This window comes from Taudactylus pleione, unplaced genomic scaffold, assembly GCF_031769625.1.
Source record: "Taudactylus pleione unplaced genomic scaffold, aTauple2 ptg000073l, whole genome shotgun sequence".
Taxonomy (NCBI): Eukaryota; Metazoa; Chordata; class Amphibia; order Anura; family Myobatrachidae; genus Taudactylus; species Taudactylus pleione.
The window spans coordinates 6,711,247-6,783,335 of NW_028284475.1; the positions used below are offsets into that span (position 1 = coordinate 6,711,247).

At 44.4% G+C, this 72,089-nt stretch overlaps 1 protein-coding gene across 1 annotated transcript; it reads right to left on the reverse strand.

Moving 5' to 3' along the window:
• Window positions 1-3,148: 3,148 nt before the first annotated feature.
• Window positions 3,149-47,469, reverse strand: LOC148532594 (high affinity immunoglobulin gamma Fc receptor I-like). Its single transcript, XM_088467521.1, has 12 exons — window positions 47,439-47,469; window positions 42,214-42,234; window positions 38,568-38,828; window positions 35,068-35,322; window positions 31,948-32,226; window positions 30,506-30,781; window positions 21,155-21,430; window positions 10,060-10,131; window positions 8,148-8,219; window positions 6,197-6,268; window positions 4,270-4,295; window positions 3,149-3,280 (listed from the first exon to the last, which is right to left on the reverse strand). The coding sequence occupies exons 1-12, from the start codon at window positions 47,467-47,469 to the stop codon at window positions 3,149-3,151; spliced, it is 1,773 nt and encodes a 590-aa protein (XP_088323647.1).
• Window positions 47,470-72,089: the final 24,620 nt, after the last annotated feature.

Genomic DNA, 72,089 nt, shown 5'->3' on the forward strand with positions numbered 1-72,089 from the left:
GCAGACACTCACTGTATCACCCGCCATCCCTCTTCCCAAAATAACAAGGCATCCAGGTCACACGGGGGCCCATACACAGCTATATGACCAGCACTGCGACATGTGTGAACTTGGGGTTCTGTGTGGCATAATGTGAACTGGGGGTAGTAAAGAGCTTGTAACACGTTTGGGGTGCTGGCAATAGTTACACATTATACTTCCGATTGTTGCGTCTTGTGACCCCTTGTGGACCAAGCAAGTAATGCCATCTTTAATCATTTGGGGCCTGAATCACATGTGGATGCTGCGTAATTTACTTTAAAATCACCTTAACATAGCTCAGCACATCGAATGCTCAGATAATCATCAGCTATCATCCCTCCAGGGCCGTGCAAGCAGTGCTGCCGCAAAGAGAGCTGTGGATGACACAGACACTGGCTCTCGGTTCCTGCACCTGGCAAGCAGGGTGCTGTTCCAGCCAGTGTCACTTCTGCACCACCGTTGGAACGCCCCAGACATGCAGCCGGCAGTCTGTATAGAACCCCAGAGCCTCCCGAGGATGCTCCGGTGGTGCTGCTGTCCTTACCATCACTGGTGGCCCCACCCTTTAGTTGGGCACGCGGCCGGCACAGTGCCCTTAAGCCGTTACGATTCGGCGTACATCTGTTCGAAATAAAGCTGAGCATTTTTGAATGACAATCTGGTCTTGTGTCTTTATATTTAGAGAAGTTTAGTGATGTTTGGTTCATTGATGTTGTTGATCTGACCTCTGACAATAATGAATTTAAAAAGGCCTCATACACACAGAAGGGTGGATAATAATATGAATCCAGGTGTCTTCTCACATTTATGTACAGTGCATCCCGAAAGTATTCAGCCCTTCACTTTTTCTACATTTTGTTATGTTACAGCCTTATTCCAAAATGGAATAAATTCATTTTTGTCTTTAGAATTCTACACACAATACCCCATAATGACAACGTGTAAAGAGTTGATCTTTTTTCTAATTTAATTAAAACAAAACAAATAAAAAAACACCAAGAAATCACATGTACATAAGTATTCACTGCCTTTGCCATGAAGCTCAAAATTGAGCTCGGGTGCATCCTGTTTCCACTGATCATCCTTGAGATGTTCCTACAGCTCAATTAGAGTCCACCAGTGGTAAATTCAGTTGATAGGTGTATGCCTTTCAAAATCATGTCCAGTCTATATAAGGTCTCACACTTGACAGTGCATGTCAGAGCACAAACCAAGCATGAAGTCCAAGGAATTGTCTGTAGACCTCAGAGACAAGATTGTCTCGAGGCACAAATCTGGGGAAGGGTACAGAAAAATATCTGCTGCTTTGAAGGTCCCAATGAGCACAGTGGCCTCCATCATCCGTAAATGGAAGAAGTTCGGAACCACCAGGACTCTTTTTAGAGTTGGCCGGCCATCTAAACTGAGCGATCGGGGGAGAAGGGCCCTAGTCTGGGGAGGTGACCAAGAACCCGATGGTCACTCTGTCAGAGCTACAACATTCCTCTGTGGAGAGAGGAGAACCTTCCAGAAGAACCACCATCTCTGTAGCAATCCATCAATCAGGTCTGTATGGTAGAGTGGCCAGATGGAAGCCACTCCTTAGTAAAAAGCACATGGCAGCCCGCCTGGAGTTTGCCAAAATGCACCTGAAGGACTCTCAGACCATGAGAGACAAAAATTGAAATCTTTGGCGTGAATGCCAGGCGTTCTATTTGGAGGAAACCAGGCACCGCTCATCACCAGGCCAATATCATCCCTACAGTGAAGCATGGTGGTGGCAGCATCATGCTGTGGGGATGTTTTTCAGCGGCAGGAACTGGGAGACTAATCAGGATAGAGGGAAAGATTAATGCAGCAATGTACAGAAACATCCTGGATGAAAACCTTCTCCAGAGCGCTCAATCTCAGACTGGGGCGACGGTTCATCTTTCAGCAGGACAACGACCCTAAGCACATAGCCAAGATATGAAAGGAGTGGCTTCAGGACAACTCTGTGAATGTCCTTGAGTGGCCCAGCCAGAGCCCAGACTTGAATCCAATTGAACATCTTGGGAGAGATCTGAAAATGGCTGTGCACCGACGCTTCCCCTCCAACCTGATGGAGCTTGAGAGGTGCTGCAGAGAGAAATGGGCAAACCTGCCCAAAGATAGGTGTGCCAAGCTTGTGGCATCGTATTCAAAAAGACTTGATGCACCTTTGGCAGCAATTACAGCCTCAACAAAGTTTTGTGCAAAGGCTGTGAATACTTATGTACATGTGATTTCTTAAGGTGCATACACACACAACGATTTTGTTACCAACGATTTTATGAACGATTTTCTGTCAGATTTTTTTTAAAGTGTATTGAACGATTTTTTGGAACTCAACGATTTTTGCATATTCCCTTAATGAAAATCGTTCAGTTGACAAGTCTGACTGAACTACAGACTACAAACGTGAACGCGCATGAACGATAATCGTTCATCGGTTGAAAAAAAAAAAATCGTTCGATTATCGTTAAACGATAATCGTTCAAAAAATCGTTGTGTGTATGCAGCTTTAGTGTGTTTTTTTTTTTTTTTTTATTCTATTTGCAAAAATCTTACACGTTGTCATTATGGGGTATTATCTGTAGAATTTTGAGGACAAATGAATTCATTCCATTTTGGAATAAGGCTGTAACATAAAATGTGGAAAAAAGGTGAAGCGCTGTGAATACTTTCCGGATGCACCAAGTTATACTGTACATAAAGGCAGACGGACAATAGTAAAACTTAATTTTATTAAACAAGTGCTTGGACTAAATAAAATTCTTCATGTTTATCCACCTCTTTTCACCTTGACGTACTTCTAGATTGTGAAAGCAGCTCCCGAATGGAGAGTACTGTCGGCGTGCATTTTCGAAAGCGCTAGGTGGATAATCTAGACCAGTGGTGTCAAACTCGGGCCCTCCAGCTGCTCTGGGACTACATATCCCAGCATGCCCTGCCACAATTTTAGCATGCCCTAGTAGCAAAACTCTGGCAGTGCATGCTGGGATGTGTAGTTTCACTGCAGCTGTAGGGCCCGAGTTTGACACCACTGATCTAGACTAACCAACGCGTTTTGTGGCACAGAACTGGATAACTTTGTACATAAGGGACCAGTATGTTCTTGGCATGTGTGTCAAAATCTTAAATGCGCTTTGTCAGTGAAGTTCATGTAGATGTCGGCAGGGTCGGGCATGTCTTCATCGTCTCTTGGCTCCACTGGCGTCCCAGAATTTCTAATTCTAGTATAATTAACAGAATATCCAGCCTGTACGAAACAGAACAAACATTATGTGACTCATGACAGTGAGCAGGTGAGTAACTTCTGTTACAGGGTTCTTTTCAAGTTATCTGTATTGGAGAATTCAAAAGGTCCTTCCATTTCACTAGATTCCTACGGGTATAGTTACTAAAGTGAGTTTTTAGAAGTGGAGATGTTGCCCATAACCAGGGTCGGCTCCAGGGGTCAGAGCACCCTGTGCCGGCTCTTAAGAGGGCGCGGCGATGGGGGCGTGGCCTAATTGCCATAGGCCACACCGCTATGTGACATTATTTGGAGGCGTGCACGCATGGCACGCCTCCAAATAACGTCAGGCTGGGGGGAGCCTCACTAGCTGGGCTTCCCCCAGTTCTCTCCAGTCACTGAATGGACACCGTGCGCATGCGCGCAGCATCCATTCAGACTCCGGGGTTCGGCACCGCCGCGGCGGTGGGGGTTCCAGACCTCCCGATTTGACCACCCTCGGGCCACTTCAGCCCACGGGTGGAATAGCAGGACAGTGCTGTCTCGCTGAAATAGGGATGTTGGGGAGAGGTGCGCCCTCTATGGGTGGCACCCCTGTGCGACCGCACTGGTCGAACACCCCTAGAGCCGGTCCTGCCCATAGCAATCAATCATATTCAACTTAAAATGAAACTAGCACCTTCTAGAAGATAATAGCTAGAATCTGACTGGTTGCTACGGGCAACATCTCAACTTCTAAAAACCCTCACTTTAGTAACTATACCCCGCTAGTGTGTAATTATTTCTGGATATTATGGTTTATTGTTGCTTCATAATTTGTCGCACTCTGCCATTTCCCATTTTTTTTATATTTAATTCATTGTTTAGCAGTGCCCCTCGCAGTGATTAGGGAAGAAAAACCAGATCAGCAAATCTACATGTGACACTTTGCTTTGTTTTTGAGAGCACATAAGAGGTCCAGGTTTTTGGGTGCCAATTTTTTTGTAATTGTCACTTGTCTCCTAAATACTCACGTTTCCTTCTGTATGAGCTGGAGAGGCTGGAGGAAAAACACAGACATGTATTTCATGAACCAGACAGGAACAGGAACAAGATCAACTTCAGTTATATAATATCAATATAATATCACTTCTGGAAGATTCCCACTGCTTAGTAATGGCAGTTCTGTATTGCATGGAATGACTGGACAATATACATACAGTGCATTTACTGTCACTACTACAGGGCTCACCACTATCTTGGAAGATAAAGTATATCAAGCTCTCAGGGAGTAGTCAACATGTCGACTTGACAAATGTCGTTGGCATTAACATGTTGGCATGTACAGAATGTCGACATGTGAAATGCTGACATTCTCCATCAGTAAAGGGTTAGGCTGCGGGAGTGAAGGGTTAGGCTGTGGGAACATAGGGTTAAGCTGGCCACACACTGGACCAACTTACATCCAACCAGCCAACTTGTTGACTGGTTGGAATGAAAATCTGGTAAGGTATGGGAGTAACTGATGATCAGCAATTTGCTCCTAAATGCCAGAAAACAGATGAAAATGGTCGTTCAGACAAGTTTGAACAAATTGTTTTGATCAGCCATTTAACAAACAGTTTTTGTCCATTTTCCGGCATTTGGGAGCAAATTGCTGATTGTCATTTGCTTTCATCCCTTACCAGGTTTTCATTCCAACCAATCAACTAGTTGGCTGGTTGGATGAAAGTTGGTCTAGTGTGTGGCCCGCTTTAGACTACGGGATGAAAGGGTAATGGGCTAGGTACCAAGGGGAGGGTTAGGCTACGGGAGTGAACGGTTAGGTACCAAGGGGAAGCTTTGGGGTTAAAGTGGTCCGGAACAGGGCGGAACTGCGTTCTGTCGCTTCTATTTGGAGACCAAACCAGTTCCGCCTCCCCCGACCCACCTAACCACGGTACCACAGGGAGGCTCCATTTGCCGGGCACCCGCTGAGATTTTGTTACCAGAGGGTGCCAGGCTCCCTCCCCGCAGCACCAGCTGCAGCTCATTCCCAAGCTCTGACTTCTGGCTCCCGCTGTGTGCAGTGCACTATGGGAGGGGTGCCACGAAGTCTCTCCCATAGTTCAGACTGAGGAGCAGCCAGGTGGACCAGACCGCAGCGGACGCAGGAGCAGGGTAAAAATTAGGGGTTTTTTTTACTACTGGGGGCATTACTCAGGCGGCACTACTGCTAGGGGAACTACTCAGGGGGCATTAATATTGGGGGCATTACTCCTGGGGCACCACTACTGTGGGCTCTGCATAATGGGCAATACCACTACTGGGGGCTCTACATAATGGGCACTACCACTACTGTGGGCACTACCACTACTGGGGGCACTGCATAATGGGCACTACCACTACTGGGGGCACTGCATAATGGGCACTACCACTACTGGGGGCAATACCACTACTGGGGGCTCTACATAATGGGCACTACCACTACTGTGGGCAATAACACTACTGGGGGGACTGCATAATGGGCACTACCACTACTGGGGGCTCTGCATAAGGGGCACTACCACTACTGGGGGCATTGTATAAGGGGCACTACTACTTCATCCCTAACTACCCCCAGTGGTATCTAATCCCAAAGCCTCCCAGTGGTGCCCCCAAAGCCTACCCCCCCCCCCCCCCCCCCGTGGTGCCTAATGCTAACCCTCCCCCCCCCCCCCCATGGCTAACAGCTATGGGCGCCCCACTTACCTTCCATCGGGATGCCGTCTGTCGGGATTCTGGTGTCTGTGTGTAGGCTGACTTCGGGATTTAGCCACCTCTGTTTAGCCCCGGTTGGGATTCAGACGCTGGGATTTCAACAGGCGGCATCCCGGACGTCTATTTTAACTACATCCCATATTTAAGCTCTGCTTAAAGGTGAATCCATAGATTACAGTGTGTACAGTAAATTATCTATAATATACAGCAGAGAGCACTGACCTTCCTGTTCCCGATTAATATCAATGTTGCCATAGCAGACATCTTCAATGCTGGGATCTTTCCTGGCAGGTACTAAAAGGGAGGAAAAGACAGGATACTAATCTTTGTGTGTTTGTAATTGCAGGTTCACATACTTATAACGTGTGTAGAATCAATGGGGCTGATGCAGAGTTACTGTAGTTGCAAAATTATTAAGTTATAGTGAACCTTAGCAATCTCATTTCTTTCTCAAATACCGGGTTCAGGAGCATATATATGAAATCGACTAATAAAGACGACTATTTACCATAGAAGAACAATGCTTAGTTTCGGAAATTATATAAGAAAAAAGGGTTACAGACAAACATGTTGCAGTTTGAAATACATTTTTTTTTTTATAGGATAGAACACAGCCTATGTTGTGCTGGGGGCATAGCTGGCAAATGACTGCAGTCTCTCACAGATTGATCCCCAAAGTTTGACCCAGAACAAAAGACTCCCATACCTTTTATCAGCTTTCCTCTTTCCATCGAAATGTCATAACTAAAGTCTCTGCTGACTGGCTAACCAGTTAATTAAATCCCAAACCATCCTAGGACTGCCAACATAATTTTTTTATTCATGTACAAATAACTGTATAGACTTCAGATATATTTATAGGCTTTAAGAAACCCAATTATAGAAATATACATTTTATGTCAAAACCAGATAAAATATGATGAGGCTTTAACTTATGTCTGAATATGTAGGCAAACACCAGAGTGTATACCCCCTACTGTATTAGGAGACGGGTATGCATCCTTACCTCATTTACATGCAGCCCAGTTAATGACTTTTCCTGATCACAGGATAAAAGGGATTTAAATTTTAATTGAAATTACACCAGACCATCTCTGTTTTTCTGTGTGTGATCATCATCATAATGATAATCTTTCACAGGATCTTTTATATTTAGACAATATAGTCACTTACCACGTACACCTCAGATTTTGGTGAGTGCGGTGGATTAATGCCTTTTTTTTTTAGTTGATTAAATGATCATGTTTTTTCATGCACCACAGTGGTAGCTTATTTAATCCAGTGCATATACTGTAAATACTACAGGGCTCTCCACTATCTTGGAAGACACAGTATATTCAGCTCTCGGGATGTAGTCAAAATGTCGACATTTACAATGTCGACTTCACAATCTTGACAGGTATGATGTCAACATTAACATGTTGGCATGTGCAGAAAGTAGACATGTGAAACCCTGACATTCTACATGGACCATCAGTAAAGGGTTAGGGTTAGACTGCGAAAGTGAAGGGTTAGGCTGCAAGAACGGAAGTTTAAGCAATGAGATGAGAGGGTAAGGGTTAGGCACCAAGAGTGAAAGGTTAGGGTTAGGCTGCGGGAGGGGAGGGTTAGGCTGCGGGAGGGGAGGGTTAGGTTTGGCCACTAAAGAGAGGGTTAAGGTTAGCAATACTTGTACCGGAAGCACCACTGAATCTGCCGAAAGTCCTCATTAGCTTACCGCCAAACTCAGAAGACATCACTGGAGCTGTCGGACATAGCGTACCAGGTAAGTCACCACTAGACCACCAGGGACATTTTCTAATCAATATCGACATTGCGAGCATATCGACAAAATATACCACCCCGAGCTCTTATACCCTGTGCCTTGTTAAGCAATCTTAGCTTTCATCATTACCTGTCTCATACTATCCCATGTCCTTATATAAGAATACAGATTATACACAAATACCTGAATAATGTCACCATAACTCATGTTAGATTTTTCATATTACAGATATCCAGCAGTATCTGCCTTTCACATGCTAAGAGTATAGCAAAGACCATTGATTGTGCGATAATGGTAATATAGAACCCGTATATATGGTATTTTACACAATATTTAAGCTCTGCCTAAAGATTAATCCATAGATTACAGTGTGTAAATGACCTATAAAATACAGAATAGAGCACTGACCTTCCTGTTCCCGATTAATATCAATGTTGCCATAATACACATCTTGAATGCTGGGATCTTTCCTGGCAGGTACTAAGAGGGAGGAAGAGACAGGATACTAATCTTTGTGTGATTGCAATTGCAGGTTCACATACTTCTAACATATGTGTAGAATCAATGGGGCTGATGCAGAGTTACTGTAAGTGCAAAATTATTAAGTTATAGTGAACCTTAGCAATCTCATTGCTTTCTCAAAGACCGGGTTCAGGAGCATATATGAAATAGACTAATAAAAAACACTATTTACCATAGAAGAACAATGCTTAGTTTTGGAAATTATATAAGGAAAAGGGTTACAGACAATTTTGTAGCAGTTTGAAATACATTTTATTTTTTTTAATTTTACAGGATAGAACACACAGTCTATGTTTTGCTGGGGGCATAGCTGGAAAATGACTGCAGTCTCTCACAGATTGATCCCCAAAGTTTGACCAAGAACAAAAGACTCCCATACCTTTTATCAGCTTTCCTCTTTCCATCGAGATGTCATAACTAAAGTCTCTGCTGACTGGCTAACCAGTTAATTAAATCCAAAACCATCCTAGGACTGCCAACATAAATTTTTTATTCATGTACAAATAACTGTATAGACTTCAGATATATTTCTAGGCTTTTGGAAACCTAGTTATTATAGAAATATAAATTTTATGTCAAAACCAGATAATATATGATGAGGCTTTAATCTCAACTTATGTTTGAATATGTAGGCAAACACCCGAGTGTATAGCCCCTCCTGTATTAGGAGACTGGTATGCATCCTTACCTCATTTACATGCAGCCCAGTTAATGGTTTTCCTGATCACAGGATAAAAGGGATTTAAATTTTAATTGAAATAACACCAGACCATTTCTGGGTTTTTTTTGTGTGTGATTAACATTGTTATGATAATCTTTCACAGGATCTTTTATATTTAGACAATATAGTCACTTACCACGTGCACCCCAGATTTTGGCGAGTGCGGTGGATTAATGCCTTTTGTTTATTTGATTAAATGATCATGTTTTTTCATGCACCCCAGTGTTATCTTATTTAATCCAGTGCATATACTGTAAATACTACAGGGCTCACCACTATATTGGAAGACAAAGTATATTCAGCTCTCGGGATGTAGAAAAAATGTCAACATTTACAATGTCGACTTCACAATCTTGACAAGTATGATGTCAACATTAACATGTTGGCATGTGAAACCCTGACATTCTGCATGGACCATCAGTAAAGGGCTAGGGTTAGGCTGCAAGAGCGTAATGTTAGGCAATGGGATGAAAGGGTAAGGGTTAGGCACCCAAGAGTGAAAGGTTAGAATTAGGCTGCGGGAGGGGAGGGTTAGGGTTGGCCACTAAAGAGAGGGTTAAGGTTAGCGATACTCTGTGCCGGAAGCACCACTGAATCTGCCGAAAGTCCTCATTAGCTTACCGACAAACCCAGAAGACATCACTGGAGCGGTCGGACATAGCGTACCAGGTAAGTCACCACTAGACCACCAGGGACATTTTCTAATCAATATCGATATTGCGAGCATATCGACAAAATATACCACCCCGAGCTCTTATACCCTGTGCCTTGTTAAGCAATCTTAGCTTTTATCATTACCTGTCTCATACTATCCCATGTCCTTATATAAGAATACAGATTATACACAAATACCTGAATAATGTCACCATAACTCATGTTAGATTTTTCATATTACAGATATCCAGCAGTATCTGCCTGTCACATGCTAAGAGTATAGCAAAGACCCTTGATTGTGCGATAATGGTAATATAGAACCCGTATATATGGTATTTTACACAATATTTAAGCTCTGCCTAAAGATTAATCCATAGATTACAGTGTGTAAATGACCTATAAAATACAGAATAGAGCACTGACCTTCCTGTTCCCGATTAATATCAATGTTACCATAATACACATCTTCAGTGCTGGGATCTTTCCTGGCAGGTACTAAGAGGGAGGAAGAGACAGGATACTAATCTTTATGAGTTTGTAATTGGAGGCTCATATACTTAAAACATATGTATAGAATCAATGGGGCTGATGCAGATTTATACCCCTTTTACACCGGAGCTAAAACCCGGGTTATTGCAGGGTTAACCCGGGCAGTTCCCTGGTGTAAAAGGGGAGAGAGTTGGATCGCCGGGTCGAGTGACCCGGCAATCCAACCCAGGTAAAAAGCAGGGTTTAACACGGGCGCAGCCCGTGAAACCCTGCTGTGAGAACAGCGCACTCCGAGTCATGATGACCTGGAGTGCGCTGCTAGCCGGCAGATTGGTCCGGCTTCAGTGGCGCTTGGAGATGACGTCATCTCCAAGCGTCCACTTTCACGCCGGGAAAGCCGGGTCTATGCAGACCCGACTCCGGTGTGAGCGGCGCCAACTCGGGAATATCCAGAGTCGGCGCCGACTAAATTCCGGGTCTGATCCGCATAGGAACTATGGCCCTCATTCAGAGCCGTTCGCTATTTGCGGTCGTTCGTTTAAAAACAAGGGGTGGCTATTCAAATGATCCGTACGCACATTGCAGTCTGTTCACACCTCTAAGTCTGAACGAACGAGCAAAACATACGCTCGTTTATTTGTTAAAAACGCCCCCTGGCCGCTCGCACCATACGTCATGTCCGCTATTTATTAGATTAATCGAGTACATCGACCAGCGTATGAACTGCTCGCTATTCTTGTGGTTGGTGTTTGCTACCACAAATTTGCGAGCAGTTCTGGCTATAAAATAACCCAGTGACGTGGACAATGACGCTGCTGTTTTAAATATACACACCCATAAAATGCCCGTTTTGACCTTTAAGCACGCCTGCGTTCGGATCTCCACTCCCCATTTTCAAGCACCTTCCCCTGTTACCACCCACATACGCCTCATTCTGTCACTCAAAATAGCAGGCACTCGCAATATAGCGTACAAACGATTTTCGGCCGCACTGACTGGTTCGCGCATGCGTACCAAAAACCGTACGCATGCGCAGATGTGCAAACATCGCTCGGAACGAGCGTACTGCCGCTAACGAGCGGCTCTGAATGAGGGCCTATGTTTCAACTCCGGGTCAGACCTGGAATTTTGGTGGAAAAGGGGTATTACTGTAGGTGCAAAATGATTCTGAAACGTGGTAAAATGTATAAAAGTGTTTTAGTCTGCCAAATAAAACAGAAAAAAAAAAAAAAAAAAAAACACGAGAAGGGGACGGGAAGGCTTGCACTCTGTCTAGTAACCCCTTATAAGCATCAGGTCTTTTTCATATCAACAGTTTGTAATGATTCTCAGTGTCAGGTGCAAATAAATGTTTTTGGGGTGCCTTGCTTCTCGGACGTGAGCCCCTAAATGTTAGGGACGCCAGTATAGAGGAGCCTTGATGATTGGCCTGGCGCTTATTCATGTATTTGCAAATGTATGTAACTAATACCTCTAAATCTCTATTATCATGTAGGATTTAAGTATTGTTTTTGCTGCAGTGTGCTGGGGGGCAAATCTCTTTTTTTCTGTCTCAGTGTCAGCCATCATTTCTTAAACCCCACACTTAGATGCTCCCAGTAGGAATCACTGAGTTTGCAGTTACTATGATCAGCGCCAATAATTTGATTCACCTTGATTGAATCAAACTAGTATCAGGACTGTGATCGCGCAGAGCCGGATATTATACTCTCACTAAATATTCTATCACTGCGCACGTTATACTCTACACCTCTCTTCTGCCACCAGCCGTGGTAAAGAAAGGGCCACAAGTCCCCAAACACTATCACAATTGTGCAGACTCGGCGACCCTACTACCACGCAGTTAGTTTGGTCTCCCCCTGCTGTTAGCCATTAATAACAGTTATAGTGTAATCTTAAGCTGCATACACACACAACGATTTTGTTACCAACGATTTTATGAACGATTTTCTGTCAGATTTTTTTAAAGTGTAATGAACGATTTTTTTTTAACTACAAACGATTTTTGCATATTCCTTAATGAAAATCGTTGAGTTGACAAGTCTGACTGAACTACAAACTACAAACGTGAACGCGCATGAATGATAATCGTTCATCGTTTGACTCAGAAAGTGAACGATTTTTTCAAACGATTATCGTTAAATGATATCGTTTAACGATAATCGTTAAAAAAATCGTGTGTGTATGCAGCTTTAGCGATCACATGGCTTTCTCAGAGACTGGGCTCAGGAGCATGTATGAAATAGACTAATAAAGAACACTATTTACCAAACAATGCTTCGTTTCGTAAATATTATAAAATGGGTTGTAGATTACAGAGACCGGGGCATATCTATAATGGGTGCAGGGTGTGCGGTGCACACGGACCCTTGGCCCAGGGGGTCCCGCACTGCACACCCTGTGCCCATATTATCTAATAGTTACCTCTCCGAGGTCCCACGTCGGGTGTCTTAGCCTTGCACACAATGCCCGCAGCTGTAATTTTTCCGGTGTTTTGCTCATGCGCAGTAAGGAAATCGCCGGTCACACCATTTTCCCGGCGGCCTGCGCAAGCGCAGTAGACACTGGGCACAGACTAGTGTCCAGAGTCTACTGATGCTGCTGTCGCCGGTCAGCTGCAGTCTGCTGACGGCCGCCGGGGAGAGGAGGGGGCTACAAGCTTAGAGGTTTTGAGAAAAAAAAAATTAACTAACTAAAACCCCCATGCTTTATTATGGTGAATGCAATATGGTCACATACAAGGTGCACCCCAAATTTTGGTGAATACCATGCCTATAATCTCTACTGTGTATATGGTGCGTTCGAGATGAGTTCCTGTGAGCTGAAAGAGCATAATTAGTAGGTTTATGCCAGACACACGTCACATACCTATTTATGACCCTTATCCTTAAATGACCACTATATCTCCAACTCACTAAACTTCCTATCCATTACTTTAACCTGACTCTCCCCCTCCAACATCACTTCCCCGGCTGTTCTCTCATTCAGGGGTTTCATGCTCTCCCACACCTCTCACTCTATTAGTGAGGGTAGGTCTTCCGTCCCCGCTGGTCGTACATCGCATCTTCAGATCTGCCGTGCTGTGGGGCAGATTTGCCAATCTGGGACACAATGCACTGGATGCACAATAGATCTTAAGTCAGATTAGAATTTTCTTTACGCCAAATCGTGAGTAGGACTGCCGGGGAGCTCGCACATATCGTGGGATCGTGTGCAGATCGCTATGTGTGTGGGCACCATTACCTCAAAGTCCTCAACACTCCATCATAAACCTTCATTCTTATCGCAAAATCCCTCTTAGATTTATACCTGACCTGTGCTTCTTCTCCAGTAGTTAAGTCTCCTTCCCACCTACAAGACGGCTAGCTTCTTATATTCCCTGCCACGCCCAATCAGACGTTTTCACAGCCTTCAAATGCAGGGCCGTATAAAGCACATGGTTGGGCCCCTATACTTTCAGGTATTTCGGGCCCTCTCTGGCACTTAAATCTTTCACTCCACTATAGCGGACAGCCTGATCCTGGTACAATAGATACTAGACCGCAGTACATTGCCCTATATCCTTTTTGAGGGTCCCCTAAAGAATTATATTCACAATTTTATATTTTTTATTGCGCGAGTGGAACTTTTCAGGATAGGACATTTTGAGGGTAGAATTGTTCAATACTGTAATATTTTGAAATTAATAGATTAAAAAAATACATATCATTTTTGGATAAGATTAAAGATAATTAACTTTCCTTATTGCAGTGTAACAAATTTTCATATTAAAGGTTATATAAGAATTGTAATTTATTTGGGGGGGTTTATACCAAAAAAAAAAAAAAAAAATATAGGAGGAGGTGGAACAATTATATATTTGTTGTATTGGGACATGTAGAAATTCTACATCAATTATACAAAATTCAATTTATAAAATCATTGAATACTGAACAAAAAAGGTGTAATTGTTTTTGTAATTATATTTAATACAACAAAATGACCGAATAGTGGTAATATTTCCCTGTGCAGTGTCTGCAGTGTAGTGCCTACTGATAGTGCAGTCACACATTGGGAATGGGATGTGTAAGATGACCCTTGCTGGCGATGGGGCTCTTCCCATATGGTGTGCACACCATACCATAAGTCTTTCATGCTGAAGGTGGTAGTCAGGGTTTTGGACGTCCTTGTGTGTATCATGGCGGCGTCCCTCACCCTGCGCTGACCAGTAGGCTGCAGCATCCATCCTGGTGTGTGCATCAATCCAGTTGGCTCCACTCCTATGCTGGGGTATTCATTGCTCTGCACTCAGTGATCGTCTCTAGTGGGCCGCCGGAATCCCCTCAAGTCCTGCAGCATCTCCTGTCCCTGTGTGTGCCCAGGTCTGGAGCAGAGAGAACATCTTCCAGGTCATGGCAATGACAGCAGCCATGCCTCTACCACCATGGCGTTTCTAAACTGCTCAGCTGCACGCACCATTGGTAAATACTGTACTAGCGGGCATAGCCTTCCTCCAGTGGCATAACTATAGAGGGTACAAGTGGTGCGCTAGTTATGGGGGGCCCGCCGGCCCAGCAAGAAACCCCCTGCACCCTGGATGTGAAGCAAGGTTGTTAGCTGATAATCAGTGGTTAGGAGTCTGTGTGCGGGGGGAGAGCCGGGTAATGTATAGCACCTAAGATAGCCCACGGGGAAGACTAAGCCACCCGGAGCCGGCAGAAGTAGCGACAACGTGACCGCCATCATCCAGACCCAGAAGTGCCAGGACCCAGAACGCAGTAGCAAAATACAGCACTTGCTGTGAAGGAGGCGAGCGGACGCCGGGACACCCAAGAGTGAAGCAGCAGCTAAGACTCTGAGAGGAGGGGGTGCCCTGTAGAGAGTTAGGTAAGCTCAAAGCTGGAGTCATCCCCTCCCCAGGCTATAGCTCTGTGAAACACAGGCAACAGGGGGGAGCCTGCATCAAGGAAATCCCTGTGCGCCTCCCCTCACCTTGAGAGGACAGTTAGCCCAGAGTTAGCTTACTTACTTATACTCACCAGACTGTTCCCCCGCCCGTCTACCTAAGGGTACCCCAACTATAGTATATTGTATGCCAGGAGCAGCCACTTTATACAGAACATTAATATTTAAGTGTGGGACGCCACCCTCTTAAAAGGACATTCACCGCACAGCCTATACCCACCTACCATGGAATGCAGGGGCACCTACTTACTTAGTGTGTTCCAGTGCATATAAGACATTAGCATTCCCCTGTGACATAATGTGAATGGGGTGGGGGGGAGGTCCTTTCAAAATTTTGTTATGGGGCCCAAAAAGTTCTAGTTACGCCCCTGCTTTCTTCCATTTAGAAAATGATGACGAATCAGCAGGGCCCTCCCTACCCTTTGTATGTCGCTCTTTTATAAATCAAATACAACTGCCCCATAACAAAGTCAATAATATACTGCATATTGTCCCTGTAATAAAAAACAGTCATGTAGTACTGCTCTCAAAATTAAACATGTATAATGGCTATTTAAAATACATTAATATGGTCTTCTAAACACATTATTTCAACTAATTAAGAAATTCAATATTGTCTACCTAATAAGGGACCTTTATGATGATTTATACCTCTGACAGATCAGATGCAGTAGCTGAGATAAGACAAACCAGCTGTAACTGAATGTGGTTTGCGGTAACAGCGTGTGGGTTGGGGTTTTGTAATGTAGTTTGAGTTTTTACCCTGAAAAGTGCTACTAGTGAGCCCAGTGGTTTGGTCCTGGAAACTGTATGTGATATGTGGGCAGTATGGAGAGGAAACCTTAATATTGCAAATCTCCACCAGGAGTTCTCATTCTATACTGTATCAATCAGAACGTATTCCAGAGTCACATTCTTACTGTAACACAGGGGATTACAGAGACTGTAACATGCAATGCCTTTCAGCTATGGTAACATGTTTGTTTTTGCCCTCGGTGACTGTTGCTTAGTAACTAATAATCAGGGTTTCCCCAATCTCGGTCCTTATAGCACCCTAGCAGTCAGAGTTTGGGAAACACTGGCTTTGGGCCTATTACATAGATTTATGTAAATGCAATGTTTATGCAAATTTACAATGTTTTGAGATCTGCACATGTGCAGAAGGTATGCTCACCCCCTCCCCCTACCCAATAGTGTATCCTTATGACCATATGGGAGAGGGGCAGCAGCAGTGACACAGGGTGTACTGGAGTCCGGTTATAGGGCTGGAGGAGAGTAAATGTCTTCAGTTACTAGTGAGAGTTATAAATCAAGGAGACAGACTAAAGGCCTACATAGAGGAACTAAGACATCCGTCCTGGCAATACATCCCCACACCCAATGCACCAAAGGGCAGTGCCACACAAGCTGCCAAAAGGCACAATAAAGAGACTGGCATTTGAGACAGTTAGAGTCACTGCTCTCCTAACAAGGTGATAGGGGCTGTGTACTCAGGGGATGATAAATAGCTGAATCTGTTGGTTCTGTGCTGACATAGTGGCCCGAATGTCTGTCACACCCTGACTTCCAGTCTCCATCAGAAAGAGCAGCCAAGTCCTTCTCCCAAAGCCCCCCCCAGTGCAGCAATAATGTAAAAAAATTAGGCAACACAAGTCTTCCCCTATCCGAAGGCTTACACACAATGCAGGGAGCGCACTTTGTCCTTCCACTACAAACGACAGAAGACTAACAACGGTTTTAAAAACATAGGGAGTAATGATTGCACATATACATTGAATTTAAGCTGCAAAACCATTTTAACAAGATTTATCTGATCCACTACAGTTTCTTCCCTGTGTGAATTCTATCCACAAGTTTATCTAGGTATTCATAAATAGTCAATCCTTCTAGGTGTGACAATTATACTTATTAGCAAGTAAAACAGACAGTATCCTGTTATTGCAGCTGTATGTATCAATCACAGATCAGACCTCTTGGTAACGGTCTACTGACAGAACCTATGAAACCATGCACCTTAATCTATGAAGGTCACAGAGTAGAGGCCGGGAGGTAGGCTCGTTAAAGCCGCCGATGGCTGGATTTAAAAAGGGCGATTGCAATACGCCACCAGACAAACCTGAATTTACCAGTTTTACTATTGCCCTTTTAAATCCAGACCACATAGCTGCTGAGAATCGGCAGTTTTAAAAACACAATCTTTATTAAATTATACCCCCCCATGTCTTAATGATTGCATTAAAATATTACATGGGTCTCTATAAAACTACCCCAGCAACTGACCTACCAATGCTATTGCCGCAAGAAAAAGGTTCCTGTTTCACAACAAACTTTTAAAGTTCCAGCAACAACAATCTCATTATAAAATAGGGATTATTCAGCCCAGCACAAAGATAACACACATGAAAGGTTACATTATTATAATGTTGTTTCTGCATAGAATATTGTGAACAGAGGAGAATCTCCCAGGTTTTACCCAAATATAGGATGGAAGTTACCTGTCTTTGGCTGTTGTGGGACACCTCTTGTGGATGAACGAGCCACCTTGTATTTATAATATAGGTAGATCAGGATAACGACAAGGAGAAGAACCGGAATCACGATTGCTAACACCAACCACAACATACTCCCCTCTGTCAGGAGAAGGAGATGACATCAGTTTAGGAGAATTTCTTTACAAAAAGATACAACATTTAAAAAGAGGATTTCTAGAACAAGATGTTAGTTTCTTCCATCAAATTCTGTGCTCCTCTAAACTAGTCATTGGTCTACACTTCCTGCTTTGCAAACAGAGATAAGTCTATGGAGACTTAGGGGTATATGTACTAAAGTGAGAGTTTTGAGAAGTGGAGATGTTGTCCATAGAAACCAATCAGATTCTAGCTATTATCTTCTAGAAGGTGCAAATTAAATGTTAAGTAGAATCTGATTGGTTACTAAGGGCAACATCTCCACTTCTAAAACCTCCCACTTTAGTAAATTTACCCCTTAGACCCCAGTGAATGGAAACAGTACTAAAAATAAAACATTCTATTCTGTTTATAGGTATTCTATGAGTGCTCTGTACCTCTCCTCTAGAAGTCACCCGCTGGCCCAGTCAAACTTCCTACCAGTCTCTACAGCTTTAATCTACCATCCCTCCTCCTAAACCTCCACTGTTCTCCTCCCCTGACCTTCTCTTCTCCCCAATTTATCCTCTCCAACTGTTCTGAGCAGGCGAGCTCTCACAGGCAGGGCCCTCCGCCCTCATGTCTGGCCCTAGCACTATCCATGAATGCAGTGCTTCTTGTTTCTGGTCTCCTAGTCCCCCTCGCATACCTCCCAACTTTCTAAAGCAGAGAGTTGGCGCGCGTGACCGAAAACAGGAGCGTGGCCTCACTTTGAAGAGGCGTGGCCTCGCGGAACATTCCCCTTTTCATCACTCCGTGGGAGAGCCCAGCATCCCCAGAGATGCTAGGCTGCCCCCAGTAGTGGCCACCCTCCCTATAGAGCCCCCAGTAGCACCCCCCATATAGTGCCCCTAGAAACGGCCATCCCCCCCCGATACAGTGCCCCCCCCATGCAGTGATAGTGTTCTTTACACACACACAAAAAAAAAAAAAAAACACAACTTACCCGAATCCTCGCCTGCTTTGCACTATGGGAGAGAAGTCATCATGATGTCTCTCCCATCACCCGGGGAGTCAGAAGGCGGAGCTATTGAGTGAGCTCCAGCTGGCTCCTTCCATGGACTCAGCAGCCAATGAGCATCTGTCTCTCAATGGCTGCTATAACACACATACAGCTACCACTGGTGGCAGCGTTTGTTACTGTGTAGTGCGGACCGCTCTCACTGGGCCCAGGGGACACTGGCAGCGAGTATGGGCTCCTGCACCACAGTGGGCCCCCGGTGCGAGCCACCGGCTGCACCGCCGCTAGTTCAGACACTGGCAGAATCTCTGTAACTTGCTCTGAAGGATTAGATTTACACAGCTTCTAACTCTGACAAACACTAACAATTAGAATCCAATTTATTTTGCAATAAATGCTATACTTCATGAAATATTACAATTCTGACAACATCACTATTTACTAGAGAAATCAAATCTCCTATTCCAACACGGACATTTCCAGTTTAGCAAAGTAGTAAAGCACTGTAATAAACTTCCTAAATAAATTCACACGTTTGGCTACTTGTCCTGCTTTCGTTGGTGCACATTCTATTACCATAACCTTAGATGGCCAGGTTTCTAACATGATTATAAAAAGAACACTGTAAACCTATAAAATTAGTTTGGCGCTAATAAAAAAAACTTTGATATGCTCTTATTCAAACGGACTCGCATGTATGTACATTGTAGAATCACTTTCCTCAGCTTGTGAATGCTCAACAGACAATATGGTTGGAAAAAAAAAAAAAAGGGGCCACAAATGACATGGCTTCAATGTGGATCTAACAATGTAAGGGTACTGCAGTATCCGGTTTGAATGAGACTATGCTTGCTTCTTACTGTCCTGGTCTTTTAATCAAACCCTAACAGGTTGAGCCTGATGCAGATGGCAATTCTAAGATTGGAGTCTAAGGCCCTCATTCAGAGTCGACCGCAAGAAGCGATCGCTCACTCTGAATGAGGGCGGGCACTTCTTGTTGTGAAGTGCTGCCTCCAGGTCGCAAGCTAAGCTGTGGGTTACCCACAGCTTAGCTTGCTATCAGGGTGATGGTCGCGATGGTCACCCAGCAAACTGGGCGAGCTGTCACTCAACATCGACAGCTCGCCCCGTCTGCTACGAGACCCCTAGCGACGGAGCGCCCGTCGCTAGCCGGGTCTCGCGCATGTGCACGACGGAGCCGGCTCAGTCGTGCGCATGCTCTGTGGGGACCATCGACCAGATTGCGAGCGCATCAGCACTTGCGACCGGGTCTGAATGAGACCCTATATCCTAGAGACAGCAGGCTCATATAATGCTCCCTAATCTATATTTAAATGAGCCTCTTCCACGTTTTGCCCGAGAGAAAGCTACTTAGGTGTCTTTCTGAGCTGTAGATGCTGCATGTGGGAATTAACAGACCTGTTCCTGAGTAGGGCACTTGTTTCAGCTCCTTGTACCACCTCATAATAAATGCTGTGTAACCTAAACAAAATACTGTATTCCCTAGAGGGAATCAATCTCAATTAAGAAAGCAATAGGGGCCGTTAATGCTGTAACTATCACCTGATGTTTCCTGTAACTAAAGGGGCCTATCAATTTGCCGACTTTCTGCACGATGCGACCAAAACCAGGAGGTTTTGATCGGAACGTGCAGAGAGTCTGCTAGTGGATAGCCGGCAAGGACCAGCGATGCGCGTGCACGCTGGGTCCTTGCCGACCCCGACTATCTCTCCAACATGCCGGTCCACCTGACGACAGTTGTCAGGTTCGGCATGATCGGAAACCAGACGTGCAGCAGCTTCAGCACTGAAAAGACGTTCAGTGAACGTCTTTCAGTGCCGCTCAGCACCCGGCGACTTGAAGGTCTGAACGCTAGACGTGTGCGTCTGAACGCTACACGTAAATCTGCCAGTGTGTGGGAGCACTATACCGTAATCTGCCAGTGTGTGGGAGCACTATACCGTAATCTGCCAGTGTGTGGGAGCACTATAACGTAATCTGCCAGTGTGTGGGAGCACTATACCATAATATACAATAGTACCATAATCTGCCTTTTGCTCCCACACACTGAAAAACGTCTGGTAATGGTCGGTCCAACTTGCAGGAGAAATCAAAGTTTGATTTTCTCCCAATTAGTTGGATTACTATGATTTAGTGTAGGGGAAAAGCAACATGCACTCCACCCGCCACTGCCCACCTACTTCTGTAGGTAAAACAAATACATTTTAAATAAAAAATGTTTGGGGTTCCCCCCCGCCCCAATTTCTAACCAGCACTGGTACTTAAAAGCCAGGGCTGGATACCATAAAATCAGGGGAGAATGGACGTGGGGATTGCCAGCCTGTGCTATTGGAACCATAATATCTTGCATTACGCAATATAAACTGGTAAACAAAATACTTATACACATTAATGAAGGAATATAATATAATATTAGTGCAACCTCATTAGCACTCACTCTGCACCAGGATATGTAAGGCTGTGCTGTGTCTCTGGACGCTCCCATCCATGGACTGTACAGAACATGTATAGCCCCCAGTGTGCTCCTCTCCAGCTCGGGGGATGAGATAACGGCTGTCATTAGTAGCTCCCTGTATAGGCTGTGAGTCTCTGTAGAAGGTGTATAAGAGAGGGGCTTCTGTGTTACTGGTGGTCACACACTGTAGCCTGATCTCTTCCCCTTCCAGGACAGTGGCTGCTGGGAGAGCTTCTATCTCTGGGGGTGTAAATAAATCTAGATCATATTAAGCAGAAACATGTTAGAAATCTTATTAGAGTAACACACATTCTAACATATTCATATTTGTACTTTAATTCCTGACAAGTGCTAAAATACACAACACTAATATACTGAATGAAATGGATGTTCCTTTACCCTTGTACATGAAAACAAAATAAACAAACTCTGGAAGCTAAAAAATAGTGGAAATCTCATAAAAGTTGGATACACAACATACAGCGGCGCGACCGAGCGATGCGACGTAACGGTACATTGTGCGCGCACCGTACATACTGCAAGATCCGGTGTATGATGACAGCGAATGTATCATTACGTGCTGCATGTAACATCATTACGTTGTTCATTGCATTGTCTCACCTTCCGTGCAGGACAGCAGATGGGATGATGTGATGAATGGAGCCGGGAACAACGGATCGGGAATACACTGGGCCGGATTTAGAGCCGGACGCTCTGACCAGAGCGCTGGCTCTGAAATCGGGGCCGTCCCAGCTAAATGTGGAGCGGCCTCGCGACCATCGGGCTTGTGACGAGACCCTTGTGGTAGGGTCTCGTCTGCCGCAAGCCTGGAGTGCTTTTGGCTCTATCAGAGCCGAGAGCACTCCCACTGACATCACTTGTGAAGTCAGTGGGGCCGGCCCCAGATGGTAGGCGTTCCCATGGGAACGCCTCCGTCTGGGCAGCCACGCCCCCGGCACGCCCACCAAAGGGGGCGTGCCGTCACTCACCATCGTCAGCACGCCCCCTTTGGTGCGAGACCCCGAGCGACGGCTTCCCTGTCGCTCGCCGGGTCTCGCACATGCGCAAGACGGAGCAGCCTCCGTCGTGCGCATTCACACTTGGGCACCATCGACCCGCTTGCGAGTGTACAGCGCTCGCGAGCGGGTCTGAATGAGACCCTGTATACGATGTGTACGATGTATATCATATCAAATTGTTTGGAACGATATATCGGTTAGCGTGTACCCAGCTTTTCGACTTCCTACATATGGGATGTAGTTAAAATATTGAAGTTGAGGGACGGCACTTAGAATGCAGGCGCTGGAATCCCAACACCTGTCAGAATCCTGGCGCAGGCATCCCGACAGTAAGTATTGGGGTGAGGTAGTTAGGGTTAGGCACTAGGGGGAGGTTTAGGCTGCGGGAGGGAAGGGTTAGGTTTAGGCCACGGAGAGGGAGGGCCAAGAGTAAGGTTAGGGGTAGGATACTTACGGGTGTCCGTATTCAATCCCTGTTGGGTTGCTGGCGTCGGGATTCTGACATCCGGCATCCAGTGGCCAATCCCTACACAAACACTGTACATATATAGCTGTTTCTTTTGTTTGTTGTAAGGTCACGTGCCTGACTTCAGGTGTTTATTCAGGATACAGGAGAACAAAACTAATTCTGGCCACACACATATCAATATTTTACCCGATCTGGCCGATTCCGGCACATTGGAACGACAGATCGTGTAAAATATGGTCAAATCCTGAGTAAATCGTGAGTCCCCACTCACGATCACGATGCGATTCCCCGCTGGTCGCACATCGCATCGTCAGATCTGCCGTGCTGTAAAGCAGATCTGACAATCTAGGACACGATGCACTGTGAAAGTCTGGATGCAGGAGAGATCGTATGAAGATTGGACACCAAATAGTGTCCAGATCGTGTGCATATCGTCAGCTGCCGGGGAGAGTTTCAAGGGAAATCGTGTACATCGGCCGATCGGGAACACATCGCTATGTCTGTGACCAGCTTAAGTGGTAAACTTACTAATGGAGCATACACACGGTCAGATGTGTCAGATGAACGATTTGAACTACAAACTGCATTAAAATGACTGAAATCGTCCAAAACTGACTGAAAAACACATCAGATGTCAGATATCGTTATCTGACCATCGGGAAAGCGCATCATTCAAACATGTCAGATTTTCCTTCAGATATGAACGACTGAACGATTTTTTTAAATAGTTATCGTTCAGATCTGAAGAAAAATCTGACCGTGTATGCGCACCATAAAAACCGTGTCTGATCGGAGATTGTCAGAGTTTAAACACTGACAGCATCTCAGGAACACGGGTGACTTGTAAACGCACCCGAACGAACATGCAGCCTGCACATATCAGTGAGATACGTGTAAGCTGTATGTTTCTAAACTGTTAAGCAAAGAAAGTGTTGAAATAAAAATGTGGGGTCCCCCTCTCTGAGCAAAGTAGAGGTTCCCCATATTTCATGAACCAGCACTGGGCTCTTGGCCCCAGCACTGATTGTAGGACTACACTAAAAAATGTGTGTGGTTCCCTGTATATTTACAGCCTGCACCGGGCTCCACTAGCTGGGGTGTACGCTGCTGCTAGGGGACCCTCTTCACAGGGACCCCAGCCCAAAGCATTCTCACTCCACACTAGTCAGCCCAAGCTGAGCATCCCAGGGAGGTGGGGAACCCCCCCAAAAAAGGGTCCCCCCCCCCCTCTCCTGATTACTCCAGACCTGGGGCTACGCTTCGCACCCCTGGCCGATGGGTGCAGAGTTCATGGGGTAACTGTTGTAATATTGTCTTACAGTGGTGCCAGCAAGTCTCCCCTACATGCCAGTACTTGTGGAATACCAGCATGCGGGGCATTAAGGGCCCAGTGGTGCTGCTGCCACTTCTGTAAAAGTAATATTAAACAAAAAGACAGGACACGTAGTATTTAGGGGTCTATTCATGATGGAAAAGAGATAAAATTAGTTTTGAACTCGCTGCAAGTTCATTGTAAAAATTATACCCAGCTTTTCAAAAGTGAGATACTTTTCCCCTGCGGTGCTAAGTGTCTACCGCTGGTTGTTTTGAAGCTCTGCATGCCCAGCACCTGCGTGAAGACAGAGACTGCTGTGCGGTGCGGAGTCTGTGCAGTCGCAGCATTAAGGGACGGACAAAAGCAGGCGGTAGCGATGGGGACAGGATTCAACAGCAGCGGTGAGTAGAAGAGGGAGGAGCTAAAAGCCGCAGCAGACGAGGACACAGCAGGGAGGGATCTGAAAAGATGCCTCTGCGTCACAACATTCAGGGGCTGTACGCCATCGCAAGATGGCGTCATTATTTACGGTCAAGGTCCGAAAAAAAAAGAGAACTTGAGGAATCACACAATTTCTACATTCCCATACTAAAAGTATGGGGACCGAGACACTCAGTAAAGTACTGTATATTTCTAAATCGCAGGCGCAGTGAGAAGCCGCTTACAGCGCACCAGAGACCCTGGCCTGTGACTTTAACCGCACGCAAATTCGTTTTACACACGTACGTAGTCACTGATGAAGCACAATGGAAATCGGCGTGAGGAAAAGGCGTGGACACTCGCATTGGAGCCATTATTACACAGACTCAGTCGCACACAGACGTACAAGATGCCGCACACCCCAGTTACCAGTGTACGCTAGCAATGTAGGTCTCTCCCTCTGTTACAAGTCGAGGTCACGGCTTCTTTCTAGTAATGTACCTCCTTCTGGCAGTATGGTTCCAGTTCCGTCGGTTGCTAGGCGATGGACGCCAGGTGCATCCTGTTACCACTGATCATCATTGAGATGTTCCTACAGCTTAATTGGAGTCCACCTGTGGTAAATTCAGTTGATTGGACATGATTTTGAAAGGCATACGCCTGTCTATATAAGGCCCCACACTTGACAGTGCATGTCAAAGCACAAACCAAGCATGAAGTCCAAGGAATTGTCTGTAGACCTCCGAGACAGGATTGTCTCAAGGTACAAATCTGGGGAAGGGTACAGAAAAATATCTGCTGCTTTGAAGGTCCCAATGAGCACAGTGGCCTCCATCATCTGTAAATGGAAGAAGTTCGGAACCACCAGGACTCTTCCTAGAGTTGGCTGGCCGTCTAAACTGAGCGATCGGGGGAGAAGGGCCCTAGTCATGGAGGTGACCAAGAACCCGATGGTCACTCTGTCAGAGCTACAGCATTCCTCTGTGGAGAGAGGAGGAGAACCTTCCAGAATGTTTTTCAGCAGCAGGAACTGATAGATTAGTTAGGATAGAGGGGAAAGATGAATGCAGCAATGTACAGAGACATCCTGGATGAAAACCTGCTAACGACCCTAAGCACACAGCCAAGATATGAAAGGAGCGGCTTCAGGACAACTCTGTGAATGTCCTTGAGTGGCCCAGCCAGAGCCCAGACTTGAATCCGATTGAACATCTCTGTAGAGATCTGATAATGGCTCTCAAGCTCCTGATGGAGCTTGAGAGGTGCTGCAAAGAGGAATGGGCGAAACTGCCCAAAGATAGGTGTGCCAAGCTTGTGGCATCATATTCAAAAAGACTTGAGGCTGTAATTGCTGCCAAAGGTGCATCAACAAAAGTATTGAGCAAAGGCCGTGAATACTTCTCTACATGCGATTTTATTTTTTTTATTAAATTTGCAAAAATCTCAAAAAAAAACATTACACGTTGTCATTATGGGGTATTGTGTGTAGAATTTTGAGGATAAAAATGAATTTATTCCCTTCATAAGATAATACGTAAAATCCATTATGCTTTTCTAATGGAAATCCTAGGAGTACCATATTCTTCCTCTGCCTCTTCCTCCCCCTTATTAAGTGGTTTAGCTGGCACGAATTTACTACCAACAGAGAAGGTGCATCACTCCTTCAACCCTTTTTCCACTTTTCCATATGGTTGTCTCTTATTTTAATTGTTGGGAACCTGTATATTTTCCAGTCTCTGGGGTTCTTTTTTCTTTTAAATTAATTTTTTTTCTTGTCATGGTTTCTGCTGCTATTTGAATATGGGGTCTGTACATTTATTTGCCATTGTTTTCTTTTTTATGCATTACCAAATGTATTGTTAGATATATTGATATCGAAATTGTATCCGATTCCCTCCCCTTCCCTTCCTTTTTTTCCCTTTCTGTATCCCTTCCCCTCCATGGTTCACAGATTTATATTCAAATAAAAACTATTGATGTAAAAAAAAATTAAATTAAATTATTGCATTTTGGAATAAGGCTGTAACATAACAAACTGTGGAAAAAGTGAAGTACTGTGAATACTTTCCGGATGCACTGTAAGTCCAGGTGGCCACTTAAGTACCGGTGAACGTCTTCTAGTTCTTTTTTTTTTACATCAATAAATTTTTATTGAGTATAATGCAAAATATTTATGGGGGTACAGAAAGAAAAAAGGCAAACCTACATAAAATAAATTATAGGGAGGTGACAGTACATTCAAAGACATTAAACAAAAAAAAACACAATTACCAGAATAGATAAGTAAATTAAATGTTTTGGTCCCCCTCTGGAATCTCATTCAGATCAAAAGGAGAGGCACTTCAAGGGATTGGAGAGGGCAGGGACAGGGGCGCCACTCCTCCATCTATTACATACAGATGCCAAGGATACCATTTCACAATAGGGGATGAAGTAGCCGTAGAGTAATCAACCTCCCTCGTCTCCATTTCAAAATGGGATTGTGTTTTAGTTATAACTTTGGCAAATAGGGGGAGGGGAAGGGGACTTCCAATGCTGAGCTATAGTGGCTTTGGCAGATATCAGAAAGTGTCAGAGAACGTACCGGTCAGATTTGGGAACGGTGATTGGATACCGGTGGAGAAGGGCGAGGGAGGGATCTAGAGTTAAAATGAGACCTAGGACATCTTTAATAAGAGTGAATACTTCTTCCCAGAAGGGGCGTAATAAAGGGCAATCCCAGAAGACATGGAAAATAGAGCCTTCAGAATGACAGAGACGCCAACAGAACTTTGAGACTGTAGGCCAGATTTTGTGTAATCTAGAGGGTGTCAAATATAATCTATTTAAAAGTTTTACATACATTTCAATGTGATTAGTACATTTAGATATAGAGAAGGTAGAGAGAGAAATAGTCTCCCATTGTGAGAAGGTGAAGGTACGTTGAAGATCTGCCTCCCACCGGAGTTGGGCAGGGGACTTAACTGTCGGAGCTATGGGAGACAGTAGGGAATACCAAAAAGATATAGCCCCTAGAGGAGGGGTTATTAAATTTACTCAGAATTTGGGGTGGAGTCTGGAATACGGTAGGGCCGGTGTTCATCAAAGCATACCAATGTGTAATTTGGTGATAGTAAAACCAGGCTGGGGGTCCCAATAGATACTTAGTGCAGAGGTCTAAATACGATAGAATAGAGGACGAGGAAAAAAAAAAAGTCTGCTAAGGACACAATACCCAGTCATCCAGTAGGACATATTAAGACTAGGTAAAACCCTGCTCAATGCCTGAAGGGAAACATTTCTGGTAGGCAGGGTAAAATCAAAATGGGCCGGGAGATTATAATCCCAAATTTTTAAAGTAAGATTGTTTTAGGGAATAAGGGGAATTGTGGTCGCAAGGTCAGGAAGGGGAAATTGCCGGAGGAGAGCATGTTCCAGATCTACCTCAGGTTCAACAGAAGGGGGGAGAAACCAGTCACATATTTGAGAGAGAAGGGCCGCTTCATGATATCTGGTCAGGTCAGGGAGATTAAGGCCTCCCTGAGGTTTAGGACGAACCATACGACTATAAGCCATTCTATGGGCTTTACCCTTCCATATATAAGAAATCGAACATCTTCTAGTTCTAAGGGAATAGCGGGTGGCTGTTAGTCGCGGAATAGGGTAAACATTAATTTCATGAAAGATTGTATTGCTCTTTAAATATTTATAAATTACCCCCAAGGCTTCTTTTTCCCCAAAGTAAATAACCCTGATTTATTCAGCCTTTTATTTCTATTTAACCTTCCCATTCCTTTAATAAAGGTCGCCCATCTCTAAACCATCACAGGTTCTGCAGTGCGCTTTCTACAGATGTGTCCTCTTGCATCTTTGCAGATCGCCGTACAAACGTGCACACGCATCGCACCATGCAATTAGTAATCACCGGTGCGAAGGCATTGAGTGTTCCCATGAGCGTGTACGCGACTTGCGCCATGCATGGCGCGATTTGCCACAAAGGCAGCAAAGATGCAAGAGGACACATCTGTAGGCAGAGGTGCCCAAAGCTATACCCCAGATTCAGGATGCAGTACATCAGCTTAGACATGAGGGGGATAGTCAAGAGATAAAATGGAATATTCATTAGAGAACCAAAGGGGAGACAAAGGCATCGAAGGAGCAAACAGGAAGACAAGGAAGGGGCAGGGAGCAGACGGGGGACAGGCAGGTATAAGCAGGGCAGGGAGCAGACGGGGGACAGGCAGGTATAAGCAGGACAGAGAGCAGACGGGGGACAGGCAGGTATAAGCAGGACAGAGAGCAGACGGGGGACAGGCAGGTATAAGCAGGACAGAGAGCAGACGGGGGACAGGCAGGTATAAGCAGGACAGAGAGCAGACGGGGGACAGGCAGGTATAAGCAGGACAGAGAGCAGACGGGGGACAGGCAGGTATAAGCAGGACAGAGAGCAGACGGGGGACAGGCAGGTATAAGCAGGACAGAGAGCAGACGGGGGACAGGCAGGCATAAGCAGGACAGAGAGGAGACGGGGGACTGGCAGGCATAAGCAGGACAGAGAGCAGACGGGGGACTGGCAGGCATAAGCAGGACAGAGAGCAGACGGGGGACTGGCAGGCATAAGCAGGACAGAGAGCAGACGGGGGACTGGCAGGCATAAGCAGGACAGAGAGCAGACGGGGGACAGGCAGGCATAAGCAGGACAGAGAGCAGACGGGGGACAGGCAGGCATAAGCAGGACAGAGAGCAGACGGGGGACAGGCAGGCATAAGCAGGACAGAGAGCAGACGGGGGACTGGCAGGCATAAGCAGGACAGGGAGCAGACAGGGGACTGGCAGGTATAAGGAGGACAGAGAGCAGACGGGGGACTGGCAGGTATAAGCAGGACAGAGAGGAGACAGGGACAAGTGTGAGAGGGACAGAAATGCGACAAGGGAGAAACAGGGAGCAGAGAGCAGACAGGGGACTATCTGGCAATCTATGCAAGTTCCCGCAGAGCTTTATGCATACGCTTTGCTCTGCCAAATGTTTTCCCGACCACAGCCGTAGCTCCATTATGGGTGCATCCCTATCAGTATGCTGGCCTCAGACAAGCGCAGAAGTTAGGCTGCCCGCCCATGACCCTCCAGGCGATAGATCGGTTCCATGCATCGGCATAGCAGCTGCCCAGGAACACCCATTTTGCAGAGTGATCCAACATATGGAGCACACGGTCCGCTCTCATATCCCATGTGAAGGTGCATACTGTATAGAGATGGACATCGGATTCCGATGTTTCGCTACCATCTATGTTTTTCTTCGCATAGTAGCGTTTTCACCATTTGATGGCGCATTCGAATGGTGTGGAAGCGATGGCCATCAGATTGTAAAATACAGCGGCATATAGCGGCTTAACATTGGGCACGGCCGTGCTATTGCGCATGCCCTAATCATATTATCATTTCTCCATTGAATTCTTCTGATGTGATAGTTACCATCCCATCGAAGGTTTTGATGGAGGAAGCCCAGTCATCATTTGATGGCTGGGCCTCCGATGTCCATCCCACTGTATGAATGGTGCAGTGTATGTGCCGTCTGCGATCGCTTATTGTCACGCATTCCTTGCGTCCGACTCTTCCTACCGTGCATATGCACATGGACTGCGATTGTAAGTGTAGACGGATTCATCTGTCCGATGATGGATCACAATCTCCAGAAAATGGGCGTTTCTGGGCGCCTGCCATGCAATCACACGACACTCCCCCGCATCATGGTGGGGGCTCGGGAGAGTCGTGGCCATGTCAGCAGACTTCCCTGCTCGTCTGTGGCCTCAGATGGGACTCCTGCCGCAGACAGATATTTTATGCCCAGGATGGAGCGGGTGTAAGTTACTGTACTATTTATGGCGTTTACAGATGCAGAATTCTGCGCCACCCACTGAATTTCCATTAAGACGGACAGACACTCGCATGGATGGGTGGGGCTCACATTAGCATGAGTTACAGTAGTTAGCAGGGAAAAGCATATACAGTAGGTATCATTAGATTTCTGTACATGAGGATTATACAAGAGACACTGGTAAATAACACAATGCGTAAGTAAGAAATGCTGGTACAAAATAATACATGTACAAAGTAGCCCCATGAGCACTGACCTTGTACCAGGATATGTAAGGCTGTGCTGTGTCTCTGGACGTTCCCATCCATGGACTGTACAGAACATGTATAGCCCCCAGTGTGCTCCTCTCCAGCTCGGGGGATGAGATAACGGCTGTCAGTAGTAGCTCCCTGTATAGGCTGTGAGTCTCTGTAGAAGGTGTATAAGAGAGGGGCTTCTGTGTTACTGGTGGTCACACACTGTAGTCTGACCGCTTCCCCTTCTGTGACATTCTCAGATGGAATAATTTGAATCTCTGGTGATCTCAAAATCTCTATAACAATGGTAGATAAATCGTTAGAGGAAAATCACATTTCTGGGACACGCATCCATTGCTTCAATTTTCATGGCAAATCGCAACCAAAAAAAAACAAAGGGTCGTTTAAAAACTAAACATGAAATAGGGTCACCATTAGGACACGAGGTTTGATTAGATAAATTGAGCCACAAACTCCCTATTTTACATGTCCGTTCAGGACGATTGCCGATACAGAAGAACGCGGCCATAGATTGTACTAATAGCATGAGTATGATCACACATGGCCACATAGGACATTAGATGGGAGATCCACCTTCAGAGGACAAACTTCCACACAGGTTTGTTTAATTTCTCTGCCCTGGACTCAACATATCAGGACGGTCTCAGAGCTGGACGCAGACGCCGCAGCGTCTATTGGCGATTGCCCGCCAGTGACTATGCAAATGGTGCTACAGAGCCCTTCCCTGGTGTATGACCGTGCGTTTGACTGAGGCGCCCGCTCTGATCGTCTGTAGATACAATAATACCACCTGGTGCATCTGTAGTATTCAAACACTTCAGTGACACGCCCAAGACACTCCCATAACACGGACCATCTCCATAGCCACCGGAGTACACAAACACTTCAGTGACACGCCCATGACACTCCCATAAGGCGGGCCATTTCCATAGCCACCTCCCAGTCACCGGCCAGCACTTTTCCACAATATTTCTACCACTGTACGTCTCAATCGCAACATCGCCTTTGTGCTCTGCGATAATTTTTGGAGGTGGGTTCACAAGTCATGCCCCCATTTCCGTTATGCTGGGGGCCAGCCCAGCACTCCGTCAGCTGCTGGGCTGCCCCCAGCCCTCTCCCTGCACTGAATGGATGCCGCGCTCAAGTGTGCGGCATCCACTCAGCTTCACGGCACCACTGCTCTGATTAGCAGAGAAGTGGTGCCCGAGTGTCCCCAACCTCCTGTGGGACACTACAGCCCATGGGTAGGACGGTGCCTGAAAAACGGGACTGTCCTGCTGGAATCGGGACAGTTGGGAGCAGTAGCAGTTTTTGCCTAGGGGCAGCTATTTCTTGTACTGTGCGTTTTTATTTTACACTGTTATTTGGTTTGTTCATTAAAGTTGACAAAAGTGTGAAAAATAAAAATTTTAAAAGGAAAATATATTGCACGCTCTCTCACCAATCTGAATAGATAAACCATCACTCCTCTTCCTCACACTGCCGCTGGGATCTCTCACATCGCAGGAATAATCCCCAGAATGCACCAGCTGCGCTGACTGAACGCTGTATGTAGCGGATACACTGAATTCCTGCACGTTCCGCCCATCACTGTAGAAAGCAAATAGCAGCTCTGTGTTCTGCCTGGGCGGAGCCAGCGCTGTGTCACATGTCAGGGTCATGTCTCCTCCTTCCGTCACCGGGGACTGGGCCAACTTTATTGCCGGAACGGAGAACAGCTCTAGAATATATAATACGTGATTTACATCTTTATCATCAGCACAAGTGTAACAATGCAGAAATAATTCCAGCGATCACAGGGGGAGGGACATGCGGGTGTCATACTGAGCCTGCATCAGAATAATAGCGTAAGACGATGCAGTTAGATACGAATACACGGCACAGATCTCACCAATAACAGTAGTTGTAGTATCCACTCAGTAGCAAGCGTAAAGCCCCCGGGATGTTTCTTATACCCCTTTTCCACCTGTTCTGGGTCTGACCCGAGATTTAGAACACCGTTCCAAACTCGATCAGACCTGAGACAGACCCCTTTTTCACTGTGGCGCCGATCCGGGTTATCCCCGACTTGACGCCGTTCACACTGCTCACGGGTGCAGTGCAGCGCTTGGAGAGGACATCATCTCCTTGCGCTGGATTGCAGCTCTCCCCGTGACCCGGGTTACCCGTTTACACTGTGCCTTACCTGGGTCCTTCCCAGGAAAAGCCCTGCTTGCTAGGGTTGGCTTCCCGGGTGACTGGACCCGGGTGGGGGCTTTACCGCTGACAAAAATCTCGGGTTGATGCACGTTCAGTGTGCAATAACCCGGGATTTTCAGGTCAGTGGAAAAAGGGTATTAGTGAAGTCATGAGCTCAGAATTGTCATCAATTCACCAATACCCCTTTTCCACCAAACTTAAAATCCCGAGTTACTGCCGGGGGATCCTGGGTCCCGGTTTGGCTTGAAAGGGTCAACCAGGGTCGCGTTACCCAGGACTCCAACCCTGGTAGCTACCAGGGTCGAACCCGGCACGGTCCCAGGTAAAGGGGCGGTGTTAACAGTGCGACCCTGGTTATCCGGCTAGCGTCACGCAATAAAGCCGCTGATTGGAGCTTCAGTGAGCTATCACCACCCACTTTTTATGACCTCATCTTTGTGAGGCTGAAAAGCGTCCATTTCTAATGACATGCACAAGTTCTGCAAGGTGTAGTGTGAAAGGGGTCAGGAACGGCTGCGACACGGGCTGGAACAGTGTTTAAAAGCCTAGGTCGGACCCGGCATTTTGGTGAAAAAGGGGTATAAGAAACATCCCGGTGGCTCTCAGGCCCGATTCAGCTTAGGATGGAATTGCAAAGCTGCATGCAGCATCGCAATTCCGTCCTTGCAATTATGTTAATGCCGCCTGCATTCATTACTTATCAGAGCTGCATCGGATAATCTGCAATCCCATCGGACTGCATCCCACTGCAGATACAACAAGGAGGCCAGGAAATCTCCGTCAGCCACCAAAGATCCTGGCTTCTTCCTTACCCCCCAATCAGAGCCGTAGCTAGACTTTTTGGTGCCCTGTGCCAGAAAGCGCATTGGCGCCCCCTCATTTTTCAAAGGGACATAATACACCCAAAAAAGGTCCATGGCCTCATGGGGAAGGGCCAGGGAAGAGATAGGAGAGGCCAGGAGATGCCGGGGATGAAATAAGGAGGAAGCTACAAGCAAGAATGATAACAGAAATGTGACAGGCCCAAACAGCGCCCCCTGACCTGTGGTGCCCTGTGCGATGGCACCAGCCGCACTACCCTAGCTACGGCCCTGCCCCCAATGTCGACAATGCTGCTGCCCCCTCCCTCAAACGACAGCAGACTATCACTCACTAAATGCTGCACTGGTCCATTTTTTTCTTGATTAGCTGTAAATGCTAACCACTACCCCTATCTGTGCCACTTTAGTATTTAGGGCCTGATTCAGAGCCGCTTGCAAGCGGCCACTCGTTCGTTCCGAAAGATGTTCGCACAACTGCGCATGTTTACGGATTTTAATACGCATGCGCGAACCAGTCAGTGCGGCCGAAAATCGTGTGCTCGCTAAATAGCGAATTGAGTGACAGAAGGAGGCGTATGTGGGTGGTAACAGGGGAAGGTGCTTGAAAACGGGGAGTGGAGATCAGAACGCAGGCATGCCAAACGGTCAAAACGGGCGTTTTAAGGGTGTGTATAATTACTAAAGCAGCGTCATCGACCACATCACTTGGTTGTTTTATAGTTAGAACTGCTCGCATGATTGTGGTAGGAAAAACCAACCACAAGAATAGCGAGCCGTTCATACGCAGTCCGATGTACTCGATTAATCTAATATATAGCAGACATGACGTATGATGCGAGCGGCCAGGGGGCGTTTTTTTCAAAATTACGTTCGCATGTTTTGTTCGCTCGTTCAGACATAGAGGCGTGAACAGACCGCAAAGAGCGCACGGTTAATTTAAATAGCCAGCCCCTTTTTCTGGACGAGCGAGCGCAAATAGCGTCCGGCTCTGAATCAGGCCCTTAGTTCATATTTTAACCACATTTCAATACAGAGTGTACAGTACGTTTCTTAAATCTATCCATTAATTTAAATCCAAGTTTACCACTGTATTACCCTTATACAGTATATTCCATATGAGTGATTTAACAATGGAATTACTAAAGATTTTTTTCTATCAATTGTTTTTAGGCGTCCCTAGATAAAAGCACTAACAAAATGACTTAATTTGAACAATTCCCCATCCCCTTAGAATATAGGGGCCCATACACTAGTGACGGATAGCCGCGATGTTGCGATCTGGCATCTCAGGATCTGTGCAATCCAAGATTTCACCTATTTGCCAATCACGATCCAAATTACACAGATTTGCAAATCTCAGACTTAACAGATAATTTCACCGATCCTCCAATGGGTCGGAGAACATCGATGGCAGCTGGTTGGCATTTCCAGCTGGCAGATAGTCGTTTCTGATCCGAACGCAAGATCAGGCAATCCGTCGCTTAGAGTATTGTGGCCTGAAACCTATCCTTTATTCATTCATTTAGACTGTTTGTTTTTACCATGAACAGACACAGATGTCTCAGAAGCTTCTTCGATATATTTTAAAATTTTCCATCTTTGTCTTGTACATTTGTATCGTCCTGATGCTCCGCTAGTTACGTTTACACGTCGGAGAACGGAGTCAGTGGATGATAGTGGAGTTTTGTCCTTGTAAAATGATGAATCTGTTTTAAAGCCGTCACCCCAGCCGTGACATCGCATAGTCAGTGTGTCCCCCTCATACACATCAGCAGGTGCCTGGAGAATCAGCCAATCTGATAATAAAACACAGACAGGTGTAACAGCGCCCTGCTAATTATCTTCCCCAGAGACTCTGACCTCAGATAATCTCCTCTGCTTGTATAAATCATATACGAAAACGTACTAGTCAGATCATGTATGTCTGAAATAAAGTTTTGGAACATAAGGTGAGCTTAATTAATCTAGCAAATAACTCTTATACCACTTTGACAGAATTTCCCCAAAAAACCGGCTTTTACCCGGCATTTGGTGTCAGGTCTTGTTTGCCGGTCCCAGCCTGAAACCCCGTTCAGACAGAAGACAAATTACCGCTTCAAACACTTCGTAATTTGCTGATTAACACATTTTGTCGAAGCTGGACAATTGGCTGAGACAGAATCTGATTAAAATCTGCACAACGCCATTTTGCGAATGGCAACAAGACGCCATTTTGCGAATGGCCGCCCAGCGCCATTTTAGTGAATCTCACACATAAGTACATACGGCGATGCTATTTAGCGTCGTGCGATTCCCACGCAATAGAACATTGTTAAAAGTCCCCATTATATAAATACATACATTGATATAAACATAGACTATGATCAACCCTGCAAAACACGTACCACGGTGTACTTCACAAACACGTAGCCGCACAACGCTAACTAGTGTCTTCTCTTAATACCCCAATACTTACACACTGCACACTTACATAGAAAAGGTTCCCTAGTATTAAGGTTAATATTTAAGGTTTTATTCATTATCAATAATGTTGTGAAATACATGTTATTTGATATCTAAGGTTTAGTACATGATAAGCAGACAGTGTTTGGTGTCATTCTAAACCACTGTGTCTTTGCAGATTTCCGGTTCCATCGGTGGGGACATTGCAACATGTGTCTGCAAATTATGGATCATAGAGAGTTAGGCATTAAAATGTACTCTGTAATGCAGCCAGTTAGACTTGTTATTCAGCGGGAAAATGGACACAGCTGTTGGAGGCTGGACTGTGACCATACGAACTGACCTATGAACTGTACTGTAACAGAAGAACCAGGAAGAAGAACAAATGGAATCATGCCAACCTGTTCTATTGTATTGCCCATCTCTGTAAGAGTATATATGCAGGCTCTCTGAAACTAGATGCGAATCATCTCTTTTCCTTGCTGTTGACGGAGGTTTCATCTTTGATGCAGAGATCTGGATCCAGAGCGCATGCGTATGTAACGATAGTACCTTGTGACTGTATAATTTGTTTGCACTAATTGTATTTAGATCACAGCGTGTAACCATCTGCTTTTTGGTGAATTATATCTTTTTGTGCTTTCAAACCACAATCAAAGTCTGAAAGCAATTATTTCTTGTTCGACTCATAACGCTAAATAGCGACAATTTTAGAGTGTATAGATAGGTAGGAATTGATAATTTCTTCTGTCTGCAAGGGTCAACCCGGGTCAAAATTCCCAGATCTCCGACCCTGGTAAATTCCTGGGTCGAAGTCCCGGGAATTTGACCCGGGTTGACTCTTTCAGACAGAAGACATACATGTGTTGATCAGCAAATTATCAGGTAGAAATGTTTGACCCGGTAATTTGGTTATCCGTCTTAAAGGGGTATTAGTGAAAAAAGTAGAGGGTGTGCCAGCTAGAATACTTCTTTGAGAGAGACTGCAGCCATCAAGGAAAATGTATCTGTGTACATCAGTCTTTCTCAAACGTGGTCCTCAGGCCACATTTCCCAGGTCACCCAACAGGTGCACAGGTGTAGTCATTACTCACTGGCACATTTCCCAGGTCACCCAACAGGTGCACAGGTGTAGTCATTACTCACTGGCACATTTCCCAGGTCACCCAGCAGGTGCACAGGTGTAGTCATTACGCACTGACATTTTCACTGCCTGCAGTCTAGCTGTAGCCCTACAAAGTTTATCAACAGTAAAGCACACTTTTATGGGTGTATCTACTAAAGTGCGGGTTTTTAGAAGTGGAGATGTTGCCCGTAGCAACCATTCAAATTCTACTTATCATTTATCTAGCACCTTCTAGAACATTATAGCTAGAATCTGATTGGTTGCTATGGGCAACGTCTCCACTTCTAAAATCTCACTTTAGTAAAAAGTTCTTAGTGCATCTGTATGGGACATCCAGGCTGTATAGTTATATATGTAAGGTCACGTGAATTAATAACTTCATAAGAAAGGGAGCTTCTAAATCCTGTATTTAATCAGAAATTCTTCTCTTCATACTATAGGAGACTATATGGTTTTGAGGTCTCATTATAGAACAAAAAACTATAAATATAATGTAGTCCTTTATCAGCCTGTGGATCTACTGTATGTAAGCCAGTGTTTGGCTATTGTTGCAGTGGGAGAAGCGAATAGTTTGCTCTGGTAGATACATTGGGGCCTATTCGGAGATGGGACTGCAGCAAAAGAGAGCAAGGGGTAAATTTACTAAGATGGGAGTTCTATTTAAGAAGTGATGTTGCCCATAGCAACCAGATTCTACTTCTCATTTATCTAGCACCTTCTAGAAGAGAATACCTGGAATCTGATTGGTTGCTATGGGCAACATCGCTTTTTTAATTTGAATTATTTATTAACAGTTTTTTATATAGCGCAGGATATTCCGTTGCGCTTTACAATTGTAAACATTAATTGAACAAAACTGGGTAATAACAGACATATAGGTAGGAAGGGCCCTGCTCGCAAGCTTACAATCTATAGATATCACTTCTTAAATAAAACTCCCATCTTAGTAAATGTAGTTCTTATGCTGCATACACACGTGTAAAGATTATCTGTCCAACCAGCCAACTAGTTGATTGGTTGGAATGAAAATCTGGTAATGTATGGGAGTAACTGATGATCAGCAATTTGCTCCCAAACACCAGAAAATGGACAAAAACTGTTTGAACAAATTGTTTAGATCAAACATTGAACAAACTTGTCTGACCGACCATTTTCATCTGTTTTCTGGCATTTAGAAGCAAATTGCTGATCATCAGTTACTCCCATACGTTACCAGATTCTCATTCCAACCAATCAACTAGTTGGATGGTTGGACAGAAAACCTATAAGTGTGTATGCAGCTTTAGGTATAGGAACCCCCCCAGGAGGGTTAGGGTGCAGGAAGGGGGGGGGGGGTTAGGCATCAACAGGGGGAAGGTTAGGGTACTTACCAGCCCCAGTTGGGATCCTGACTGTGCGAGCTTTCAGCGTCTGTATTTAGCCCCCGGCAATACGTACCGATTCCGTATAATCACATGCATCTGTTTAACTCACCGTAAGTAACATCCAACCGCACAGGATAACTTCTGTCACTGTCCGTTGTCTCACACTGGTAACCGCCGCTATCTTTCTCCTGGGCAGAATTAATTGGCAGAGTTTTCAGTTTTCCATTTATTAATTGATCGTCTTTGTACCATTTGTAATTCTCGCTTTTTGATCCAGTATAATTGCTGTTACATGTCAGAGTCACTGCCGATTCTCTGAATATCTTATTCCAGTTTGGATCCAAAGTCACCCAAGGTTTTACTGCAGCCTCTTAAAAAGATCAACAATGCAATTATTTCCCTGATCACCAACATAACCCATATCATTACACTATGCCGTATTGGCAATCAGGATCAGTGTGTCTACTGTCAGGAATATTGGGTAGTAGGGTATGGTGAGTGGGTGCTATTGTATGTGGTGTGCATAAAGCAGGATCAGATCTATAATGGGAGCAGGGCGTGCAGTGCACACAGACCTCTAGCTCTAGGGTGGCCCAAACCGTACACCCTGCACCCATTTATTCAATACTTACCTCTCCAGAGTCTCGCGTCGGCACAAGCAGCACACTACAAATCACCGGGAAAATGGCTGAAGCGCCATTTTCCCGGAGACCTACGCATGCACATTATACTCTGGCACAGACTAGTCCCCAGAGTCTACTGCTCCACTAAGTGTGCACCTCCGGCCCAAAGACAGATAGGAGGGGTCCCCGGACAGGGACTGCACACGGGCACCCTCGTCTCTTAATTCGCCCCTGGCATAAAGCTCACCATAAATACCACCCAATACTACTGGCTGTAGGTTGGGAGAAGTCTAGTAATTTGGAATCACTAAGCACACTACAGGGGGTGTAGAATGGGGTTCATGTCTGGGGCATTTAATTATACATCATTATACAGAGGTTTTTGGCATAAATTTGGCCAAAGTTATGAGTTTACCCACCAACGTCAAGGTAACCTCATCGGGTAAGTCCCTAACATTATAGGTGGTTCATGTCTGGGGCACCTCCAAACCAACCCAGCTCTCTCCAAAATGGTGCATCTGCTCTCCCCTTTTTTCTATACTATTTGAAATTCGCCAAAACGTCCCTGGTGGTCTAGTGGGGATTTACCTGGTATGCCGGGTCAGGCTGCTCCAGCGGTGTCGCCTGGATGATTAATCCCAACTCTCCTCCTAGTGCTAAATGCAGGCCGTACATCAGAGCCACAATTCCCTGTTCCACCGACACTGTTCCAATTTGCCAATCTAATGTGGGGTGGATGGGGTTTATATATTGCAGGGCTAATCATGAGGTCTGGGCTGGTTAGAATGAGAGAGGGAGGTATAGAGTGCACGCTTATTGCCTGGCTTTGGATGTACGTAATATAGATCTCTTTTTCAAACATTGCTGACATTCCAGGATCTAGGCGATCAGCAAAATGGTTTAAGACATGAACAGCAGCAGAAGGCAGTCATAGCTGCAAGGCCAGGTAGTAGCACGGTCTGACAACTGGCCAGGTTCTGGCAGGACTGTCACAATATCATAAACTGTCCTGCACAATCAAGACTGTGGGTGGGGTGCACTAATTATCAATTATACGGTCAATCCCCCGAAAATGCAATTTTTGGGAGTCTGACCACATTTTTCATATGCTTCCAATCAGATCCCCCTCCCCAGTGGGTGTGCCATCAAAGGCGGCAGGGAAGCCTGAAACAGTGGCAAGGTGAAACGCGATGGGCAAAGTCAGTTGATAACAGCAGACTTTTTTTTTTACCTTTATGCCCTAATTTAAAGCTTTCAATTATTATTATGACTAAGGATTTATTTTTAGCTTTGATAAAGTGGTTTCCCGCTATCAGTTATGTCTGGCTGCATATAACAGCCACTTTCCCTGATGAATTGGAACAGTGAGGATTGCACAAATACTACAAATCTTGGCTATGACCTCCCTTAATGCTTAGCCTGTATCTGACCTGCCAATAATATGTACAGTATGAACCTCAAAGTAGAGAGAGTACCCCTTAGAGGCCCCTTTTCTCCTCCTTATTTCGACCACTGTAAGAGCTGGATCTGAGTACTGACATGGCGCTGACTTACTCATTATCATAGCCTGAAAATTAGTTGTATAGTCTTGATTGACAGCTGGGGAGGCATTTCCCTTACATGATACATGAACCACTTAGTGGAGCACCAACCAGAGGAAGAGAAGAGGGAGATGCAGGAGGTTTGTATGGAGGACAATACTCTTTAAAAAAAGAGCCACACCAGCAATCTGACCACCAGGGCCAGCTCGAGGGCCACTGTAGCACAACGGCCACTCGAGGGAGCCAACCCATAGGGGGCACAGTGATGTTGCCATCCTGGCCCATACTCTGTGGTGCCTATAAACAGACTTCTGGCCTGGGCAGCACTGGGCTAATCTTTTGGGCAGCTCATACAGCCCGGGCTGTGACCTTTAAACAGTGACGCGGTGGTATGACATCATAGATCACGCTCCCGCAGAGTGCACTGCAGTGACTGGTGAGGTGGCTTGCTGAGGGCTAGTGGAAGTGACTGGCTGCTGCATCTGCAAGTTCTTCTACTTAAGTTCTGACAGTCTGTGTTGAAGTCGGTCTTCAGAGTATTTCAGGGCCGGCTCTTGGGGCGTTTGACCAGTGCGGTCGAACAGGGGCGCCACCCCATAGAGGACACACTCCTCCCAACCATCAGATGCCGGAACAACAGGACTGTCCCGCTGTTCCACCCTCAGGCCAAAGCGTCCCTCGGGCGGTCGGGTACCCACACCGCCGCAGCTCTACTTTGCTAAGCAGAGCGCGAGGGTGTCGGTGAAGCTGAATGGATGCCACACGCACGACGTCCATCCAGGGCAGGTAGACATCTGGGGAGTGCTGTGCTTGCCCCCAGCCTGACATGAAACGGGAGGCAAGCCATACACAACCCCCCCCCCCAAAATATCATATAGGGGGACGTGGTCTATGGGAATTAGGCCACGTCCCCTTTGGGGGATGGGAGGCTTACGGAGCCGGCCCTGGCGTGTTTTATTTTGTTACAGTGAGGGCAATGAATGTGTATTTTTCCTTAGAGGGCTGTGAATGTTGTTTTTATTTATTTTTTCTACAGTGGGGGCCAAAGTTTGTGGGTTCCATTTTTCTCCAGTGGGGGCAAATCTGTGATTTTCTTTGTTCCTGTGTTTGTGCATGGAGGGGGCTCCAACATCTTTTCACCAGCTGCGAGTAGACCAGGGGCTATTTTGGCATTGTTGATATACGTTATATTATTACGATGTACATGCATTGGCCAGTGTAATCAAAAATATAAATGCCTACATGCTGAATACAAGCCAGTTACAGTATATTGATTAAGAAACTGGTCACTTCCTTTACATTGTTGCTAATACTTCCATTGCCAATTAGTCTTTGAATACGCTTTAAAATGTATCCCAGGAGCACTGCAATATTGAAATGTATTTTATTAAATTTGTCGCAATGAAAGGACTGTCTAGTAATGTATAATACTAATCAGCAATATCTGAAATAACCTAAATAATGGATGTGTAATGTCTACAGTACATACAATATACAGATTTTACAGCAAGTGAGTGTAATAGACTCAATGATTAGCATAATACAGAAATAAAGCTGATAAAATAACAAATTTCATAGACCATATACTCACGGGAAAGATCCATAAAGGAAGCTGAAACAGAAGATAGTGTGTTTGATGTAACCAATATAATACCTTAAAATATATATGTTTATGGTTTGGCTGTTATTAACGGTTCTACCACATTCGGTCACAAGTTATGTAATATCAAAGCACATAGCGTTTCACATACAGTAATAACGGATTAGACATTTTGGGGAAGATTCATTTGCGGACGCTTTTCCGTACGGCCGCTGCAGCCATGCGACTATCTGCCCGTGTATGGCGAGTATCCACACGTCTGCATGTGGATGGCCGGCCCACCCGCCCACTGACCTCAAAGCCGCAGGCATCATCATTAGTATCTGCACTTCCACCCGCCTCATGGTGGTACAATCAGGAAAGTATGCGCTGTGTGAATATGACGCATTCGCAGTCGAAAAAAAAAATATATATATATCGTCTAACTATATGCGTATCCCCACTACGTCCATCAGGACTATAATGCCAAATGCATTGTTTTGTTTTTGTTTGTTTTTTTAAAGCAGTTTAAAAACCTAGTAAAATATCTTCTGACAACTAAACAAAGGAAGGAAGTAAAATATTAAAAATAGAATAAAAGTTTGCAAAAGAAAATAAAAAAGCAGAATTAAACGGCAAATAGACACGGTTCCTCAGACAACAGTGCAGGGAGTAATACTGATAAATGGGAAATGTTTGGCGTTGTATAACTTGAGGATTAAAAATTCTCAAACAAATACAGTTGAGAATCACCCAGATTTACTATATTATAAACATTAAAGGAGAGCAGAATTTTTAAAACTGCCCAACAAAAAAATGCACTTTATTATGTCGATGGAATTTGAGCATTTGCAGGCAGTACTTGGCCTTTAAGTGCTCTTATTCCTATACCGGCCACACCACATAGCAGAATGAATGAACCATTGTTCTCCCAGATCTATACGTAGCCTATGAGTTCCACAAATTGTAAAATGTACAAGTGAAGTTTGGAGCAGACTCCAAAAATCATCTCACTGTAACTTTGCAATTCAACTAAACAGCCTGAGGCCCGTTACTGAATATACGCACGCAATCTGCCGATTGCATCGTAGGGCGCAAACCGGCCACTGAGATGGGTGCTGCGATCGCAGTGGCTATGCAGACCCACCGCAGAGTGATTGACAGGAAGTGCCATTTGTAGGTGGTAACAGGGGGGTGGTCAGCCGATCGCAGGCATGCCAGTGGGTTTGCACGCTGTTGCAGGGACGTGCATAAATTATCCACTGCGATCCCATACACAGACCGAGGCCTGATAGCGGGCGTGGTTAGCATTTCTGAGTAAGGTCAGAGCTTATCTAAGTGTGCGTGAGGCTGCGATGGTACTCGATGTTACCGATGGTTTCGCAATTCTGCCAAGTACTACGGATGTGTGCAATGTAAAGTGGGCGTCCTTATGTGGTGCTGAGATTGCATTGCGATCGCAGTTGAACTGCGTGTGTACACCAAAAATGTGTGATTGTAGGGCCTGATTCCCTACGGATCGCAATATTTTTTTTTTTCTTTGGTGCGGTTTTGGTTTTGCACACAATTGTGGAATAAGATTTTTTTTAAAAAAAACAAAAACATTGGAACGTTAGAGCGCACGCAACATATTCCTGACATGAATTTAGTCAATATTCAATGAGCGCCACGTGTGCTCTCTCAGGAATCTTATAGTCGACAATTGTAATGTTGGCAGTGAAAAGGTCGACATCAATGTGGAACATCAATATCGATATGGGTAAAAAGTGCAGACAGTCAAAAAGACGATACATTTACAGTAGGGCAGAACCACACACAGCGGCATCTACTGGTGGTTGTCCATCTGCGACCTTATGGCACAACAAGCTCCTTCCCTTGGGGACATCTGTTCAGCCGAATGTGCAAGGTCTGAGGCTCCAACATTTAGCGTCCGTACACCGATTGGTGGTGTATAAGGATGCACCATCGAAACTTGCAGAAGCCCTATGCCAGGCACAGTGTCTGACCATGGCCTCCTATTCCTGCGCTGTGCAGCACCCTCTTGCACCGAGACGCCGGCAACAACTCCCATAACACACTGAATGGACCATTTTTACGTTCTTTTCTAGCTGCCTCCCAGCCACTACGCATCACATTTCTGATACCATCTGTCCCGATCGCAACAGCACCTGTCTGCTATGTATAACACATGCGCTGAAGGACTTAAGAAATGTTCACGTAGGCACGGTTGTAAATAAATCGCTCAACTACACGCGCTACGAATCAGGCACATAGTGTCGACAGTTAGAAATGTCGACATGCAAAATGTCGACGCATACAAAAATGACGGCAAAATACATTTTACGGACTCTGCTTAAAATTGCGTGCCGACATTACCTCATACATGCCTACCCTCCCGGAAGTTGCGGGAGGCTCAATTTTTTTTTTCGGGTAACCCCCCCGTACCGCCGGAAGGGTAGGCACTTCCTAGTGAAGTGGGCAGAATAAGGAGAATTTTCGTGCAGACAGCGGGTCCGCGACTAGGGGGTGTAGTTATTTCTTTTATCACTGAATTTATGGGAAATGTGTGGCGATTTTGAAGGTCGGAGGGCCACACAATCAGCCCCTGAAGTGCACCAGCCTTGTCCATCACTGGTCTGAATAATCCTATGTAATTATATCTATTCAGAAAATGTATAAAACAAGAGATATAGATATATATATATATACACACACCAACACCCACACACACACCCACACCCACACCCCCAAACACCCACACAAAAACACACACACAAACACACACACGAAGCTGAATTAGAATGAAACTGGAAATAAATTGGGAGGGGAGTTCCAAATTAATGAAAGCAATGTTCCAAGTAATCTTTTTATTTTGTAAACACTTTCTTTCAGGAGGGAAGTATTTCAGTTCCGTAAAAAACTGAACAAAAAAACATTTATCATTGTAAACAAAATACACAAAAGGACTTTCTTGTACCCCGTCCACATCAGTATGCCGGGTCGCACCCAGGATTTTGATTACAGGTCCATCCTGGCTGCAACTCGGCTGAGACACCTTTTCAGACTGGAGGCCCGACCCATCAATAACGCCGTCACCACCATTACGCGCCGAGCGGCTCTTCCTATGCAGTGAATGGGACCCGGGTTACCCGTTCACACTGCATCACGAAACGTGTTAAACCCATATTCAACCCTTCCCGTGACCAGAGTTGAAATGCCGGGTCACTCGACCTGGCTTATTTTAGCCTGGACCTTTCACACTGCCCAGTAACCAGGGATTCTGCGCGATCACATACATTAACCCGATTTATTGGAGCAAGTGTGAAAGGAGTAATAGACTTTTAGGGGTATTTAATATGGGAGCGATAACATCGTTTTTGCGTTAATATCGGAGGTATGACGTCATTATCGCAGGTTTTACTTTTACACCGTATTCAATTTCAAAGACTTATCGCAGTTTTGAAAAGTCTTTGATAAAAAACAGGGATAACTTTTCACCATTGAATAGGAGTCGAAAAAAAGTGCAGAATTGGGGTTTAGGGGTGCAGGCTTTAAAAAAATAGCCTGCACCCCTGGGAATGACATTTAAAAAAGAACTATAAAAAAAAGTTTAAAAAAATAGGGACACCCCAAAAAAATTAGTTTAAATATTGGGGTAAAAAAAAAAAAAAAAAAGTGGGAAAAAAATGATTAACAATAGGGAAATAGGTTCAGGGCTATTCTGCAACTATGCAGCAGATGTATTCTAGAATAGGTTATTAGCGGCAGGTGTACTCTAGAATAGATTATTAGCGGCAGGTGTACTCTAGAATAGGTTATTAGCGGCAGGTGTACTCTAGAATAGGTTATTAGCGGCAGGTGTACTCTAGAATAGATTATTAGCGGCAGGTGTATTCTAGAATAGATTATTAGCGGCAGGTGTAGTCTAGAATAGGTTATTAGCGGCAGGTGTACTCTAGAATAGATTATTAGCGGCAGGTGTAGTCTAGAATAGGTTATTAGCGGCAGGTGTACTCTAGAATAGGTTATTAGCGGCAGGTGTACTCTAGAATAGGCTATTAGCGGCAGGTGTACTCTAGAATAGGTTATTAGCGGCAGGTGTACTCTAGAATAGGTTATTAGCGGCAGGTGTACTCTAGAATAGGCTATTAGCGGCAGGTGTACTCTAGAATAGGCTATTAGCGGCAGGTGTACTCTAGAATAGGCTATTAGCGGCAGGTGTACTCTAGAATAGGCTATTAGCGGCAGGTGTACTCTAGAATAGGCTATTAGCGGCAGGTGTACTCTAGAATAGGCTATTAGCGGCAGGTGTACTCTAGAATAGGTTATTAGCGGCAGGTGTACTCTAGAATAGGTTATTAGCGGCAGGTGTACTCTAGAATAGGTTATTAGCGGCAGGTGTTTTCTAGAATAGATTTATAGCGGCAGGTGCACAAATGCAGAATTTTTAATAACTTACTTTAGGGACTTAAAAATATGCTAGTACCCATTTTCATGTACCCCAAATTTGATGGCACCACTTAAAAAAACGAAAAAAATAACCTAAGTGCTCTTCTGCAACACTTCTTCAATGTCGGGAAAAAAGCACCTGCTGCGGCTATTTAAATACTTTAGGGGGGTCTTACAATTTTTTTGAGGAAAAATTCGTAACTTTACGCAAATCCAACTTTGGAGGTTCCAGTTTTCGTTAATTTTATATTGAATACGGGAATAAGCGGGAGCGCGGCCAATACTTTAACGCAGGTAAAAACTCCGATATGAAACGTTAACTTCGACAGTGAAGTTAACGTTTCATATTGAATACCCCTCTTAGAGTAGCAGTTCGTGTGAAGTGTAGTAAAATAGACAATGAAATAAACAATGTACTATAGCGCTTTAACAATGGATTTATTTTATCTACGCTCAGCTCTGATGTAGGAATCGAACAATATAATCATTTACTTGCAGAGAGCATTGCATTGAAAATGCCCCCAGAATAAACCTATTTACTCTTTACCACCATTCATGATTGTAACATGTATGAAGATCTGTGCTGTTACTTACAAACATGAAAGATCACATTTCCCCAAACTGCGCTTTCATTACCGGTATAAATCACAGATGGCTGCAAACCCCACACTGACATCTAACGCAGCACAATATTACCCATCTATAACTGTGATTCTATCTCTGATATCCCGATTTCCACATATCTATTTATCTGGTCATACAGAGATAGTAAGAGTTACTGTACTTACAGATTAGGATGATGGATGCCAGGACGGACATGGTGACTACGCAGTGTGTGCCAGCTACCAGTCTGCAGACACTAAATCACTTCCTCTATATAATACACACTTTTACAAGCCAAGACCAGGAACTAGTTTAGCACCCAGCCTCAGGGGGTATATTTACTAAAGTGCGGGTTTGTACAAGTGGAGGGGTTTCCCATAGCAACCAATCGGATGCTAGCTATTATCTTCTTGATAACCGATAAGTAGAACCTGATTGGTTGCTATGGGCAACAACTCCACTTGGAAAAACCTGCCCTTTAGTAAATATACCCCTTAGTGTACCAAACATTTTTATACGGCATAAGATTAGATAAAGGGTTCCCTGGCAGTAAAATCCACACAACCACTGAGAAATGAAAACTGCATTTAATGTCCTGGTGCCTATAGCTCAATGACAGATCAGTGTTACATGCTGCTATTTATTGTACATTGCTGACAAATTGCAAACTAGGCTACTTTATAATTCTGCTCCCAGGAAGAAGCCCGGAGAGGCGATGCAGCTGACCACTTTGGGGGCGGAGACAGGCTCTTTACACCATTAGGCTCCGCCCCATCACAGCAAAATGCTGTGAATCACAAGTCTGTGGGTGGGCAAAAAAGACGATTTGAGTAATGTTAGCCCCACCCCTTACCTACGGATTGGTGATTCTCAGTATTATCTCCCCATCCTGCCCACTTCACTAAGATGTGGGCAGGATTTGGGAGATGCACTTCTGGGGGGTGCAGGGGACAACCTTAAAAATCGGTAGTCTCCCGCACCTTCTGTAGGTATAAAACAAATGAAAGATATGGGAAGAACTCACCTTTGTTATCTCTTTCTACAAAGTCCATAGGGTCCACAGGGGGACCTTGGGGGTATAGGCGATGCAGAGTCATCCGGGCACCTTGTGCAGTAAATATATCTTCCCAGGATGCACTCCCTCTTGGGTCTCCCTCTATACCCCACCCCCGGGCCAGAGGCACTCTCAAATTTCTAGCAAGCCAAAGGAGGATAAAAGAGAAGTCTGGAACACACAAGACTCACATTCTCACACAGGTGACCAGAGTGAAGCCCACCTGAAGCACAGGTGCGTCAGGGTGGGTGCCCTGTGGAACCTATGGACTTAGAAAATTAGATATGGTAAGAACTTACCTTTATCTCTTTCTACGACTTCAGGGTCCATAGGGGTCCACAGGGTGACCTTGGGGATGTCCCAAAACAGTACCTTCAAGGGTGGGGACGCTCCTGTACAGAGAGGAGAATTTGCCGTCCGAAGGATGCATCCTGAGAGGCAAAAGGTATCAAATGCAGAATACCTCAAAAAAGCCTGGACCGAAGACCACGTGGCCGCCTTACAAAGCTGAACAGCCGAGGCGCCACGGCGAGCTGTCTACGAAGGACCCACAGACAGAATGAGCAAGAAAGATATAAAGTCTCACTACGGCGCTGTCCACAAAAGGATTGATTCAGGAAAAGTTCAGTTGTTATTTCGCAGAATATACAATGGGTTCTTCTCCCTATTGGGGTCACCACTATCGACCACAATTTCTTTTGTACCTCCCAAAGAAAAAAAAGGGGATAGTGTAATACTGAATCAATCCTTTTGTGGACAGCGTTTTAGTGAGAATTTATATCTTTCTTGTAATTGTGTTAAAGACTTTGTAAGGAGATCTTTGAGTCTATCACTGGCTGCAGTCCTACATGCGCAGTTAAAAGACGAATATTATTTCAGATGTAGTAGAATGAGCATTGACCGAGGGCGGCACAGGAAGGCCCTCATGAGTGTAAGCCTCAGATCGTCACGCGAAGCCATCTAGCCAAAGTTTGTTTATTGGCAGGCCATCCCTTCTTGTAGAAACCATAAAGAACAAACAAGTAGTCTGACTTCCGAAAGGGAACTGGTACAGTCCACATAAATCCTGAGGGCACGCACCACATCCAAAGAGGCCTCACCTGCTGAGAGGTCAGGGGAATTAAAGGCCTACACAATAATTTCCTCATTAATGTGGAAACTAGAGACCACCTTAGGAAGGAAACCAGGGCGAATTCCGAAGCACTGCCCTGTCCTGGTGAAAAAACAAATGGGGAACGACAAGAAAGAGCCCCCAAATCTGACACTCTTCTGGCAAATGCAATAGTCAGAAGAAAAACTGCCTTAGCAGTAAGCCATTTGAAATCCACCGAGTCCAGGGGTTCAAATGGAGGGCCCTAAGGACAACAGCCAAATCCCAAGGCGCCACAGGAGGGACAAAGGGAGGCTAAATGCGAAGGACCCCCTGTAGGAAAGTGCAGATAACAGGAAGAGGAGCAATAGGTATGCCACACCCTGTGGTAAATCTTGGCAGAGGCAGGTTTTCTTGCTCTGAGCATAGTGTTAACCACCGAGCCGGAAAAACCCTTGGACCTTAGGAGGGATGTCTCAAGAGCCACGCCTACAAAGACAGACGACCCGGTAAGGTCAAGGACCTTGAGACAACAGGTCCGGATGTTGAGGCAACAGCAACGGAGTGTCGATGGAGACTCTGAAGATCTGAGTACCAGTGACGTCTGGGCCACGCTGGAGCCACCAGGAGGACAGTCTTCAGGGACTGTTTTAACAGCTTCACTGCGTTTAGTGACCCAACTCCGGCCGGGCACCCAACAAATCTGGGGTGCCTCTGGGCCGGGGACAGGGTATAGAAGGAGACCCAAGTGCATCCTGGGAAGAAAATTTTACTGCATAAACGGTACTCAGATGACTCTGCATCATCTATACTCCCAAGGTCACCCTGTGGACTTCGTAGAAAGAGATAACAAAGGTAAGTTCTTACCATATCCCTCATTTGTTTTATACCTTCAGAAGGTGCTGGAGACTAACGATTTTTGAGGTAGCCCCCTGCATCACGCAGAAGTGCATCTCCCAAATCCTGCCCACATCTTAGTGAAGTGGGCAGGATGGGGAGATAATACAGAGAATCACCAATCCGTAGGGAAGGGGTGGGGCTAACATTACGTCAGTGATCTATAGGCACCAGGACATTAAATGCAGTTTCATTTCTCAGTGGTCGTGTGGATTTTACTGCCAGGGAGTTTTTTTGTCTACTCTTAGTGCCCCAAACATTTTTATACTGCATAAGGGGTATATTTACTAAAGGGCAGGTTTTTCAAAGGGGAGTTGTTGCCCATAGCCACCAATCAGGTTCTACTTATCAGTTATCTAGAAGATAATAGCTAGAATCTAATTGGTTGCTATGAGAGACCCCTCCATTTGTATGAATAATAAAAAAAAAAAAAAGAAGGATGGATCTATACACACACACACCATGAATACATGTAGGAGATATGAGAAAGAAGTGAAGGTGGAATGAAAGTACAGCTCAGGTTGGTATAGAGATGCGCTGTTTCAAACAAACTAATTTTTTAAAAATTCCAAACCCCGACGAAAAAGAAAAACAAAACAAACAAAAAAAAAACAAAACAAAACAAAAAAAACACAGGAGCCACCACCGCAGCCCCCGTCCTGATAATGTACTACGAACGATCATAATACAGCCTGAAGTATGAGCACAAATGTAACATACATGGGTATAAGAGTAATATGAACAAGATCTATCATTACATAAAGACATCTGTGAAGTTCTACTTTAACACTAAATACAAAGAAAAGCTTCAGAAACAACCCCCTAAATTAGAAAAGTAGTGTAAAGAAATCACATGAGAGAACAGCAGTGACCAACCCGCGGCTATTTTGTTGATCTGATGCGACTCGCGCCCCCGCAGGCCCCCACTGCCACTGTGAACGCTGGCCTCAGAAGCGATCAGAGGCTAAAGGAGCTTCAGAGGCCAGTGTTCCCAGTGACATCACCCGCGATTTAAGGCGCCCGCTGGATCTAGTTAGATCCAGTAAGCGGGAGCCCTGACAGCGTGGAGCCGCCGATGCAATGAGGTTAGTACTGGTGGCACTGCATAAGGGGCATTCAAAAATGACTGAAAACAAGGATTGTCAAAAAAGTCCCACTAACACACAACTTGTATATTTTCAATGTGCTGGCCCCGCCTCCAGCGTGGCTAAAAATGTGGGTGTGCCAAGGTCATGCTCCTACAAACGTCATACCAAAGGCGCACGTACGAAAATGGGGCATGGCCTTGTGACTGCTAGGCCACACCCCCTTTTGCATTCGGCGCACGCATACCATCGGCTCTGTAACTTGACCACAGATATTTTGGGCTCTTCACCTCTGACTGGCTGGCCACCCCTGTAAGAAGGTAATCCACATGTCTTATCCAGTGGAAATGTTAAATATGGAGACACATGGTCAAAGTCATAAAGATATGTCTAGCAGGAGAAAGACGGAGACTTAAATAAGTATCACTTCATGTAACAGCCCCTAAGAGACCTGGATACAAAGGTAAAATACATACAGAGGGGGGTGATATAAGTTGCCACAGACACAATAGCAACGTTCCAATAACTAGCAGAGATGGCTGAAAACTATAAGAAACAAAATTAAGATTTCATAGGTTGATCAATGACTTCTGAGGTGACCAGTATAGAGCAGTCTCCCCAAGTGTCTCCAAGCTGCAGTTTACGGTCATTACCGTGGGAGAAACAGGTAACAGTGTCCATAGCCAAGCTGGAAAAGTTACATGTTTCACCTTTACAAATGTCTCAATAAGTCAAGAAAAAATAGCAGCTATTCTTATTCATACCACTGTGTACATCACCGCCACGTAGGCTTTTATGTCAGCATGTATGTCGACGTTTTGGACCACTCTCAGTCCATTTTCAAGAGCACCAGTTTCTCAGCAGCGTCCGGTTACATGCAGCATCACCATTGTGAGAGATCACCCAGCACTTCCCTATAACACACTGGGCAATCAGCCCCTGCACCTGGCACAGGTCATCAGCACCAGCTTGTGTTCCCCTGCACTGAGCATGTGCCAGCTCCAGGCACTCATTACTTCCCATTATGTACCTGTGCAGTGTCCAGCAAGACATAATATCAAGGGAATCACACAGACTGTCAGTTCATGTGCCTAAAAGGTACAAAACTTCACTAGATTGTACTGACCACTTATGCTGCATACACACGTAAAGATTTTCTGTCCAACCATCCAACTAGTTGATTGGTTGGAATGAAAATCTGGTAAGGTATGAAAGCAAATGACAATCAGCAATTTGCTCCCAAACGCCACAAAAACAGATGAAAATGGTCGGTCAGACAAGTTTGTTAAATATTTGATCTAGGGGCGTGGCCTGGAAGCCGAGGAGGAAAGCTGCATGGAGTCGGGGCTCCGTTACGATTGAGCCTGCTGATCCAGTCCCTCCGGCCGTGCGCGGTGCTTCTTGGCTCTCCTACCGCCACAAGCCATCTCTGCCCCCAAGGCGGGTGTTCCCATTGCCTAGCGGGATCCTGGTTCCCGGACTCGGGCTGCCGGACCTCGCGGCCTACTGCAGACGCGGTGCTGGGTTCCGGCCCTCGCCTCCCGGCTCTTGCATCGCGCCTGGTCCACTGCCAAACCCCGCGACGCTGGCTCACAGACAGTCAGCTGGTGGGCGCGAGCAGCGAGGGGAACACACGGGGACGCCGCTGGACGGGTCCCCGCGACCGCATATCATAATTGCAGAAGGCAGACGCTGGCTCCCTTCAAGGTCCTTTTACAGACGGCGCCATTTTGCAGACACTGCATATACAGGAGACAAGGTACTGTGTGTTACAAGTTAAAGCCCTATACTGGAGAACGTACAGCTGCTTATAAACAGAAGTCTTGCAACTCTATACTTCTTTTGAATCCCCAGCTATAGCTGATGATAAATTTGGCAATATTTATGTACATATCCTTTACTCTGGGGAATAGTTACAGTGCCAGCTTCTACCACCAGATGGTGCTCCAGCCCTATTTTTCAAGTTACTTCACAATTATTTGAAATGTAAAGGATCTTCTGTCTGTGATCACAGCCATTTCTAAGCAACACACTCCTCAGTATTATCATAACCTGGTGAAAATTAGGACCAATCTCTACATGGATAAGTTCATGGCTCCACAGCCCACCCCCAAGGCAAATCGAGCCAGGGGTAGTAGCAAACGTACAGATCAACCTACAGACTCTGTGGAAAACATGCCACATACACATAGTTCCGAACCCGCTACTACCCATAACACAATGGGCCCGGTTCCTGCTCCTCTCTCATATGCAGAGATAGTTAGAGCCATTAAAGAAACAGTGGAACCACTACTGCAAAACCAAGCGGATAAATTCATGGGGGCACTGGCGGATATTAAGACGCAAATGTCTTCTGTCTCACAACAAGTGCGTGAAAATGAAAACAGGATCGGAGTCAACTTTCATGAACTTTCGGAACTAAAACAACAAGTTGCTACCATGTCGACCACTCAACAACAATTACTATCCAAGGTAGACGATCTGGAAAATAGGTCCAGACGCAACAACCTGCGACTTCTGGGTCTTAAGGAAACGATTAAAGGCAACGATCTTACTAAATTTCTTCAAACCGATCTCCCTGAGCTACTCGGCATCTCGGCTGAACTGAATAATTTTGAGATAGAACGAGCACATAGATTAGGTCCTTTTCGCGATTCTAACATCTCACGCCCTAGAGCTGTTATCTTCAAGTGCTTAAATTTTCGTCACAAGGATCTGATATGGTCAACTGCTCGACAGAAGGGCCCTCTTCAGTGGGATGGCCAACGTATCCTCTTGTTCCAGGACTACTCCGCGGAGGTTGCCAGAGCACGCAGAAATATGTCCCCTGTCTGCTCTCAGCTCATCCAATTAGGGACTCGCTTCGCGCTCTTATTCCCAGCTAGACTTCGCATTTTCTCATCTCAAGGCCCTAAAGATTTCACAGAAGTTGCTGACGCCCAAGCTTTCCTTAATGAAGTAAAAGAGTCCTCGGACCCCTCCACGATGGATCATAATGATTGATTACGGGAAGATGTCCCATACCTATTTTGATGCCTTTACCAGGTTTTACCCTTTTCTTCAAAAATATGTTTATAGTCTGATTTAGGATTATAATTACATATATACTTGTGACGTTGCTTTATAGTTATTATTAAGACTATTGTCTTTTTTTTTTTCTTTTCAATAGGCTGAGATCAATGACTATAGTTTTGGTTATATGTTTGCATTTGATTCGCAATCTCTGCATATAAGTATCTATCTTTATTTTCTTTTTATGTCTATGTCCATTTGTCTATTTGTTTCTTTATACTGTATGAATCACGAAGCTCATGCCCTTCATAGCTTATTTATGACTTATACTAGAGCCGACATTCATATTATTATGAACCTACCTAGCACCGACCGGTATTATGGGGAGTATATTAACATTTATACTATACTTTTTTACTATTTGCATTATCTAATTTCCACACCTTGTGATGCATTCCCACCTTAGGTTTTGCACCTGGAATGTCAGGGGGATTCACTCACCAGTGAAAAGAAAGCGCATATTGACATATCTTAATAAGCTTAAATCTGATATCACTTATTTGCAGGAGACTCATTTAACTCCCACAGAACACGCCAAGCTAAACACACTGCACCACCAGGTAGTGGCGTCATCATCATTTGGTTCTAAGTCACGTGGAGTGGTAATCCTAATACGCAAGGGTATTCAATTCGATATTCACTCCTCTGATGTGGACCAAGAGGGCCGATACATTCTTATGGATGTCACGCTAGACGGCACTAGATATTGTTTGTGTAATGTCTATGGTCCCAATATATATGATAAATCTTTTTTCCTAGGATTGATTAACAAATTATATTCTTTTGCAGATTCTAAGATTATATTAGGGGGTGATTTCAATCTGGTTGCTTCCCCAACCTTAGATAGGAAAACTTTTTCTCATTCCTCCCCCAAACAACCAAAAATAGGTTTAAATTATATAGCCAAAGAATTGAATTTATTAGATGTGTGGAGAATGAGACACCCCACTGATCTGGAATACACGTACTACTCAGCCACTCATAACGCCTTTTCTAGGCTTGATTATTTTTACTTATTTAACTCAATATCCCCAATGATTATCGATACATCGATTGAAACTATAGCTATTTCGGATCATGCGCCGGTGTGGGTGGATGTACAGGGGAAATTCCTTTTGGGTTCATACTCCCAATGGCGATTTCCGGCAAAATTAGCCTCATCCCTTAAATTTAAGTCAATGCTAGAGTCAACTTGGGCCAATTACGAAATGAACAACCAAATACATAAAGATAACCCAGGTTTATATTGGCAAACTGCTAAGGCGGTGATTAGGGGGGAAATTATCTCCTTTATGACAAAATATAAGGCTGAACAGGACGCCACTTATAGATCTGCACAGACGTCCTTAACATCTGCATTTCAAGCTCTAAGAGCTTCACCCTCACCGGTGACTAGAACTGCATATGGTGAGTGCAAGTTACACTTTGATCAAATCCTCACTCAAATGGATGATAAATATGTATACTCAGGTAAATTACATTTCTTTCGATACGGCAATAAACCTAGCCGACTCTTATCAAACATGCTGAGAGGTACCAAGCCACATAATAATATTGCAGCTCTCAAAGATGAAAGCTCTGCCACACAATTCAATGGCAAAGATATCGCGAATATCTTTTTCCGTTACTACCAAAACCTCTATTCCCAAGACCCAATAGATATCACTAAAAAGGAGGCTTTTTGGGAATCACACACCCTGCCACAGATTTCATCTGTACAGGCTGATATATTGATTGGCAAAATTACACATGAAGAGGTAGATCAGGCTGTTAAATCTCTCAAGACGTTCAAGGCCCCAGGCCCAGATGGTCTGAGTGGGGAGTTTTTCAAAATATTACGTCCCCAAATCACAGAGACTTTAACTAATGTATTTAACTCCATAATGGATAGTAAAATAATCCCTCACTATTTTAATTCAGCCATTATAAAAGTTCTGCCGAAGTCAGGCAGAGACCCCCTTTTGCCTTCATCATATAGACCCATTTCTCTACTTAACGTAGACTATAAATTATTGACAAAAATTTTAGCAGAGCGGTTGAAGTTGATTCTCCCGTCTATCATACACCCGGACCAAACCGGGTTTATTTGTGGCAGAAATTCTGTCACAAACATTAGGAAAGTCCTTACGGTGCTGCAGTCTCTGCATATGGGCGAGACGGGTGATCCCCGGTTCTTGTTGTCTTTAGACGCAGAAAAAGCGTTTGATCTGGTAACCTGGGATCACCTGTTTGAATCTCTGCGTCGGTTTGGTATGCCCGCCCTTTTTGTTGAGATCATACGATCCTTATATACTTCTCCCCTTACTCAGATTCTCACTAATAGATATTTGTCACCTGTATTCTGTACACAGAGAGGGACGAGACAGGGTTGCCCGCTTTCTCCACTTTTGTTTGCAATTGCGCTAGAGCCATTGGCGATAGCAATAAGACAGGAAACGGAGGTAAAGGGTATTACTATCAGAAACCAAACATGTAAATTGTCTTTATTTGCAGACGATATGATGCTTTTTATATCTGATCCCCTACGATCCATCCCTACACTTCTGGATCTAATTACCACATTTGGATCATTTGCAGGTTATCGCATCAATGTGAGTAAATCTGAGTTGCTCCCTATTGATGCAGCTACTTTTTTAGCTACACATCCCCACATAGCCTCTCTTTTCACAATTGCAACACATAAATTAAAATACTTAGGTATATTTATACCAGCTCAATTATCCTCTCTATATGCTTTTAATTTCTCTCCATTGCTAAATAGATTAAACTCCCAACTCCAGAATTGGAAAGATCTTAAACTCTCTCTACTCGGACGAGTAACTGTAATAAAGAGTGTGGTGTTCCCGAAACTAGCCTATCTTTTACAAACTTTACCCATTACTTTAACAAGAGAGGATGTACTGAAGTTTACGCAGATCTTTTTTAAATTCATTTGGCAGTATAAGAAACCCAGAATGCCGCGTTCCCGAGCTTACCTATTGAAAAAAGATGGAGGGCTGAGCATCCCAAGCATCTCTGCATTTGCAAAAGCTGCCATATTCCGATATATAACTGATTGGTTATTACATACCGATCACTATACTAATCCTGACTTGGAGGAAGCATTATTTCACCCATATGCCCCAGCAGCCTTGTTACACACCCCTAAAATACACATTCCTAAGATATTTCGTTCTAATATTTTATTCTGGGACACTTACACTACGTGGTTGAAGGTTAATACACATTTGGGGAAAAATCCTTTTTCATCCCCGTACATCCCCTTATGGGGTAATCCCTGTTTTCCCCCTTCACTTGACATTCCTCTTTTTAAAATGTGGAATCAAAAGGGAATCATGTCCATCAAAGATGTATTTGATCCGGGTGGCAATTTGCTCTCCTTTGTACAATTACAGGATAAATATGACATCCCTCGTACACAATTTTTTATGTTTCTACAAGTACGTCATTTCATTCAATCCTTAGATAATCCTTTATGGATCTCAATTAACACAGATACAATGGGTCGCATTCTACTCTTATGTCGCTCAACCAAATTCAGAATAGCTCATTTATATAAATACCTGATTGAAATTCCTATACATGCTTGGGCACCAGTTACGGAAGCTTGGCACACAGAGATACCCGAATTATGTGACTTGGAGCCATTTGTTGCGAATCTGGATCGTGTTTTACCCTGCCTTAAGTCAGCGAGACTTCAAGAAATTCATCTTAGAATTTTAAATCGTACATATATGTCCCCGGCCCAACTGAGACATTTTGTGCCACTGGAGGAGGGAAATTGTGTGAAATGTGACTGCTCTAATGCCTCTCTCTCGCATAACCTCTGGTACTGCAGAAAGATCCATAGATTTTGGAATAAAATTTTGTGTTATCTAAATAATACAATACATCTTAAATTGTCCAAAAATGCGGCAGCTCTTATTTTCGCAGAATTTTCAATATGGGAGTCTGAGTCCTCCTTGGGCCCATGGAAACCTGCTCTGAGAGTCATGGTTACAGTAGCTAAACAACTTATCCTTAATTACTGGATCTCAAAATCAGCACCTACACTAATGGAATGGAAAACTGCGCTGCTGGAGGTTATTTATGCGGAGAGACGTATGGCTATCTTTAACATCGAAAGAGGGGTACGGATTTTTTCCAAAAAATGGGAACCATACATACAATGTTTACCGGTCCAGATTCAGAATAACATATGGAAAGTCTTTGATCACACGGAATGGTTTATGCTAAGAAATATCACTTAAAATGCCCCTATTGTTGCTATTTATATGTAGCTCTCTGTGAATCCCCCCAGACAAGGTATCTCTCACCTTCTGTCAGTGATTCCCCCTCTATTTCACCTTTCTTTCTTCTTCTGTTTCTTTTATCATTTTAATCTAACTCTCCCCCTTTTTTCTAATATAATTCTGCATTGATGTAGATTATATTGACGCAACGATTGACTGATATACCGAAGTTGATGTGATAATTGGTTAACTCAAAATTCAATCGCTGCTTACACTGGCTCTATAAGTTGCATAGTTTGAGTGACATTGATTGTATATTTACTTGCATTTCTATACGGTGTACTATATCGATTTTTTTATACAGTATTTGTAATTTTGTAATTTTCTACATTATATTATATTCAAGTACTTTGTTTCTTTGTACTTTGACATAATTTCAATCTATATTTGTACTATTTTCCAAAAAAGTTTGAAAAGATTAACAGTAATTTGTCTATTGTTTGTTCCAAGAAACAGACTAGTCGTTTATCAGATAATTTTATTTTCTCTAATTCTTGGATTGTGCAATGTATAATTGTTTTATTGCTGTTCAATAAAAAGATATTTAAAAAAAATATATATTTGATCTAAACAATTTGTTCAAACAACAGTTTATGGCCATTTTCCGGCATTTGGGAGCAAATTGCTGATTGTCATTTGCTGTCATCCCTTACCAGATTTTCATTCCAACCAATCAACTAGTTGGATGGTTGGACAGAAAATCTTTACGTGTGTACCTACTACCTAGCATTAAAGTCAAAAACACTCTATGCACCTGTCCATGACCTGTCACAGGTGCAGGGACTGATTGCCCAGTGTGTTATGCTGGGCATCCCCTATACAATTATCTGTCAGATATCTGTCCAATCTGGCTGGTTGGAATGAAAATCTGGTAATGTATGGGAGCAAATGACAATCGATTATATGGTCTTAAACACTGGAAAACAGACAAATATTATTGTTCAAATTGGTTACATTTGTTTTATTTAACCAATTTGGCTGAGCGTCCACTTTTGTCTGTTTTCTAGTATTTGTGAACAAATGTTCGATTGTCATTTGCTCCCATACATTACCAGGTTTTCATTCCAACCAGCCAGATTGGACAGATATCTGACAGATAATTGTATAGTGTATTGGAGCATACACACGGTCAGATTTGTCAGATGAACGATTGAACGATTTGACCAACAATTTGAACGATTTGAACTGTGAACGATTTTTGACTGCATTAAAATGAATGGAATCGTCCAAATCTGACTGCAAACACATCAGATGTCAGATATCGTTATCTGACCATCGGAAACGCGCATCGTTCAGACCTGAACGATTTTTGAAACCGTTATCATTCAGATCTGAAGAAAAATCTGACCGTGTGTATGAACCACTTGCCCAGCATAAGGGAAGTGCTGGGCTGCATATGACAGGCTCTGCTGAGAAGCTGGCGGTCTTGAAAATGGACTGAGAGTGGTCCAAAACGTCGACATACATGCTGACATAAAAGGCTATGTAGAAAATGATTAAAGTCATTATATTTTAGTGTTCACTCTAGCTCTGGCGGCAGGCAGGGCGCCGGAGCTAGAGAGGGCAACTTTGTGCGAGCGCCTAAGGCGCGCGCACCCGAAGGGGGGTGGCCATGAAAAGGGGGCATGTCTATAAGACGTGTCCCCTTTTCGTCATACTTGGATTGGACACGCTGGGCAGCCCCCAAGCGCTGCAAATAGGGAGAATAGATGCCGGGCGCATGCGCCCGGCGTCTATTCTTCGGCAATGACCGGGTCACCGCACATTTCTTCACCCGCGGGACACTGCGTCCCGGGGGTGAAGATGGCACCCGCAGGCTGTGAGGGCAGGGCGCTTTTTGCCCTCCAGAAGGAGGGCAGGGCACCGCGCCCCGCTAAAACAGCCTAGCGGGAACGCTAATATTTCCTGTGGATTGGTGAGAGCCCTGTTTTTGAAATGGAATATTGTAGCCTCTGTTGTTTGTGCTGGGACAGTACAAGGCATTCCTGCTGATGGACTCAAAGGATAAGTGCATATAGCCTGGAAATTGTATGTGTATATATATATATATATATATATATATATATCTCTTTCACAGAAGTATATAATGTTCTTTACAAAAGGCCGTTGTTACTCTATAAAAGCAGAAGTGGAAGTTGCTGAGAGCTGTACATTACTGGTACCATGGGCGTAACCTGTGATACTTTATTTTATAAAAATAGGATCAGGAACCGTTGGCGGGTGTTATTATACCATATAAATCTATAATATAAGTGAATATATAACTACACATGCAAAGTATAGGAAAGAACCCCCCCCCCCCCCCCAGAAAACCAGAATCCATACTAAATATATAAGGAAAGTCACATTAAGCTACAGCAATACAGCACATACAAGGGCGTATCTATAATGGGTGCAGGGTGTGCGGGGAACACCCTGCACCCATAATATTACTTACCTCTCCGGAGTCCCACATCAGCGCGTGGTACCGTGGCGGCCATCTTCCCATCGTTTGCGCATGCGCAGTACAGGGAAAATGGCTGATGCGGCCATTGTCCCGGTGCCCTGTGCATACACTATAGACTCTGGGCACACTCTAGTGCCCAGAATCTATAACTCCGGCGCTGGCCCCGCACATCTCAGTGAGCTGCCGGCCGCCGGGCGCACAGGAAGGGACCCGTGTCAGAGACTACACACGGGCCCCCTCCTCTCTAGAAACACCCCTGAGTACTTATAGAAGAAAAGCAAGGTCGATATTAGTTAGCAGGGAGAGGTGATCAGAGGCAGTGACGGTGCATAGGCAGGGGGAGCGGTTGGCACACACACTCCTGGGCAGAGCCGGATTATCATTTCATGGGGCCCTAGACAAGTTCTAAATTCGGAGCCCCTCCACCTTTGAACCGCCCCTGTACTGTCAGTACTGCCCCTACCTGTGCACTTTTACTGCCATTCACTCTATTGGTGCCAGCCAGTCGGTGCATCCAATCCCATTCTCTGAATCCAGGCTCACCTGCCTCTTTTATTACAAATTATCTGTCTACAACAATAATTTGTGTAAACTAAACCAAACAATTGTACATTTATTTTATCTGTACCCCGTTCTGCCTCTCTGTGCCTACCTATACCCACTTCTGCCTTTGTGCCTATTGTGTTCTCTCTTGGTCATCATGTCACCCCTGCCCCCTTTCTGGATTCCCCACTGTCTGTTGGATGCAGGTTTCCATTAACTTTGCTTACCTGCTCCATTAGTTCAGCAGTGTCTCATCCCCCAGTCTGTGATGGGTTAGCTAGCAGATCCACAACTGTGGTCTCCGTCTCCCACCGCCAGTCTCCTGTTATTCAGTGAGCGTCGCCTCTCCCTTTCTACTCGGGTCAGCCTGCCTCTCGAGCACCAACGCTGCGGAGCGCTTCCATGAGCCACTGCTTCCGGTACCCAGCAACCAGCTTCCCTTCACCTGATGCCTAGAGGCGGGGGCAAACAGGATTTTTACAGGGGGGTTTCCACACACACATATATACTGTGTGTGTGTGTGTGTAATATATATACATATGTCACACATACCTTACACACACATATATACTGTGTGTGTTATATATATAATACATACATGTTACACATACCTTACACACACATATATAGTGTGTGTGTGTGTATATATATACTGTATATATAATACATACACACATTCATATATATACACACAATGTATGTCACACAAACATTACACACGCACTTACCTTGCAGCAGCTGTGGGTTGTAGACCTAATAAGGATGGGACGTGGAAGGCTGGCACCATGTCATCAGGCTCCTCCCTCTAGCGTCAAAATGCCGTGATTCGTGGGTCAGTCGGGAGGGGCGGAGCCAAATAATGCGATTGTAATGGAATCACGTCATCTTGGCTACGCCCACTCCCGATTGACCAGCGAATCGTGGCATTTCGCCATGAGTGGGCGGGGCTTAAGAAGATGGAGTCTGCTCACATCTATATTGCAGTGTAAGGATAAAGCTGCCCAGCATGTGTGGGCTACATGCAACAGCAGCCACTATTTACACTGCATACAAAATAATAAATGTATGTGCCCCCCCTGGCATTGCAGTGCCCTGAATCAGACCTGAACAATCCCCTGCATGATATTAGCTGCCATTTATGATATATGGCTAATGAGAAAGTGAAACAATTAGAGAATAAACCAGCACCTGCTCCATCTTCCTCTCATCCTGCAGCACTAGGACCCAGCAGGGGATGTCCCTGCCTGCAGCTCTCACACTGAGAAGTCACTCCCATGAGTCTCTGCACCATGGCCTGTGCTGAGCTCTGATTGGAAGAGATCGGCACATGCTGACTGGAAGAGTTCCTGATTGGTGGAGCTGCTCTCTGACTGACCCCCTGGAACTGTGAGGACTCTGAGGAGAAATCTCGACTCCAGTCCTGTCTCCGCACTGGTAGCCTGGTCCGGCTCCCTGTCAGTAAGTGTCCTGTGTGTGTGTGTGTGTGTCTCCTCTATCTCCACAGCTCCAGCTCCTGTGTAGCCCTTACTTGTCATGTAAATATGGGCCATCATTTCATTAAATATATATATATAAAATCAATGTATTTGACTCAGAGAGAGGTTTTGTGTGTATAGAAATAATAATAATAATAATAATAATAATAAATATTGCATGTATGTAATAAATATTGTATTGTATGTAAAATTCATTAATGTAAAATGTGTGAGGTAACATTATGTATATAGATGTATGTAATGCATGAAATGTACACATGAGTAATGCATTGTGTATGTAGACCCTTTTTATGGGCTCTTAATGAGGTACAAACATGCCCCAGTGTGTGGGATACACATGCAGTGTAGAAGAAGGGGCGGAGTGATATGGCCGGGAGTGATTTGGTTCCTGTCAGGAAAAGAGGTGCCGGTTGGTGGGAGGTATATAACAGCTGTCAGCAGTAGCAGCTGACAGGCCCCTATTTAACAACGAAGCATAACCCCGTAGCGCTCGCTAAAGGGGTTATGACACCCTTTCTAGATTTAACAAACCGCTGTTTGTCATGCAGATGGCGAGCGCGATGCGGTCCCCATTGCCGGCGCCTTTCCGGCTTCAGAGATGCCTTGCAGGCACTGCAGGGTCCCCGTGTCATGCACAGATGGACGCATTACACCGGAGCCTGACGCAGGGCCATCTCTACCTATAGGCTAAATGAGCAGTTGCCCAAGGGCCTCGGGATTCCAAGGGCCCGTGGCCGATAGCAGGGCCGATGCCGTCGCGCAGAGCGGAACAGCCCTGAGGGCGGAACCGGCCGCCCACCACGATGTTCCGAATGCAGTATGAAAGCCAGCGCAGGCTCAGAGGGGTATTCAATATGGGTGCGATAACATCGTTTTTGTGTTAATATCGCAATTATGACGTCATTATCGGAGGTTTTACTTTTACACCCTATTCAGTATCAAAGACTTATCGCAGTTTTGACAAGTCTTTGATAAAAAACGGTGATAAGTTTTCACCATTGAATAGGTGTCGAAAAAAAGTGCAGAATTGGGGTTTAGGGGTGCAGGCTTAAAAAAAATAGCCTGCACCCCTGAGATTGACATTTAAAAAAGAACTGTGTCAAAAAAAGTAAAAAAAATAGGGACACCCCAAAAAATGTACTTAAAAATTGGGGTGCAAAAAAAAAAATGGGGAAAAATTGTTAAACAATAGGGAAATAGGTTCAGGGCTATTCTGCATGTATGCGGCAGGTGTATTCTAGAATAGGTTATTAGCGGCAGGTGTATTCTAGAATAGATTATTAGCGGCAGGTGTATTATAGAATAGGTTATTAGCGGCAGGTGTTTTCTAGAATAGGTTATTAGCGGCAGGTGTATTCTAGAATAGGCTATTAGCGGCAGGTGTAGTCTAGAATAGGTTATTAGCGGCAGGTGTACTCTAGAATAGGTTATTAGCGGCAGGTGTAGTCTAGAATAGGTTATTAGCGGCAGGTGTTTTCTAGAATAGGTTATTAGCGGCAGGTGTATTCTAGAATAGGTTATTAGCGGCAGGTGTAGTCTAGAATAGGTTATTAGCGGCAGGTGTATTCTAGAATAGGTTATTAGCGGCAGGTGTATTCTAGAATAGGTTATTAGCGGCAGGTGTTTTCTAGAATAGGTTATTAGCGGCAGGTGTTTTCTAGAATAGGTTATTAGCGGCAGGTGTAGTCTAGAATAGATTATTAGCGGCAGGTGTATTCTAGAATAGGTTATTAGCGGCAGGTGTATTCTAGAATAGGTTATTAGCGGCAGGTGTTTTCTAGAATAGGTTATTAGCGGCAGGTGTATTCTAGAATAGGTTATTAGCGGCAGGTGTATTCTAGAATAGGTTATTAGCGGCAGGTGTATTCTAGAATAGGTTATTAGCGGCAGGTGTAGTCTAGAATAGGTTATTAGCGGCAGGTGTTTTCTAGAATAGGTTATTAGCGGCAGGTGTATTCTAGAATAGGTTATTAGCGGCAGGTGTATTCTAGAATAGGTTATTAGCGGCAGGTGTAGTCTAGAATAGGTTATTAGCGGCAGGTGTAGTCTAGAATAGGTTATTAGCGGCAGGTGTAGTCTAGAATAGGTTATTAGCGGCAGGTGTAGTCTAGAATAGGTTATTAGCGGCAGGTGTAGTCTAGAATAGGTTATTAGCGGCAGGTGTACTCTAGAATAGGTTATTAGCGGCAGGTGTAGTCTAGAATAGGTTATTAGCGGCAGGTGTTTTCTAGAATAGGTTATTAGCGGCAGGTGTATTCTAGAATAGGTTATTAGCGGCAGGTGTATTCTAGAATAGGTTATTAGCGGCAGGTGTATTCTAGAATAGGCTATTAGCGGCAGGTGTTTTCTAGAATAGGTTATTAGCGGCAGGTGTTTTCTAGAGTAGGTTATTAGCGGCAGGTGTTTTCTAGAATAGGTTATTAGCGGCAGGTGTATTCTAGAATAGGCTATTAGCGGCAGGTGTTTTCTAGAATAGGCTATTAGCGGCACGTGTTTTCTAGAATAGGTTATTAGCGGCAGGTGTATTCTAGAATAGGCTATTAGCGGCAGGTGTACTCTAGAATAGGCTATTAGCGGCAGGTGTAGTCTAGAATAGGTTATTAGCGGCAGGTGTAGTCTAGAATAGGTTATTAGCGGCAGGTGTAGTCTAGAATAGGTTATTAGCGGCAGGTGTTTTCTAGAATAGATTATTAGCGGCAGGTGTATTCTAGAATAGGTTATTAGCGGCAGGTGTATTCTAGAATAGGTTATTAGCGGCAGGTGTATTCTAGAATAGGTTATTAGCGGCAGGTGTAGTCTAGAATAGGTTATTAGGGGCAGGTGTAGTCTAGAATAGGTTATTAGCGGCAGGTGTTTTCTAGAATAGATTATTAGCGGCAGGTGTATTCTAGAATAGGTTATTAGCGGCAGGTGTATTCTAGAATAGGTTATTAGCGGCAGGTGTATTCTAGAATTGGTTATTAGCGGCAGGTGTAGTCTAGAATAGGTTATTAGCGGCAGGTGTAGTCTAGAATAGGTTATTAGCGGCAGGTGTAGTCTAGAATAGGTTATTAGCGGCAGGTGTAGTCTAGAATAGGTTATTAGCGGCAGGTGTAGTCTAGAATAGGTTATTAGCGGCAGGTGTTTTCTAGAATAGGCTATTAGCGGCAGGTGTATTCTAGAATAGGTTATTAGCGGCAGGTGTAGTCTAGAATAGGTTATTAGCGGCAGGTGTAGTCTAGAATAGGTTATTAGCGGCAGGTGTAGTCTAGAATAGGTTATTAGCGGCAGGTGTAGTCTAGAATAGGTTATTAGCGGCAGGTGTAGTCTAGAATAGGTTATTAGCGGCAGGTGTACTCTAGAATAGGTTATTAGCGGCAGGTGTAGTCTAGAATAGGTTATTAGCGGCAGGTGTTTTCTAGAATAGGTTATTAGCGGCAGGTGTATTCTAGAATAGGTTATTAGCGGCAGGTGTATTCTAGAATAGGTTATTAGCGGCAGGTGTATTCTAGAATAGGTTATTAGCGGCAGGTGTATTCTAGAATAGGTTATTAGCGGCAGGTGTAGTCTAGAATAGGTTATTAGCGGCAGGTGTAGTCTAGAATAGGTTATTAGCGGCAGGTGTAGTCTAGAATAGGTTATTAGCGGCAGGTGTAGTCTAGAATAGGTTATTAGCGGCAGGTGTAGTCTAGAATAGGTTATTAGCGGCAGGTGTAGTCTAGAATAGGCTATTAGCGGCAGGTGTATTCTAGATTAGGTTATTAGCGGCAGGTGTAGTCTAGAATAGGCTATTAGCGGCAGGTGTATTCTAGAATAGGTTATTAGCGGCAGGTGTAGTCTAGAATAGGCTATTAGCGGCAGGTGTATTCTAGAATAGGTTATTAGCGGCAGGTGTAGTCTAGAATAGGTTATTAGCGGCAGGTGTATTCTAGAATAGGTTATTAGCGGCAGGTGTTTTCTAGAATAGATTATTAGCGGCAGGTGTTTTCTAGAATAGGTTATTAGCGGCAGGTGTAGTCTAGAATAGGTTATTAGCGGCAGGTGTAGTCTAGAATAGGTTATTAGCGGCAGGTGTAGTCTAGAATAGGTTATTAGCGGCAGGTGTAGTCTAGAATAGGTTATTAGCGGCAGGTGTTTTCTAGAATAGGCTATTAGCGGCAGGTGTATTCTAGAATAGGTTATTAGCGGCAGGTGTATTCTAGAATAGGCTATTAGCGGCAGGTGTATTCTAGAATAGGTTATTAGCGGCAGGTGTATTCTAGAATAGGCTATTAGCGGCAGGTGTATTCTAGAATAGGCTATTAGCGGCAGGTGTTTTCTAGAATAGGCTATTAGCGGCAGGTGTTTTCTAGAATAGGTTATTAGCGGCAGGTGTTTTCTAGAATAGGTTATTAGCGGCAGGTGTATTCTAGAATAGGTTATTAGCGGCAGGTGTATTCTAGAATAGGTTATTAGCGGCAGGTGTATTCTAGAATAGGTTATTAGCGGCAGGTGTATTCTAGAATAGGTTATTAGCGGCAGGTGTAGTCTAGAATAGGTTATTAGCGGCAGGTGTAGTCTAGAATAGGTTATTAGCGGCAGGTGTAGTCTAGAATAGGTTATTAGCGGCAGGTGTACTCTAGAATAGGTTATTAGCGGCAGGTGTAGTCTAGAATAGGTTATTAGCGGCAGGTGTTTTCTAGAATAGGTTATTAGCGGCAGGTGTATTCTAGAATAGGTTATTAGCGGCAGGTGTAGTCTAGAATAGGTTATTAGCGGCAGGTGTATTCTAGAATAGGTTATTAGCGGCAGGTGTATTCTAGAATAGGTTATTAGCGGCAGGTGTTTTCTAGAATAGGTTATTAGCGGCAGGTGTATTCTAGAATAGGTTATTAGCGGCAGGTGTATTCTAGAATAGGTTATTAGCGGCAGGTGTTTTCTAGAATAGGTTATTAGCGGCAGGTGTAGTCTAGAATAGATTATTAGCGGCAGGTGTAGTCTAGAATAGGTTATTAGCGGCAGGTGTATTCTAGAATAGGTTATTAGCGGCAGGTGTTTTCTAGAATAGGTTATTAGCGGCAGGTGTATTCTAGAATAGGTTATTAGCGGCAGGTGTATTCTAGAATAGGTTATTAGCGGCAGGTGTATTCTAGAATAGGTTATTAGCGGCAGGTGTAGTCTAGAATAGGTTATTAGCGGCAGGTGTTTTCTAGAATAGGTTATTAGCGGCAGGTGTATTCTAGAATAGGTTATTAGCGGCAGGTGTATTCTAGAATAGGTTATTAGCGGCAGGTGTAGTCTAGAATAGGTTATTAGCGGCAGGTGTAGTCTAGAATAGGTTATTAGCGGCAGGTGTAGTCTAGAATAGGTTATTAGCGGCAGGTGTAGTCTAGAATAGGTTATTAGCGGCAGGTGTACTCTAGAATAGGTTATTAGCGGCAGGTGTAGTCTAGAATAGGTTATTAGCGGCAGGTGTTTTCTAGAATAGGTTATTAGCGGCAGGTGTATTCTAGAATAGGTTATTAGCGGCAGGTGTATTCTAGAATAGGTTATTAGCGGCAGGTGTATTCTAGAATAGGTTATTAGCGGCAGGTGTAGTCTAGAATAGGTTATTAGCGGCAGGTGTAGTCTAGAATAGGTTATTAGCGGCAGGTGTAGTCTAGAATAGGTTATTAGCGGCAGGTGTAGTCTAGAATAGGTTATTAGCGGCAGGTGTACTCTAGAATAGGTTATTAGCGGCAGGTGTAGTCTAGAATAGGTTATTAGCGGCAGGTGTAGTCTAGAATAGGTTATTAGCGGCAGGTGTACTCTAGAATAGGTTATTAGCGGCAGGTGTACTCTAGAATAGGTTATTAGCGGCAGGTGTATTCTAGAATAGGTTATTAGCGGCAGGTGTATTCTAGAATAGGTTATTAGCGGCAGGTGTAGTCTAGAATAGGTTATTAGCGGCAGGTGTAGTCTAGAATAGGTTATTAGCGGCAGGTGTAGTCTAGAATAGGTTATTAGCGGCAGGTGTACTCTAGAATAGGTTATTAGCGGCAGGTGTAGTCTAGAATAGGTTATTAGCGGCAGGTGTTGTCTAGAATAGGTTATTAGCGGCAGGTGTATTCTAGAATAGGTTATTAGCGGCAGGTGTAGTCTAGCATAGGTTATTAGCGGCAGGTGTATTCTAGAATAGGTTATTAGCGGCAGGTGTATTCTAGAATAGGTTATTAGCGGCAGGTGTTTTCTAGAATAGGTTATTAGCGGCAGGTGTATTCTAGAATAGGTTATTAGCGGCAGGTGTATTCTAGAATAGGTTATTAGCGGCAGGTGTTTTCTAGAATAGGTTATTAGCGGCAGGTGTAGTCTAGAATAGATTATTAGCGGCAGGTGTATTCTAGAATAGGTTATTAGCGGCAGGTGTATTCTAGAATAGGTTATTAGCGGCAGGTGTTTTCTAGAATAGGTTATTAGCGGCAGGTGTATTCTAGAATAGGTTATTAGCGGCAGGTGTAGTCTAGAATAGGTTATTAGCGGCAGGTGTAGTCTAGAATAGGTTATTAGCGGCAGGTGTAGTCTAGAATAGGTTATTAGCGGCAGGTGTTTTCTAGAATAGGTTATTAGCGGCAGGTGTATTCTAGAATAGGTTATTAGCGGCAGGTGTATTCTAGAATAGGTTATTAGCGGCAGGTGTATTCTAGAATAGGTTATTAGCGGCAGGTGTATTCTAGAATAGGTTATTAGCGGCAGGTGTATTCTAGAATAGGTTATTAGCGGCAGGTGTATTCTAGAATAGGCTATTAGCGGCAGGTGTTTTCTAGAATAGGTTATTAGCGGCAGGTGTTTTCTAGAGTAGGTTATTAGCGGCAGGTGTTTTCTAGAATAGGTTATTAGCGGCAGGTGTATTCTAGAATAGGCTATTAGCGGCAGGTGTTTTCTAGAATAGGCTATTAGCGGCACGTGTTTTCTAGAATAGGTTATTAGCGGCAGGTGTATTCTAGAATAGGCTATTAGCGGCAGGTGTACTCTAGAATAGGCTATTAGCGGCAGGTGTAGTCTAGAATAGGTTATTAGCGGCAGGTGTAGTCTAGAATAGGTTATTAGCGGCAGGTGTAGTCTAGAATAGGTTATTAGCGGCAGGTGTTTTCTAGAATAGATTATTAGCGGCAGGTGTATTCTAGAATAGGTTATTAGCGGCAGGTGTATTCTAGAATAGGTTATTAGCGGCAGGTGTATTCTAGAATAGGTTATTAGCGGCAGGTGTAGTCTAGAATAGGTTATTAGCGGCAGGTGTAGTCTAGAATAGGTTATTAGCGGCAGGTGTTTTCTAGAATAGATTATTAGCGGCAGGTGTATTCTAGAATAGGTTATTAGCGGCAGGTGTATTCTAGAATAGGTTATTAGCGGCAGGTGTATTCTAGAATTGGTTATTAGCGGCAGGTGTAGTCTAGAATAGGTTATTAGCGGCAGGTGTAGTCTAGAATAGGTTATTAGCGGCAGGTGTAGTCTAGAATAGGTTATTAGCGGCAGGTGTAGTCTAGAATAGGTTATTAGCGGCAGGTGTAGTCTAGAATAGGTTATTAGCGGCAGGTGTTTTCTAGAATAGGCTATTAGCGGCAGGTGTATTCTAGAATAGGTTATTAGCGGCAGGTGTAGTCTAGAATAGGTTATTAGCGGCAGGTGTAGTCTAGAATAGGTTATTAGCGGCAGGTGTAGTCTAGAATAGGTTATTAGCGGCAGGTGTAGTCTAGAATAGGTTATTAGCGGCAGGTGTAGTCTAGAATAGGTTATTAGCGGCAGGTGTAGTCTAGAATAGGTTATTAGCGGCAGGTGTACTCTAGAATAGGTTATTAGCGGCAGGTGTAGTCTAGAATAGGTTATTAGCGGCAGGTGTTTTCTAGAATAGGTTATTAGCGGCAGGTGTATTCTAGAATAGGTTATTAGCGGCAGGTGTATTCTAGAATAGGTTATTAGCGGCAGGTGTATTCTAGAATAGGTTATTAGCGGCAGGTGTATTCTAGAATAGGTTATTAGCGGCAGGTGTAGTCTAGAATAGGTTATTAGCGGCAGGTGTAGTCTAGAATAGGTTATTAGCGGCAGGTGTAGTCTAGAATAGGTTATTAGCGGCAGGTGTAGTCTAGAATAGGTTATTAGCGGCAGGTGTAGTCTAGAATAGGTTATTAGCGGCAGGTGTAGTCTAGAATAGGCTATTAGCGGCAGGTGTATTCTAGATTAGGTTATTAGCGGCAGGTGTAGTCTAGAATAGGCTATTAGCGGCAGGTGTATTCTAGAATAGGTTATTAGCGGCAGGTGTAGTCTAGAATAGGCTATTAGCGGCAGGTGTATTCTAGAATAGGTTATTAGCGGCAGGTGTAGTCTAGAATAGGTTATTAGCGGCAGGTGTATTCTAGAATAGGTTATTAGCGGCAGGTGTTTTCTAGAATAGATTATTAGTGGCAGGTGTTTTCTAGAATAGGTTATTAGCGGCAGGTGTAGTCTAGAATAGGTTATTAGCGGCAGGTGTAGTCTAGAATAGGTTATTAGCGGCAGGTGTAGTCTAGAATAGGTTATTAGCGGCAGGTGTAGTCTAGAATAGGTTATTAGCGGCAGGTGTTTTCTAGAATAGGCTATTAGCGGCAGGTGTATTCTAGAATAGGTTATTAGCGGCAGGTGTATTCTAGAATAGGCTATTAGCGGCAGGTGTATTCTAGAATAGGTTATTAGCGGCAGGTGTATTCTAGAATAGGCTATTAGCGGCAGGTGTATTCTAGAATAGGCTATTAGCGGCAGGTGTTTTCTAGAATAGGCTATTAGCGGCAGGTGTTTTCTAGAATAGATTATTAGCGGCAGGTGTATTCTAGAATAGGTTATTAGCGGCAGGTGTTTTCTAGAATAGGTTATTAGCGGCAGGTGTATTCTAG

Excerpts from the sequence above, each read along its gene's own strand:
- LOC148532594 (XM_088467521.1), bottom strand. The coding sequence starts at position 47,469 with ATGTCCGTCCTGGCATCCATCATCCTAATCT. Across the intron at positions 30,782-31,947 it reads TGGTTTATCTATTCAGATTG|AGATTTTGAGATCACCAGAG; the intron begins GTGAGAGAGCGT and ends CCATTGTTATAG. Across the intron at positions 6,269-8,147 it reads TATTAATCGGGAACAGGAAG|TACCTGCCAGGAAAGATCCC; the intron begins GTCAGTGCTCTA and ends CCTCCCTTTTAG.